At 33.0% G+C, this 72,089-nt stretch overlaps 2 protein-coding genes across 2 annotated transcripts; both read right to left on the bottom strand.

Annotated features, from left to right (window-relative positions):
• Positions 1–27,271: 27,271 nt before the first annotated feature.
• On the bottom strand, positions 27,272–33,463 carry LOC128983372 (leucine-rich repeat-containing protein 26-like). The gene is made up of 4 exons (XM_054402633.1): positions 33,328–33,463; positions 32,565–32,800; positions 28,600–28,781; positions 27,272–27,813 (listed from the first exon to the last, which is right to left on the bottom strand). Exons 2-4 carry the CDS (start codon positions 32,758–32,760, stop codon positions 27,661–27,663), a joined length of 531 nt encoding a protein of 176 aa, XP_054258608.1. The 5' UTR covers positions 32,761–32,800; positions 33,328–33,463; the 3' UTR covers positions 27,272–27,660.
• On the bottom strand, positions 33,337–53,751 carry LOC128983371 (chaoptin-like). The gene is made up of 6 exons (XM_054402632.1): positions 53,671–53,751; positions 41,311–41,473; positions 38,512–38,647; positions 37,363–37,473; positions 34,057–36,514; positions 33,337–33,590 (listed from the first exon to the last, which is right to left on the bottom strand). Exons 2-6 carry the CDS (start codon positions 41,468–41,470, stop codon positions 33,453–33,455), a joined length of 3,003 nt encoding a protein of 1,000 aa, XP_054258607.1. The 5' UTR covers positions 41,471–41,473; positions 53,671–53,751; the 3' UTR covers positions 33,337–33,452.
• Between the last annotated feature and the right edge of the window lie 18,338 nt (positions 53,752–72,089).

Below are 72,089 nucleotides of genomic sequence, written 5' to 3'. Positions count from 1 at the left end.
CCCACCACCACTTAAGATAATTTAATGATTAAAAATACTAAATTGCATATATTTTTTAAGGATTTACAACATGGGTATAGCACAGACTAGGGATAAAAAATGTTGTTCCCTATAGTGACCAATATTGAAATAAGTTATTTACTACTAACAACTTAAGACAGATTTTTACCTCTTTTCAACCCCATACAACACGTTTACTGTATATTATTTATCTTAAATCATGAATAGTTTATAGATAATACAGATTCAAAGGTTTGAACCAAATTTGGTCTAAATTGGAGGTACAGAAGAAAATGTACAGGGAAAATAGTAAGGTTTATTATTTTTTTCAAATTTTTGGACGCCATATTGGAAAAACCCAATTTCCGAGACTCCGATTTTATTAGACTTTTAGTATGTAATTTAACATACTTTTTGGAAATGAAAACCATCAAAAAACCTTTTAGAGCAATTTTTTTTAAGGTTAAGGGGTTTTTTTCATATCTTGACTAGACTAGATGTTGAACAACCTTTATAAAACTCACTCAAGGAGTCAGTAGTGTAAAGTAAAAAGCTCTTAAATGAATTACTGCTTATACAATACTGTATATAGAAATATGTTCTATGTTTGTTTTCTCCCAATAGCTGAAATAATGAGAGGCACTTAACTAGTCATGAAACGTAAAATATACATGAAATGAAATGTGTGTTGTAATGGAATTGGTTTGACGATACACGTCATACCACCGACAATTTAAACGGGCGTGGTTATAATCAAAAACCTTATTTATACACTAGAAGGTCATGTTGTGCATCCCCACAAGTTGCACAACGTTAAGAGTTATCTGCTTGGAACGAAGAGTTTGTTCGAGGGAACAACGTTTATAGTTCATTTGAAATTCAATATATCAATTTGTAGTTAAATATCTCTAATTTAAAAGATGGACATCGAAACAACATCCGAAGTAAACCAAGATCAAAAAACATTTAATGAAGAGATAATGATAAGGATGACTCAACAAGAAGATGACATGAAACAAGTGTTTTCAAGCTTGAAACTCCTGCTATCTCAAAACACTGCAGGACTTGAACCTACAAGCCAAGTCGAATCAGAAATGATTGACCAAACTACAACGGTTCAAATTGATGAGGATGATCATTCCCTGCGTGATGGTCACTATTCCCCGCACACATACTTTCAAGAGTTGATTCAGTCATTGAGTCTACCAGGCATGAAGTTTCTCGTAGGGGAGAACCAATCTTGGTGTCACACTTGCTTGGGGTTGTTTGTTCACATGCTTGCTTTATTAACAAGTTTGTTTCTCATCACGATAGAGTACGACACATGGCAAAGCTCACCCGCTATAAAAGTATTTTCGACCAACGTAACTTATGTCAACGAAATTCCATTTCCCGCGATAACGGTTTGCTACCCACCGACTGTTAACAACAACTACAACTACTCAGGGATAATGAGTAAATGTATCCTGTGTGACAACAATGATCGTGTAAGCAATGAAGAATGCAGCTTCGATGAGATAGTGACTCTTGCTGTTTTTTCAGCGTTTTGTCCGAAGTTTAGGGTAAATACAAGAGTGATTCAAAACATAGATAGAATTAGATATGACCAATATTCCTACCTTGGGGATGTTATTGATCTTAATAAGGTTAACATATACCAAAAACGGAGTAGTGGTTTTCTAACAAAACTGTTTGGAGGATGCGATGGAAACAAATGCCAAAAGTTCATTTCGCGTTTGGGTTTGTGTTTTACTATCAATGGTCTCCACCACGAGGATATTTACAGAGAAAATGTTGTTACTTCTATCCCGATGGAACGGGGTTCTTCTCCTGATTTTGGTTACCTAGGAAAACACTTGACTTTGGACAATATGATATATTTCGGAGGCAGGGCCGGTTTAACCCATACGCGAACTACGCGGCCGCATATGGCGCCACGAAAAAGTGGCGCCGTGGCGCCAACGAAACATTTTTTTACGTGAACAACGTAATTTTGTTTATTTTTGCTCAGAGTTCAAGTATTCAAAGCACCACAATAAAGGCATTTATTCTGTTTGTACCAACAGCACTTGAAAATTTTGTATATTTGTACAGCACTACAACTCAAGGACTCAATGCCATTTGCAGTTTCGATTTGAACTGAGCTGACGCTCGGCAGTCGGCAGCGTCAGCGCCAGCGCGGCACCTATATGGGTTTCATTTCACGAATCACTCATGCTCGAGATAAGGGCCCTTTCACACGAGGCCACTGGTGGCCGCCACCGGTGGCCGCCACTGGTTGCCCGCCACAGCTTTAACATTATTTTAAATGGGACCTTTCACACACAGCCACTGTAGTTGCCCGCCACTACACAGTGGCCGAGCAGTGTCTTCTCGCGCAACTGCTAGTCGGCCACCGCCGGCAACTGCAGTGGCGGCAACTCGTCGCAGGGCATTGAATTATATGGGAGCTTTCACACGTAGCAACCAGTGGCCGCCACCAATGGATGAGCAGTTCACGTGCAGACTGCAAAGACAAACGCACTATGGTTGTAGTTGTTGAGTGTTTTCGTGTTGAATTGTTTGTTTGTGAAAATGAGTGATCAGAAGAAAAATAAAGAGAACGTTGCTGAAAAAGAAAAAGGCAAAGGAAAACAACAGAAGAAGAGAATAAACAAAATAATAGAAAACAAAGTGGACACTGATGATCTAATTTGCGAAATTGAAAAGTAACCGGCTATTCGGTATAGTACGCCTGTGTCTTTGCCTTATTTTCTTTATTATCAACGCGAGAAGAAGGAGATGTTCATTGTTCGACAGCATGTACAGCATTTCTACCAGTACAGTGGCTGTAGTAGAGTGGCTTGTAAGTTGCCTGTACCATCCACTGCAGTTTCCCGGCCGGTAACTGGTGGCGGACACGGGTGTCCGCCACCAGTGGCCTCGTGTGAAAGGGCCCTAAGCAAGCGCGCAGCGCCACTTGTCACAACAAGAAACTTCCCCTTTCTTTCACTCCTTTCTGCCTCTGATCCTAGAGCAGAGCACTACGTTGTATTGCACTCTTTTAGTTGTATACGTAGGCCCACGATTACTAGAAAAATACCGGTATGGATCATAAACATAAACAAATGACGTTGTTGGCCCGAATCCTATACTAATAGCATTGAACATATGTTTTGGCAGTTCCATTTAAGCAATGTTAAATAATGTTTATTTTCGGGCCAAAAACGTCATTTGTTTATGATCCATACCGGTATTTTTCTAGTAATCGTGCGTAGGCCTATACCGTATCGGTATCGTATTGGCATTGTTTTGATTCATGATTGTTGATAAGCGAATTATTACGAGTGTTTTAAGTTTAATTTATAATTTGCGCATTAAATAAAAAATAAAGTATAAACTGAATGAGTGAGTAAAACATATTGCGAGCCGAAACTATGAAAGCAATGGCAGAAAAAAGAAACCGTCTGGCACTTATCATAGAAAGCGTAAGGCAAATTTGGAAGAGGAAGAAAAAAAGCCAAATCAATGAGTAGACTTTTGTAGAAATCATCTGGGGCCCATTTCATAATAAAGTACAAACTAATATTATTAGTAAATCAGCTGATCACCCAATGCAAATCTAATGGAAATTACAAGTTACAAGTTGTAACTTGTAACATGTAGTTTATTATGAAATGGGCCCCTGGTGACGAGTCCAGTCAGCCCAAAGAAGTCACGATAGAAGACGGCAATGACGTAGGTATTTATTTATTTATTTGCCAAGGAAAGATTAAAACAAGCAGCTGATCACAAACGGCAAACATTACGTCATTGCCGTCTTCTATCGTGACGTCATGCTTGACGAGCATTACATTACGGCCTGTTTTTTTTAGTGTGTCCTTGGTTTTGCTATAGTTTTTATATGATGAGTAAAAGTGTATAAATGTCCCATTTCTGCGAATAATAAACAGCTTTTTATTGCAAGTTACTTCTTCTACCTAAACTTATAAAAAAAATTCTTCCCAAAATTATTGGGAAAAAATTCACAAATACGGTTAAGTTATATGTTCATGGGTTTGGGGGGGGGGGGGGAATTCTAAGTGGCGCTGATTCGGGTGTTCGCTTAACTCTGAAAAATTCCTAGAACCGGCCCTGTTCGGAGGGAACATTAATACGACGCCAGTATATATGACTGAGAAAGATTGGATTACAATCAGTAGCGCAAGGAATTACATAATAACCAATGAAAGTGCTGAGTCCTGCCTAACCAATGGCAAATTACAAAGCTACATTATCATCCATAACCCACTGGAAATCCCATTCTTCATTAGAAAGCATATCACAGTGCAAGACATAACCGTCAGAAGTATATCTATTATTCCCAACATTGTTACTTCAGAGAGCGGCCTTGAGCAGTATGATCCATCTGTTAGAGGGTGTTACTTTACGCATGAGAAGCCGCTGTCAATGTTTAAACATTACAATCAGATGAACTGTGAGGCAGAATGTAGAGCGAACTGTACACTCACATACTGTGGCTGTGTCCCGTTCAACTTGCCTAGACACAACAGTTCTGTAAATGTTTGCTTCTATAACTGCCATGTTCCAACGTGTGACTGTGGTTGTTTGCCAGATTGCAACTCTTTGTCTTATGATTTCGAGGAAACTAATTTGTCCTTAATTCCAAATATTTTATCATTTTATCAATTCTCCTTTAAACAAACTAAATTCTACGACTCCAAGATCCGAGTGAGTACCAACAGCCTGACTCAGTTCATGGCGTATTCTATTGGTATTGTTGCCATTTTCAACGGATTCAATGTTTTGGTTATCTTTGAATTGCTATACTTGCTAACATTCAAGCTATGGATTTATGTCAAGAGTCATTTGCACTAATCTATGTATTGGATGTAAAGAGTTATTAAAATAAATGTTTACTCAATATTTTCTTTATATTTATCCTTTTTGAGATAAATTATCTGCTTGTGTCATTTTTTTAAATCGTCCATGTGTCAATGTGTAAAAGATCGAACGAATCAGAGTAGCTAAAAGTTAACACTAAAATATCGTTAGTTCTAAAAATTCCTAAAATTATTCTGTCGTTTTGATAATCATTATGGTCCCGTAACCTTTATAGTATATGCATCGCTAAGATGTAAAGAGACTCTTTCCGACCCAGGCGCATGTTTCACGAGCGAAAATGAGCGAGGGTTGAAAAGACACTTTTTGCTGGTGTGATGTAGGCCTAACAACTATAATCTTCGTTTTGTTGCACCATTATTTAATCAAACTATGTTAGAAAATTTTATTTCTTTTCATGTAAAGATAACCTTTCAAAACGACTTCCACCTTGTTTTCAATGTTGCTAATTCAAACATGCAGCAGTAGGCCTAAGTGACTCAATTATTTTGTTTACTAAGGTTTTTCCTAATGTACATTATACTATCGATATTTCCAACTATTGACAAGAATGTAAATATACAAGTGTTATTTTCACTATCTGATGTATCAGATTTATGATTATAATAAATGTAAGTTTCATATTGCATTTTTGATACGACTTGTTTTTTATTGTCCATTTCAACCATTTAGTGTTCTAGACAGATAGACGCAAAGACAATTACTTTATTAAATACAAATGTAATATAAGAAAAATGCGACTTGTACATAACGATGGTAGAGTTTTCCTCTGATAGAATGGCAAGGTTTGCATACATTAATTAGTATTGAATGTATTAGTTGATGATTAGGATCAAGCTTAAAAAAATAAAAATAAACCTTTTTTACCAATCAATATAAAAAATTCAATTAAATTATCTGTTCATACAAGATTTCAGTAAAAAACGCAACTAAAATTACAAATACAATTTGTTAGTAGTTAATAACCTAAATGTTCTGCTTCCTCTAGTTTATTTCCGATCAGCTGATGCACATTTTAGCATTGTTGACTACGTGGTTGTTGAGTAATAATTGGTGTTACTGAAAATGTATTTTTTCAAGACTCGACATAACAAATACAATAAACTACTAATAAAAAGCAGGCAATTGTAACATTTTGATACAAAAGTTGTTAAATTTAAAAAATAACTATCATTCGTCAATATAAAAAATTATAGTCCGATGATTTTTTAAGGTTCATAAATTTCAACCTCTAATCTTTCATCAAAAGTGCCATTCTAGACTGACTTTTATTATAAAATCAGATTTCGAGCTGATAGATATATTCTAGAAACATTCTTATCCCAGTTAAAAAATCATAAAATTCATTATGGAACGAAATAAAAGTAATGTCGTTTATATGGCACATAATAGATTGACTATGTTACGGCTATAATGTAATTGGTTTTACAACACACGTCATTCCATGGATAATTTGATGAAGCCGGGCTTGGCTTTGATCTGAAATATTTATTATATACTAGAAGGCAATTTCCTTGCATGTGTACAATGATATTGATTAATTTCAGGTAAAGGGTCCATTTTTAAATCTACGTCAAATTAACATATAAATCCGACGGATGTCCTCATCAATACATACACACACGTCGACACATGAAGTTTTCATTAAAAACATAAACATTTAAAATGCTGTAGAACGGTGACATTTATTCACAGGACAAAACAACGCAGGTGGACACAACGAAACTGTATTTATTTTAAATACAGTAACTTAATATATATATTTTCGTGTTATGTCTATATAAAATGTTTTGTTTAGTTATGTTTTACATTTTAATACTTAATACTTTGAATAATATATGCTGATAAGGTGACCATACGAATTTAGGTATTTTAAGCCAAGTAGGAATGGAGATGAGTGTAGGATGAGTGGCAGGATCTTGTAGTCTTGTTAGTGACTAAGATCGACATGTTCCTTAGACCCACAATGTTAAAAAAAACAATACAGGATGATTGTAAATGATACACTTTTGAACCTCTATAAATGGAACACCATACAACCTATAATCAAGGAATGAGAATTAATTGAAAGAGGTGATTCTAAAGCTTTGTTTGACACTTTCTTGGTAAACATAGTTTCATAATTAGCATATACAGACATTATTATATTTTAACTACGGTTTTAAATTAATTACACAATTTAAAATCTATAAAAACTCGCGGCTTAAAAAATTAATTTACACAAGAGAAGGTGATTTAATAAATAAATTTAACAAGATTATGGCTCAAAACTATTAATGCTCTATGTGCCCCCCTCTGGCTACACAGCACACATCCATTCGTTGATTGAAGTTGCTCTAAACCCTAAAACACAGAACCCGTTTTGCTTTTTGAAGGCTCCTTGCAGCTTAAAATAATGGCGGACAGCAATATAACTGAGCGGTAAATTATAGAACTAATTGACCCCTAGCAGTATTACTTAAAACGTTTGACATTTGAACGTAGAGTATGAAGTTTTGAGATTCAGAGAGGTAAAAGTGTGTAATTAACTTAAAATCTTAAACAATGTTTACTGAAGTGATGTCAACCAAAACCTTATAATCCACTTTTTCAATTAATTCTCACCCCCTGATGACTGGTTGTACAGTTTTTCATTTACAGAGTTTGAAAAGTGTAACAAGATTAATTTACAATCACCCTGTATTACGTTGAAAAGTAACATCATAGGAAACCTCAAAAGAAACTAGAACTATTTAAAATACTGTGCTTGTAAAAGGTGACTTTCATATGTTTACATTCTTAAATAACAGCAAATGCCATCGAAAAAGTAAACTAAAGAGAAGAAATGGTTTTCAAAGTCACTCGAAATTTATTTTTCTACATAAGTCAACGTGAATATTTGTATAACTTAATTTCTAAATTCCACAGTATGTTTTACATCAATACATTACATTATGTTGGCCTATATAGAAGCGTAAAGACTTTAGACAATTTTAAACTTCATAGTTCAATTATTATATTATTTTTGACCTGAAAATATTTTACCAAAATAAAAATTAATATAAACTTATGTAAACGATTGAGCTATAGAGAAAATACATTTATCTCACAAGTTGTTAGTCATTTCTACAATATCCTTAATGTCAAAGTACGCATGGCAGTATTTTTCAAAGAGTTTTATTTCCATAGTTTGACTGCATTACTACTTACGAGCTAATTTAATAATTTACAACCTTTTATAGTATAGATCGTTTCTTTAATATTTCAAAAGACTATTGATAAGGCACAACATTATTTCTAAGGTTTGTAACAGCTGATGTTAGTGTTGCTTATGATTTATTGTGAGTGAAGATGGAAGGGTTTGTGATTTAATTTAAATAAGAACAATTGACAAAACAAAATTGTTCATTGAAATTAATTAATTAGTAATTTTGAAACATCAAGATTGAAATTTAAGAATGCCAAAAAAAGAAAAAAATATGTGTAAGTAATGAAGATGAAGGTAAATCATGTATGTGAAAATGTTACCGGTATTTGAAAATTTGGTAAGTTTTTCCATTGATAAAACATACTCCCTTAGGTTTTTCTCATATTAGCCTACACAAGATTTAAATTAATCAAAACCAAAATGGCGGTTTCCACTACTAACCAGATAAAAAAGCCACAAACGTTTCTATATAGGTCATAAAGGTTAAATTTTGTTTCAAAAAAGGGTTGGCAGATGTGTAACTATTTTATACAACAGATGTAAAGATCAAAATGTTTCTATTTCGTGTCCTCTTCTTTTTGCAAAACACGTGTACAACAGATAGTATAAAATAAAAATAACCACGACTCGTAGTGATTAGTGGAAGAAGAATTATGAGTAAAGCTGTTTATTTTTGAGCATCTTTGCTATATTTAATAAATAGACGTACGATCCAAATTTATAATGTTTTGAAATCAATTCGTCTTATTATTATGTTGCATATTTTATAGTCCCCACCTTTTTACAATGGAGTTTTGATATTTATCTTAAACACAACATTTGGTCAGAATTTGGTGGGATCGACATGAACTTCGTACAACCAATGAATAAGATATAGTTTTAGTTTATAGCCCTTGTTTGTCAAATTTAAGGTATGCACGCACGGATTTGCCATCAAACATTGGCATATAATTATCTACAGTATCACTCGGTTTATACGTAAACGAAATTTGCTCCCCATGTATTTCTTATGGGAGTTAAATTTTGTTTATCTTTTCCGAGTTCATTTGGCTCTTCTACCCGACCGATTTTCATGATTCAGGTTTCAAATTGAAGGTATGCACGCACAGATTTGCCATCAAGCATCGGCGTATAATTATCTACAGTATCACTCGGTTTATACGTAAACGAAATTTGCTCTCCATGTATTTCTTATGGGAGTCGAGTTTGGTTTCTCTTTGCCGAGTTCGTTTAGCTCCTCTACCCGACCGATTTTCATGATTGAGGTCTCAAATTGAAGGTTTGCTCACACAGATCAAGCATCGGCATATATGTATCTATAATCCCATTGGGCTTATACGTAAACGAAATTTGCTCTCCGTGTTTTCCTTATGGCAGTTAAATTTAGTTTCTCTTTTAAGAGTTAACTTGGCTCCTCTACCCGACCGATTTTCATGATTGAGGTCTCAAATTGAAGACGTGAAGTCTGTACATTACATATTTTCTGTCAATTTTTTTACTACCGGACGACCTCTAGTATAAATATGAACAGATGGTTTTTAGGTTTTTGGAATTGATGAAACAATCTTTAAATAATGTAAGCTTTAAATAAATAATTTTATCGTTTGTAAAAAATGTTTTGAACATTCAAAATGTCAACTGATTACAAATTTCCCACTTGAAAGGACAAAAACGTGTAATATGTTGACTTACAAGACCTATGAAATTCATCTTATTAGTCTGAGTCAACATTTAATTTGTTTAAAACTCAATGAAATAACTTGTATCGACTTGTTGAAATAGAATTCTTCTCTTGGGAAATATATGTATTTATTGTAAAGAATGTTTCTAGTAAACTCTTATTTTTCAACCGTTTTGTACTGTACATAAAATTATTGTTTGGAAATATAAAAATAGCTAATAACATCGTTAATAAGTAATTAATATAATTTATATAAGTCACTATTGACTTAGTTCGTCAAACATGTGGACATAAGACCTCATGTAATCTAATGGAATTGGCTTGAACGTACAGCATGCACCCGACAATTAAGACAGGCGTGGTTATAATCGAAAACCTTTTTATAGACTAGAAGGTCATAACGTGCATCCCTACTAGCCGATTGTAGTAGGGGTACAAATTAAGTAGACTAACCAATAAACACCCCTTTAATACTAGACTGCGTGCGCGCTATGTTAGATACAGAAACATATTAAAATCTACACTAAAAAAGGCAAAATACGATTTTTACAAAAATAAAATCAATGACGCTCAAGGAGATCCAAAGAAATTTTGGAATATAGTGAACGAAGTAGCGGGCCGCGCAGATCCCAAATGCAAATTTCCAGTCGGCGCATTTGGCGCACACAGCGACACTGTCCCCTCCATCTGTGATAAATTTAACAAATACTTTGCTTCCGTCGGATCCCAGCTAGCCGGGGCTTTGCAGCCTGTTGGTCATGTCGAAATAGAGGATGCTGATTTTGCTGTGAACTCCCAGTTCTCACTGCAACCAATTACCCATCAAGATTTACTAGACGTGGTCACCAAAATCAGAGGAAACTCGGCACCTGGGTATGATGACATTTCCTCTAAACTGATAAAGCATAATCTAGACGTCTTACACCAACCCTTATTTCACATTGTAAATTTAAGTATATCAACTAATACTTTTCCAAAACCTTACAAAATCGCCAAAGTAATCCCGATCTATAAATCAGGCCCAAAGAATGTGATATCAAATTTCAGACCTATTTCTTTACTTAGTGCGGTATCCAAGATAATTGAAAAATGTGTCAAGCAACAGTTGTATAGATACCTCGAGGAAAATAATATCATTGACAACGCACAGTTTGGGTTCAGAGCTAACGTAAGCACTACCCATGCCTTATTTAATATCTCAAAACATATTTATGAAAAAATTGATGATAAAAAACGTGTGCTTGTAACCTTTTTAGACTTGGCAAAAGCATTCGATTCTATTGATAGGCATAAATTAATCACAAAACTGCAGTTGATAGGCGTTGACAACCCATCACTTGACTGGTTCCGCAGCTATTTGACTGGTCGATCACAGTTCGTTACTATCAATGGCGAAAATAGTGATATCACTAACATTGACTATGGTGTCGTCCAAGGAAGTAACCTAGGCCCTCTTCTCTTTTTAATATATATCAATAACATTACTAAATTAAGAGTCAATGGTAAATTGTTTCTTTTTGCTGACGACACAGCGGTAGTGTCCTCGGGTAATACGTGGGATGATGTCTACCATCAAGCTGCATCTGACTTACTTAAAATAAAAAATTGGCTGGATCATAACACATTGACATTGAATGTATCAAAAACCAAGTGCATGCCAGTTTTCTTATCTCGAACTCGTGACCCTGGCCCTAGAAAACTCTATCTTCATTCATGTGGCGATCTGTGGTCTAATACCTGCGGATGTGACACAGTCGATCGTGTGGACCAATACAAGTACCTTGGGGTGATCATTGATCAAAGGATGACATGGTCTCCTCATATTATCTATGTAAAGCAAAGATTGAGGAAACTGGTCTACGCCTTTTATCAACTAAGCCGTGTGTTAACGGTTGATCACTGCAGATACGTTTACTATGCATACGTGCAGTCTGTGCTGCAGTATGGCATACTGGCGTGGGGCGGTGTATCTGCTGCCACATTGGCTCCTCTTCACGTAACCCAGAAAACCTTAATCAAAATTATTCTTAAAAGGCCAAAACATTATTCAACAAGTTTACTTTTTTCCGAATTCCCAGTTTTAAATATTAGACAATTGTTTATCAAAACACTATTACTTTTCATTAAGAACAACAAGGAAATTATTTTTTCTAACTTACAACACAGTTATCACACTAGGCACAGGCATAACTTTGGATACCGCACTCCACAACTAGCATATAGTTCCTTGAAAAATAACGTGTTTTACATAGCTCACATCCTTTATCGCAACTTGCCGCCCAACATAACTGATGCTGAATCAGGCAGTGTCGCTGTGTATAAAAGCAAGGTCTGTGAGTGGCTGATGACTGTGGGAAGAGAGGCTGCAGAGGCTTTAATTCGCTCGCCTTACATTTAAATTAATCTCTGACATCAAACGCCGCCATAATAGCTATCAAAATAAATTTTTCTTCATAGATTAATATTTTTATTGTTGCTTAAGGCTGTTTATTGTTAATTAATTCTAGTATACAATATATTTATATAGCATATATATACATTTATTAAAAGCTCCTGATACGTATTAAGTACAGATGTACACATTATTTATAAACAGTGTGCACATTTTTTTGACCTATGGACAATAACCAAAACTTATTTCCTGCTGGTAAGAGCTCTTCCCTCGAGCACGGACTTGCAGTCCATTCGGGGGAATACTATTCTTACCCTGATAATGTATTCCTGTATTTATATATGTGAATAAAGTGATTTTTGATTTGATTTGATTTGATTTGTAACAAGTTTGCTGCTTAGAACGACGTTTACAGTTCATTTGAGCTCCAATAAAGCTATTTTTTATTTGAATACCACTAGTTTCTTAAGATGGACATCTCAACAAAATCCGAAATAAACACACATCATAAAGATTCCATCGAAGAGCTAACGAGAAGGATGAATCAACAAGAAGATGATATAAAAACAATTTTGTCAAGATTGGAAACCCTGCCGTCTCAAAACACTACAGGACTTGAACCTACAAGGCAAGTTGAATCAGAAATGATTAACCAAACTACAACGATTAATATTGACGAGTATGATAATTCACCGTGTGATGGTAACTATTCCCCGCACTTGTACTTTCAAGAGTTGATTCAGTCATTGAGTCTACCAGGCATGAAGTTTATCGTAGGTAAGAACCAGTCTTGGTGTCACACTTGCTTGTGGTTGTTTGTTCACATGCTTGCTTTATTAACAAGTTTGTCTCTCATCAAGATCGAGTACGACAATTGGCAAAGCTCACCCGCTATACAAGTATTATCGACCAACGTAACTTATGTCAACGAAGTTCCATTTCCCGCAATAACCGTTTGCTACCCACCAACTGTTAACAACAACTACAACTACTCAGGGATGCTAGGAAAATGTTTACTTTGTGACAACAATGATTGTGGTATCAGTAGAGAATGTAGCTCCGATGAAATAATGACTCTTGCTGTTTCTTCAACGATTTGTTCGGAACTTGTGGCAAATAAAAGAGTGTGGATAGGACGGAGTTCCACGAGTCATGGTCAATTTTCATCCTACCTTAAGCGTTTTTTTGGATCTTGATGTGATTGACAGAAATGATTTCAAGAGAAGTGATTTTGAATGGCAGAAAGGATGTGATGAAAACGAATGCCAGAAGTTCTTATCGCCCTTGGGTTTGTGTGTTACTGTCAATGGTCTCCACCATGAAGATATATACAAAGAAAATGTTGTTACTAATTTCCCAATGAAACGGTATTCTTCCCCTGGTTTTGATTACTTAGGAAAACGCTTTACATTAGATAATATGATATATTTTGGAGGAAACATGAGTACAACGCCGGTATATACGACTGAGAATGATTGGATTAATTTTGAAAGCTCAAGGAATTACAGAATGACCAACAAAAGTGCAGAGCCCTGCCTAAATAATGACAAAATTCAAACCTACGTTGTGATTCACAACCCAATAGAAATACCCTTTGCTTATGGAAAACATACCACAGTGGACAACTTCACCTACAAAATAATATCTATAATTCCCAGCATTGTTACTTCCGAAAGTGGACTTGAAAATTTTGATCCTTCAGTAAGAGGGTGTTACTTTACGCATGAGAGGCCGCTGTCAATGTTTAAACATTACAGTCAAGTGAACTGTGAGACAGAATGTGCTGCAAACTGTACTCTCAAACATTGTAAGTGTGTCCCATATTACTTACCTAGACGCTTAAGATATGAAAAGGTTTGTTTGGGTGATTGTATGACTTTTGGAAAGTGTGACTGCGGTTGTTTGCCAGATTGCAACTCTTTGTCTTATGATTTTGAAGAGACTATTGTAGACGTAAACCGAAAAGCTTTACCGAATTTGATATTCAAATATAAGCGAACTAAATTCTACGACTCTAAGATACGAGTCAGCACCAACAGCCTGACTCAGTTCATGGCGTATTCTATTGGTATTGTTGCAGTTTTCAACGGTTTTAATGTCTTAGTTATCTTTGAATTGCTATACTTGCTTACATTCAAGCTATGGAGTTATGTCAAGGGCTATTTGCACTAATCTATGTATTGGATGTAAAAAGAGTTATTCAAATAAATATTTTCTCAATATTGTCGTTTAGTTTATCCTAATAGGATTATATATTTATTTGTTTAATTTTCCAAAAGAATCTTCCATATGCGAATTAAAAAGCTAAGGATAAGATTAACTATAACACTAAAATACCGTTGGTTCAAAAATTCTTAAATTATTTAGCCACTTTGATATTAATTAAGCAGTTTAGACAGGTGAGTTTTAGTAGTTTAATATTTCATCACTAGGGCGTAAAGTGAGTCTTTCCGTCCCGAGTTCAACTATCACGTGAATGAGCGAGGGTTGAAAAGACACTTTTGCCCGTGTGATGAACAATCATTTCTTCCGTTACATTGCACAAGTTTTAAAAAACTAAGTTAGAAAAATAAAACTCTTTTCATCTTATTCTTTCAAAAATAACCATCAAAACAACTTCCAAATTGTTTTCAAAGTTACTACTGCAAACAAACAGCTGTTTGGTAAGTGATTCAATCATTTTGCCTAGATTGTCTTGTACTACATTATACCATCGATATGTTGAACTATGGACAAGAATGTAAATACATGGCTGTTTGTTAATACTGTTGTTCATTAGTGTATCAGATTTATGATTTTAACAAACAAATGTTAAATATTGCATTTTTGCTTCTGCGTATTGTTCAATTGATGTCCATTACAACTTTTTGTGGTGATCTAGGTAGTTACATAGATAGACTATTTCATCATTTAATACATGTATTATATTCGTATGATACAACCATGTATATCGTACAAAAACAACGATACAATCATCGTATGGCAGAGTTAACAAACATTGGTAGAGTCTAACGCATTAACAGAGCATAAAGAACAAAATTAAAATTAAAGCAACCCTTTTACTAATAGAGATTATAAAAATATTCTTTCAAATAAGCTACATATAAGGAGTTTTTGAAGCGCAACCCAAATTACAATTAAAATCTGTCACTGTTTACAAAAAAATTAGCTCATAACCTAGTCCGGTTTCCTTTACTTCATTACATGTTTGCTGACATACGTTTTAAAGACATACACTTTTTAGTGCCTAAAAGCCCCAGTAACCCTGCAGTTTGCATAGGCTCTGAATAAATAAAGATGTATTAATTTATACAGGCTACGAAAATAAATAGCTAATAAAGAATTGGTGATGGCAGGATTCGAATCGAATTCTTCTGTACGAAAACCTTAGTGCTTATTATTAGACATGTCGTAATTTAGTATTGCTTTTTAAAAAATTAAATGCTTCAATAAATCAATTTACTTTCGTTAGGATAATAAACCTACATCACATTGGATATTGTTGATGGCTGTGGTATCTCAAGTTCAAGGTTGTGAAACACTAATTAAACACAACCCTCTCTCCACCAATCACCTTACACTATATATTATGGTCACCATTTCATAAAAAAGTATTAAAGTATTCTCTTCATGGGAAACCATAACCAATATAATCTTTATAATGAAGTGTAAAAACAATTTGTTACGAAATCGTAAAAACGTATTTCCGTTTCCACCTTTGGTTTTGCAATCACTTTCAACGCCAAATACCTTTGTTAGCCTATAAGTGTGAAGGACGTGTCTAGTAAATTCTTATTTCCAAACACTTAACATATTATTCACAATAGTAAGAATTCATAAATATTGTTAATAATATTAAATTAATCTAAAATATTTAATGCAATTTATTTTGGTCACGATTAACTTAGTTCTTCAAGGGTGTGGATGAAATGCAGTGCAATTGGTGGAAATATAATAGGTTTGTCCATACACGTCATACCATTAATTTAAATAGGCGTGGCTGTAATTAAAAGCCTTATTACAGACTAGAAGGTCATATTGTGCAAGAGTACCAGCATAATGTAACAAACTTTCTGTTAATAAAGACGAGTTTGTTCGAGGAAACGACGTTAGTATTTCATTTAAGATCCAATAAAGGTATTTTTTATATAGACAAAATAAGACATATTTCTACGTTTTTTTAAGATGGACATCCCAACTACACCTGAAGTAAACAAAGATCAACAAAATGTAATTGAAGAAATAATGAAAAGGTTGATTCAACAAGAAGATGATATAAAAGATATTTTGTCAAGATTGGAACCCCTGCCATCTCAAAACACTACAGGACTTGAATCTACAAGCCAAGTCAAATCGGAATTCATTGACCAAACTACAACGGTTAATATTGATGAGAATGATCATTCACTGCGTGATGGTAACTATTCTCTGCACTTGTATATAGACAAAATAAGACATATCTCTACGTTTCTTAAGATGGACACCAAAATAGCATCCGAAGTAAACCAAGAGCAAAGAACATTTAATGAAGAGATAATGATAAGGATGAATCAAAAAGAAGATGACATGGAAAAGGTTTTGTCAAGAATGGAACACCTTCCATCTCAAAACACTACAGGACTCGACCCTACAAGCCAGGTTGAATCAGACATGATTAACCAAACTACATGGGTTCATATTGATGAGTTTGATCATTCACTGCCTGATGGTAAATATTCCCCGCACTTGTACTTTCAAGAGTTGATTCAGTCATTGAGTCTACCAGGCATGAAGTTTCTCGTAGGGAAGAACCAGTCTTGGTGTCACACTTGCTTGTGGTTGTTTGTTCACATGTTTGCTTTAACAATGAGTTTATCCCTAATCAAGATCGAGTACGACAATTGGCAAAGCTCACCCGCTATAAAAGTATTATCGACCAACGTAACTTATGTCAACGAAGTTCCATTTCCCGCAATAACCGTTTGCTACCCACCAACTGTTAACAACAACTACAACTACTCAGGGATTCTAGGAAAATGTTTACAGTGTGACAACAATGATTGTGGTATCAGTAGAGAATGTAGCTCCGATGAAATAATGACTCTTGCTGTTTCTTCAACGATTTGTTCGGAACTTGTAACAAATAAAAGAGTGTGGATAGGACGGAGTTCCACGAGTCATGGTCAATTTTCATCCTACCTTAAGCGTTTTTTGGATCTTGATGTGATTGACAGAAATGATTTCAAGAGAAGTGATTTTGAATGGCAGAAAGGATGTGATGAAAACGAATGCCAGAAGTTCTTATCGCCCTTGGGTTTGTGTGTTACTGTCAATGGTCTCCACCATGAAGATATATACAAAGAAAATGTTGTTACTAATTTCCCAATGAAACGGTATTCTTCCCCTGGTTTTGATTACTTAGGAAAACACTTTACATTAGATAATATGATATATTTCGGAGGAAACATGAGTACAACGCCGGTATATACGTCTGAGAATGATTGGATTAATTTTGAAAGCTCAAGGAATTACAGAATGACAAACAAAGTGCAGAGCCCTGCCTAAATAATGACAAAATTCAAACCTACGTTGTGATTCACAACCCAATAGAAATACCCTTTGCTTATGGAAAACATACCACAGTGGACAACTTCACCTACAAAATAATATCTATAATTCCCAGCATTGTTACTTCCGAAAGTGGACTTGAAAATTTTGATCCTTCAGTAAGAGGGTGTTACTTTACGCATGAGAGGCCGCTGTCAATGTTTAAACATTACAGTCAAGTGAACTGTGAGACAGAATGTGCTGCAAACTGTACTCTCAAACATTGTAAGTGTGTCCCATATTACTTACCTAGACGCTTAAGATATGAAAAGGTTTGTTTGGGTGATTGTATGACTTTTGGAAAGTGTGACTGCGGTTGTTTGCCAGATTGCAACTCTTTGTCTTATGATTTTGAAGAGACTATTGTAGACGTAAACCGAAAAGCTTTACCGAATTTGATATTCAAATATAAGCGAACTAAATTCTACGACTCTAAGATACGAGTCAGCACCAACAGCCTGACTCAGTTCATGGCGTATTCTATTGGTATTGTTGCAGTTTTCAACGGTTTTAATGTCTTAGTTATCTTTGAATTGCTATACTTGCTTACATTCAAGCTATGGAGTTATGTCAAGGGCTATTTGCACTAATCTATGTATTGGATGTAAAAAGAGTTATTCAAATAAATATTTTCTCAATATTGTCGTTTAGTTTATCCTAATAGGATTATATATTTATTTGTTTAATTTTCCAAAAGAATCTTCCATATGCGAATTAAAAAGCTAAGGATAAGATTAACTATAACACTAAAATACCGTTGGTTCAAAAATTCTTAAATTATTTAGCCACTTTGATATTAATTAAGCAGTTTAGACAGGTGAGTTTTAGTAGTTTAATATTTCATCACTAGGGCGTAAAGTGAGTCTTTCCGTCCCGAGTTCAACTATCACGTGAATGAGCGAGGGTTGAAAAGACACTTTTGCCCGTGTGATGAACAATCATTTCTTCCGTTACATTGCACAAGTTTTAAAAAACTAAGTTAGAAAAATAAAACTCTTTTCATCTTATTCTTTCAAAAATAACTATCAAAACAACTTCCAAATTGTTTTCAAAGTTACTACTGCAAACAAACAGCTGTTTGGTAAGTGATTCAATCATTTTGCTTAGATTGTCTTGTACTACATTATACCATCGAGATGTTGAACTATGGACATACATGGGGAATGTAAATACATGGCTGTTTGTTAATACTGTTGTTCATTAGTGTATCAGATTTATGATTTTAACAAACAAATGTTAAATATTGCATTTTTGCTACTGCGTAATTTTCAATTGATGTCCATTACAACTTTTTGTGCGATCTAGGTAGTTACATAGATAGACTATTTCATCATTTAATACGTGTTATATATTCGTATGATACAACCATGTATATCGTACAAAAACAACGATACAATCATCGTATGGCAGAGTTAACAAACATTGGTAGAGTCTAACGCATTAACAGAGCATAAAGAACAAAATTTAAATATGAGCAACCCTTTTACTAATAGAGATTTAAAAAATATCCACTCAAACAAGCTACTTATAAGGGGTTTTTTAAGCAACCCAAATTGCAATTATATTCTCTCACTGTTCAAAAAAAAGTAGCTCATAACCTCTCAGTCCGGTTTCTTTTACTTCATTACATATTTGCTAACATACATTTTAAAGACATACACTTTTTAGTGCCTAAAAGTCTGAGTAACACTGCAGTTTGCATATGCTCTGAATAAATAAAGATGTATTAATTTATACAGGCTACGAAATTAAATAGCCAATAAAGAATTTGTAATTGGCAGGGACCCATTGGCGTTCGAATCCAATTCTTTTGCACCAAAACCATAGTGCTCCTATTATTAGACCTGTCCTATCCTAGTATTGCTTTTTCAAAAACGAAATGCTTCAATAAATCAATTTACTTGCGTAAGGATAATCAACCTTCACCACAGAGTGTACGGGATTGTTGAATGTATCTCAGGTTCAAGGTTGTGAAACACTAATTAAACACAACCCTCCCTCCACCAATCACCTTACACGATATATTATGGTCAAAATCTTATAAAAAAGTACTAAAGTATTCTCTTTATGGGAAACCATAACCTTTAGAGCCTAATACTTTTTATGATGAAGTGTGAAAACGATTTGTTGCGAAATCTTAAAAACGCATTTCCGTGTCCGCCTTGGTTTTGCAATCACTTTCAACGTCAAATAAATACCTTTGTTAGCCTATAAGTGTGAAGGATGTGTCTAGTAAATTCTTATTTCCAACCACTTAACATATTATCCACAATAGGATTATTTAGAACTCATAAAAATAGTTAATAATATCAAAGTAATCTACAATTTGTAAGATAATTTATTAAGGTCATTATCAACTTAGTTATTCATCAAGGGTGTGGATGACATGCAGTGCAATGTGTTGTAATGTAATTGGTTTGTCCATACACGTCATATCAATAATTTAAATAGGCGTGGTTGTAATTTAAAGCCTTATTATAGACTAGAAGGTCATATTGTGCAGAGTACCAGCATAATGTAACAAGATTTCTGTTAATAAAGACGTGTTTGTTCGAGGAAACGACGTTTTTTGTTCATTTGAGACCCAATAAAGCTATTTTGTAGTTGAATATCTCTACGTTTCTTAAGATGGATATCGAAACAACATCCGAAGTAAACCAAGATCAAAAAACATTTAATGAAGAGATAATGAGAAGGATGATTCAACAAGAAGATGATATAAAAGATATTTTGTCAAGATTGGAACCCCTGCCAACTCAAAAACCTTTAGGACTTGAATCTACAAACCAAGTCGAAACAAAATCAGAAGTAAACCAAGAGCAAGGAACATTTAATGAAGAGATAATGAGAAGGATGATTAAACAAGAAGATTACATGAAACAGCTTCGGCCAAGCTTGAAACCCCTGTTGTCGCACAACCCTGCAGGACTTGAACCTACAAGGCAAGTTGAATCAGAAATGATTAACCAAACTACATCGGTTCATATTCATGAAAATGAACATTCCCTGCGTGATGGTAACTATTCCCTGCAATTGTATATAGACAAAATAAGACATATCCCTACGTTTCTTAAGATGGACATCCCAACTACACCGGAAGTAAACAAAGATAAAGAAAATGTAATTGAAGAAATAATGAGAAGGTTTATTAAACAAGAAGATGACATTAAAAAAGTTTTGTCAAGATTGGAAACCCTGCCGTCTCAAAACACTACAGGACTTGAATCTACAAAAAAAGTCGAATTGGAAATCACCAACCAAACTACAACTGTTCATATTGATGAGTATGCTCATTCAGTGCCTGGTGGTAACTACTCGCCGCACTTTTACTTTCAAGAGTTGATTCAGTCATTGAGTCTACCAGGCATGAAGTTTCTCGTAGGGAAGAACCAATCTTGGTGTCACACTTGCTTGTGGTTGTTTGTTCACATGTTTGCTTTATTAACAAGTTTGTTTCTCATCACGATGGAGTACGACCGATGGCAAAGCACACCCGCTATAAAAGTATTTTCGACCAACGTAACTTATGTCAACGAAGTTCCATTTCCCGCGATTACTGTTTGCTACCCACTGACTCTTAATAGCGACTACAACTTTACCTGGGGGATGGAAAAATGTGCCCTGTGTAGCCCCAATGTTTGTGCAGACTGCAGCTCTAAGGAGACTATGGCTCTCACTATTTTATCAAATATTTGTTCTCCATTGAAGTTCAATGCATGGTTGAAGGTAAATGTCCGATTATTCAATTACAAAAGCTCTATTAGATACGACGAATTTTCATCCTACCTTGGACATATGTTTGAACTTGATCCCGACATTGACGTAAGCCAATACTGGTCGAATGAAATTTCAAAGAAAAATTGTGATGAAAACGAATGTCAAACGTTTTTATTAAGAAGAAAATTGTGTTTAACTATTAATGGTCTTCACCACGAGGATATATACAATAAAAATGTTGTTACTTCTATCCCGGTGAAACAATATTCTTCCCCTGGAGTTGATTACTTAGGAAAACACTTGACTTTAGACAATATGATATATTTCGGAGGCAACATGAGTACGACGCCAGTATATATGAATGCAAATGAACTAATTAAGTATAGAAGTGTAGGGAATCGCAGAATGAAAGATAAAGCAGATCCTTGCATTTTCAAAAACAAATTACAAAAATACATTGCAATCCACAACCCACTAGAAATCCCCTCCATCTTTAAACATTTTGACAAAATGGAGGATTACACCTACAAAAGTTTATCTGTAGTTCCCCAAATTGTTTCTTCAGAAAGTGGCCTTGAAAAGTATGATACATCTGTTAGAGGGTGTTACTTTACGCATGAAAAGCCGCTGTCAATGTTTAAACATTACAGTGAGGTGAACTGTGAGACAGAGTGTCATGCGAACTGTTCACTTAAACAATTTGGCTGTGTCCCGTATTACTTGCCTAGACACAACAGTTCTGTAAAGGTTTGCTTGTTTGACGTCTTTCCTTCAGTTTTTGACTGTGGTTGTTTACCAGATTGCAACTCTTTGTCTTATGATGTCAAGGAATCTTTTTCCATACATCGTTATTTATCATTAAGCTTTAGGCGAGCTAAAATCTACAACTCAGAGATCCGAGTCAGCACCAACAGCCTGACTCAGTTCATGGCGTATGCTATTGGTATTGTTGCAGTTTTCAACGGATTCAATGTCTTAGTTATCTTTGAATTGCTATACTTGCTAACATTCAACCTGTGGAGTTATGTCAAGGGTTATTTGCACTAATCTATGTATTGGATGTAAAGAGTTATTAAAATAAATGTTTACTCAATATTTTCTTTATATTTATCCTTTTTGAGATAAATTATCTGCTTGTGTCATTTTTTTAAATCGTCGATGCGTAAAGAAACTAACGAATCAGAGTAGCTACAACTTTAGAACACTAAAATATCGTTAGTTCTAAAAATTCCTAAAATTCTTCTGTCGTTTTGATATTGATTAATAATTATGGTCCCATACACTTTATAGTATATGCATCGCTAAGATGTAAAGAGACTCTTTCCGACCCGAGCGCATGTTTCACGAGCGAAAATGAGCGAGGGTTGAAAAGACACTTTTCGCTGGTGTGATGTAGGCCTAACAACTATAATTTTCGTTTTATTGCACCATTATTCAAGCAAACTATGTTAGAAAATTTTATTCCTTTTCATGTAAAGATAACCTTTCAAAACGACTTCCAGCTTGTTTTCAATGTTGCTAATGCAAACATGCAGCAGAAGGCCTAAGTGACTCAATCATTTTGTTTATTAAGGTTTTTCCTAATGTACATTATACTATCGATATTTCCAACTATTAACAAGAATGTAAATATACAAGTGTAATTTTCACTGTTTTATTAGATTTATAATTAACTCAAGTTATTTGTTGCATTTTTAATACTGCGTATTTTTTATTGATCTCTATGCCAACATTTTAGTGATCTAGACAGATAGACGCAAAGACGATTAGGTACTGTATTAAATACATATTTAATATATGAAAGAAAAATGTGTATCGTACATAACAATGGTACAGGTATCCTCAGATAGAATGGCAAGGTTTGCATACATCATTAGTGTTGAATGTATTATTAACTGATTAGGAACAAACCTAAAAAATATTTTTTTTACTTATCAATATAAAAAATGTATTTAACATCTGTTCATACAAAATGTAATAAAAATACCCCCGCCGCAGGAAACCTGCCGACTAAGCGAATTTCCATTTGCCTGGATTGATTGATTTTCAATTAACCTATTAAGAGTACCTAGGTTTGCTGCTACAGGGAAACTAATAAAATATGTTTTTTATTAAAATATTAATAGCTTAGTATAAAGTAAATAAATTTGCCAAGTTTGACCAAAATATATCCGTAAACAAGCATACTACAACATTTTACAATATTCTCCTTAAGAATAACATGGAAATTTTAAATGGACAATTTTTTTAATTTGCTCTGTAACAAATAACCGTACAAAACACTTTGATATACTAAATTATTTGTTTTTTAGGCTTTTTAAAAAGGTCTGGAGAAAAATTTATATATGACTTTTTTTTTTGTGTTTTAAGGAAAAAAAATGAGAAACCCTAATTTTTACCCCATAAAACACCCCTTAAACCCCGTTCTCATTGTCCAAATATCCTGGTTCGTGAACTCATTCAAGTTTATCCCCCCTTTTACACCTTCAAACCAAATTTGATCAAAATCAGAAAAAAATTAATCAAGTTTCATCGTCTTCACGGACAAACACACACATATATAAATATATATATATATATATATACATATATAAAAATGTGAACTAATAGTGTTTTTTGCATCTGGGGACATCAAAATGAAAAAGCAAATCCGTCCCGGGCCTAGGTCTTACCATGAGACCTACGGTAATAGCTACTTCCCTATAGGGAAATTCGCTAAAACGCAACTAAAATTAAAAGTCTAATTTGTTAGCGTTAGCGTCAAAAGTAGCTTTAACATAGCTGTAGTTCGAGTTAGTTTAAGAGAGTTAAATCGTTGAAACTCATGAATTTTGAGTTAAAATATAATCAGCCTAATGTTGATTTCTCAGTCTGCAGTTGGGCGTTTCTAAAACACACGCTATGCTATTAATTAAACTGGGCGTGGTTATAATCATAAGCCCTAATTGTATGATAGAAGGTTGTAGTCTTGCATCTGTATAATCATGGTGTACACGGTTTTCTGCTGAAAAGTACTACGAGTTAATTTCAAAGGAATACCATATGTAGTGATTAAAAGGTCAAGAGAGTTCTAATTTACATAGGACTTTATATGATTTCTAAAAATGGATATCGAACCAGAATCTGAAGTATTCCTAGACCAAACGAGTTTTAACGAAGAAATAATGAGAAATAATCAAGGTCTTAAAGACTCCATTGAAGGGTTAAGCAGAAGAATGATTCAATTAGAGAACTCCATGAAAACAATATTGTCAAGCTTTAAAACCCTGCAGTCACACAACCCTGCTGAACCTAAATCTACAAGGCAAGTTGCATCTGAAGTTGTTGAGCAAACTAGTAAGGATTCTACACACGAGTGTAATCGTTCACTTTATGATACAAACTGTTTCCCGCACACATACTTTCAAGAGTTGATTCAGTCATTGAGTCTACCAGGCATGAAGTTTCTCGTAGGGAAGAACCAGTCTTGGTGTCACACTTGCTTGTGGTTGTTTGTTCACATGCTTGCTTTATTAACAAGTTTGTCTCTCATCAAGATCGAGTACGACAATTGGCAAAGCTCACCCGCTATAAAAGTATTTTCGACCAACGTAACGTATGTCCACGAAGTTCCATTTCCCGCTATAACCGTTTGCTACCCACCAACCCTTAACGACAAATCCAACTACTCAGGGATTCTTGAGAATTGTCTCTGGTGTGATGACGACTATGATTGTGTAATAATTGACGAAGAATGTAACGAAGATGAGTTTTTGGCTTTTGTTGTTTTTTCTTTGATCTGTCCGGAGTTTGTGGAAAATAAAACACTGTCCATGAGACGGAGCTCTATTAGAAATGACAAATTTTCATCCTACCTCGGGAGTTTTTTTGATCTAGACGAAGTTTTCATATATCATTCCCGGGAAAATGATTTGACAGTCAAGGGGAAAACAGGATGCGATGAAAACAAATGTCAAATGTGGTTATCGCCCTTAGGTTTGTGTTTTACTATCAATGGTCTCCACCACGAGGATATTTACAAAGAAAATGTTGTTACTACTTTCCCGATGAAAAAGTATTCTTTCTCCGAGTTTGATTACTTAGGAAAACAGTTGACTTTGGACAACATGATATATTTCGGAGGAAACATGAGTACGACACCAGTATATACGACTGAGAATGATGTGATTAATTTTAGTAGTGTGAGTAATAGCATACACAATGAAACTGCAAAACCTTGCTTAACTAATGACAACATACACAACTACATTATAATCCACAACCCACTAGAAATCCCCTTTACCTTAAAAAATCATATCGCAATGGACGACTCCACCTCAAAAAGAATATCTATACTTCCCAACATTGTTACTTCAGAAAGTGACCTTGAACAGTTTGATCCATCTGTTAGAGGGTGTTACTTTACGCATGAAAATCCACTGTCAATGTTTAAACATTACAGTCAGTTGAAATGTGAGGCAGAATGTAAAGCAAACTGTTCACTCTTAGAGTATGACTGTGTCCCGTACTACTTGCCTAGACACAACAGTTCCGTAAAAGTTTGCTTGTATGAGAGCATTCCTGCAAAGTGTGACTGCAGTTGTTTGCCAGATTGCAACTCTTTGTCTTATGATTTTGAAGAGACTGTTGCGTCCAAATATTCATATGATATAACATATATCAAAGTCTACTTTAAACAAAATAGATTCTACGACTCCAAGATTCGAGTCAGCACAAACAGCCTGACTCAGTTCATGGCATATTCCATCGGTATTGTGGCAGTATTTAACGGTTTTAATGTCTTAGTTATCTGCGAATTTTGTTACTTTTTCACATTCAAACTGTGGAGTTCTGTCAAGTGTTACTTACACTAATAGTATTAGATATTGTATAAGTATTAAAAAGTACATGTTCATTCAATAGTTGTTTTATTTAACCTGTTTGTTAGGAAACATCTATCTATATAAGTTTTTTTTTAGTGAATCGTTATTCTATCAATAAACGAAAAATAACCAAATAAATTAGATTAATACAAACACTAAATGTATTGGTGACTAAAAATTAATTTTTTTATGTTGTCATTTTGATATCAATCAAGCCTTAGCCCCGTGTACTTTAAAATTTCTGAAGTGTATTTTTTGTAAGTGAATGTTGTCAACGAAAAACCCTTTTACTATTCGACATTTCTTTACTCTCAACTACATTTGTCTCTTTAAAACATAACCAATAACCAGTGTATCATCTTTCTGTATTGGCGTGTCTTTACTAGGTTTATTGCAAGTTTCTTTACAAAGGCCAAACTACTTTTTAAATTTAACAATTACATATATATTTATCTCCTATCTTGTTCTCTCTCCGTTGTTGTTCTCGTAGATAAAAATATTTAAATCCATAACCTTTACTAAAACCTGGTTTATGTTTAATATCCTCTTAGCGAGAACTCTGGTTTGAAGAATTGTAAGATTTCTTAAATAACAAATAATTTCATTATTAATGTATAATTTGGAAATTTACATGTTTTTGTTCTTGTATTTTTAACTGTAGGTTTCTATTTAGGAAAAATTGGGTAGCTCGTCATGAAAATATTATTTATATTGGATGTCACAAATTTATGTCAGTGTGAAATATGTTTATTAACATACTCAATCACTTCTTATAAATATGAAATAATAATAGATACCTGATAAGTTATTAGATTTTATGAGCATAAGGTAAAAACTTCCCAAGACACGACTACCCTTACTATCCTAGCAAGATAAAAGACTTAAAAAAAAATCTAAAATAAATCAACAACAATTATTACAAATTTTATTTACACTTCATTACATCAGAATGTACACAGTATATACAAACAATGTCATTATACTTTATTATGTTACAAATACAACCAACAGTTTCTATAGTGAGCTCAACAGTAATGTCAATGTTGCAAATGAACATAAAATCAGAACGGTAGTGTTAAGGTTTTCAGGTTGGTATCCCTTGTAAAACTATGTTCTTGCATGGACCATCCCTCAAGTTTTGGCACTAGTTTTTGAAAATCACTGACATCAACACCATGAGTCTTCAACCTTTTTTGCTTACAAAGTAGTTTTAATTGATTTTATTTAAACTATAAACTGAGAATAATAGAAAGTCACTGATAGCAGGACGGTGCAAGCACAGAATAAAGTCCTAACCGTCTTTATTCCGTGTTGTAAGACATCAATGCCAGTCTTTGGCGTGGTCAGTGATGTTTCAATGGCCTCCGTTGGGACCCATGGTAACTGAGACGGTAAGAAAGAGAGTAGTTGAGATCAGGGCAGTCGGAGACAGCAATGAGACTTTTGAAAGCGGAGCCTGACTTAGAGCACTGGCCTGGCAGCTTGGGTATAAGCTAAGGATCGGCACCTAAAAAAAAAAAACTATTGTTATTATGTTATCAATGTTTGGGCACAACATTTTCTACAAACAAATTTATCTTAAACGGTATTAGATTAGATTTTGATTACTTAAAAAATACACTATAATAAAGATTGGAGTAAACACATCCACCTCATTTTATTAGAAGTATGGTACCGATTTGTGATCAATTTCCTTCAGAAATATAGTATTTTTTTACAAATAAAACAATAAAAACATTTAAAAGTAATATTCTCAGATTTAGACGTAATAAATATACAGAAAACAGTAAAGCTATGTTTATTTACAATTAAATCCTCTAACATTAAACAGTTTAGTATTGACTGGCTCTCGCAACGTCACCAGCACATGTTGTGCGACATCTAGAGTGGCTTTGTTCAGTTGTAGTGTAATACACATTACCTCATCTCACATGTTTGTTCTGTAACGTTACATACATCACAACGTTCCTTACCTGTCTTTTAGTGGACGGTTCAGTACACACTGGCTCACATGACGTCACCAGCAAATGTTGTGCAACATCTAGAGGTGCTTAGTTCAGTTGTAGTGTAATATACATTACCTCATCCCACATGTTTGTTCTGTAACGTTACATACATCACAACGTTCCTTACCTGTCTACCAGTAGACGGTTCAGTACACACTGGCTCACGTGACGTCACCAGCAAATGTTGTGCAACATCTAGAGGTGCTTAGTTCAGTTGTAGTGTAATATACATTACCTCATCCCACATGTTTGTTCTGTAACGTTACATACATCACAACGTTCCTTACCTGTCTACCAGTAGACGGTTCAGTACAGACTGGCTCTCGTGACGTCACCAGCACATGTTGTGCGACATCTAGCGGCGCTGTGTGCAACTGTAGAGTCTCCCTCAGCCATCTTCTCTGCCACATTCCCAGCCAGGCCATGCCACAGTCACAGACCCAGGGATTGTCACTTAACATGAGTCCTCCTGTATTGAGAGGCAAACCTTAAGTATGAGAAACTCCCTATTTACTTAAGTATATGTACACAGCCTTAGTTGTAGTGAAGAAAATAGTTAAGTAAACTGTATATATCTGAATCACACCCTTAGTTAAGCTAATAGCTAACTTAATAATAATTCTATACAAAAGAAGGTATAATGGGAAAGAAGTTTTTAAGAGATGTTATTTAATTTAATATGGACCAATTAATAGGTGACTGCCATATTAACACCAGCAGCAACATGCTATGGTTGTTATGGTTTTAAACCATAGCAAGATAATATTTTGATATCATTGATGAGTCAGTAGTGTCAAATAGATATAAATGGTAGTGCCACAGTCATTGGGTCCAAGGCAGCATTGTCAGAGCATGTTCGGTTCCTGGTACCTGCCACTGCTTTTTATTAGTACAGTTAACCCTTGTACTGTACGAGCTCACACCTTGGACAATTTAAAGGATTAAAGAAAAAAAAAATTAAGACTGTATTACATTTTTTTTATTAAAAATTAAACTTCATTTACTTTCCTTCAGAATTTTTTTAATTCACACATAGTAATACTTGTCTACCAAATGAGTACTTTGATTATTATTGAATTTGATAATACAGAATATAAAGATAGTTTTGTCAAAATTTTCAAACCTACCATTATATATAGTGATCTATAAAATTGTGTGAAGGCATCTTGATAATTTTAGGTAAATTAATAAGTTAATTATATTTTATATAATTACGGAAAGTAAATAAAAGAAACGTCTTATAACACTTAAAACATATATTTACGCTTATACTGTTACTCACAAGACGGTAAATATACAAAAACGATGGTAATCGATTTCGATTGGACACTCCAATCATCATCAGACCCAATAGGCGAATGACAAGAATCTTGAATGGCGTCCCTACTTATACCCTATTGGCTACCGGAAGCACCGGCCAATACATTTTTATAAGTACAACTGGAATCAAAATGTATTTGTTCATTAATCAACTTATTTCTATCTTTACATTTTTCCTTATAAATATACAATTCTTCCCAAGCATTCATTACATATCCTTTCATACAATTCTTTAAAATATCTAGACTATCCTCCATTTTTCCTAGTGAGTGCCCATTTTGTAACAGGTGTTGTGCGACATTTGATCTTTCCGGTTTGTTGTTCCTCCACGCAGATATGTGGTTTTTGAAGCGGTTTACGAAGTTCACAGTCTGTCCAATGTAGAAGCTATCACAATCGTTACAATTGATTTTATAGATGCCCGAAGTGTCAAATTTGTTACAATCTTCTATTTTTGGATGCAGTATTTTACTCATGGTGTTCTGAGTCCTGTAGGCTATTGAAACTCCGTATTTCTTGAATCTGTTAGCAGTCCTTTGTGTTGTAGTCCCCGTGTAGCTGAATGTGATATATCTGGTGCTTTCCTCTTTTATCTCTTCTAATGTTGTTCTGCTGTGTAGTGTATTCTGTCTATCGATTTTTCTCCTCGTCTTCCTTGCGATGTCCTCTATCGTCTTGGTTCGAAATCCATTCACTTGGGCGATCTTCTTAATGGTGTCCAGTTCTTTTTTCCTATTGGCTTGGCTAAGTGGGATCTTATAGGCTCGGTACAGCATAGATCTAAAGGCTGCGGTCTTGTGGATTGTCGGATGGATAGACTTGTTGTTGATTGTAGTGTCCGTTTGCGTAGGTTTCCTGTAGATGTCAAACTCTATCTTGCTGTCTTTTCTCTCTAATGTGAGGTCCAGGAAGTTGATCTTTTTGTTTTCTTCAAACTCGTTGGTAAAGGTGAGGTTTGGGTGGTGGCTGTTTAGTGTCTGCATCATCGTTTCATGCTCCTGCTCCTGGGCTTGTCTGAAGATAACAAGAATGTCGTCTACATATCTAACATACAGTTTTACATCATGATTCTTTCTTAAATTCATTAACATTTCTTTTTCCTGGTGTTGTAAAAATATTTCTGACAAAATTGCCGAAAGTGGACTTCCCATAGCTAAACCATCTGTTTGTTCGTAAAATCTATTGTTAAATCTAAAATAATTTTGCTTCAAAACAGTCACAAGCAATTTTACAATCTGATTGACATATTCATCGTCTAAACTATTCTGCAAAAGCCTACATTTAACAAGATTTACAGTTTCTGATACAGGTATGTTTGTGTACAGATTTGCGATATCAAATGAGACTAGCCTACTATTCGAATCTATATCTATGTTCTTTACACGTTCAACAAATTCATAACTATTCTTTACATTGTATACATATTCTAATTCTAAATCATTGCTGAGCTTACTTGCTAACAATTTTGAAACATTGTAGGTAGGAGCACATTTAAAGTTAACTAATGGTCTGATGGGTACATTCTTCTTGTGTATTTTTGGGATCCCTTTCATCACGGGCGCTTTAGAATTTAGGATGTTCCATCGTTTTTGTATATTTACCGTCTTGTGAGTAACAGTATAAGCGTAAATATATGTTTTAAGTGTTATAAGACGTTTCTTTTATTTACTTTCCGTAAATTTAATAACACGTACAATGCTGATCAAGAAGTTATTTATATAATTATAAACAAAATTCAGACAAATTGTTCCAGTAATAAATCGAATAAATCCAGTAATAAATCGTTGTTTTTAATTAATTCATTTACAACAATATTTTAATTAAATGAACAAATATCTTTCGTGTTTATGTTATTAAACCCCTCGAGTGACCAACTCATTATACTCCACTTTTATTTATGAGACAAGAGGTAAGTAGACAGTGGAGGATGTATTTAGCTTTAAGCTGTTCCAACTCGGCAGTTTACCACTAATAATATTTTAATGAGGACGAATTTCCGTTGTTTTAATTCTAACCTTAATTTGAGATAAATTCACTCAGTGGGAGTAAACGAACTGTTTGTGAAAAAAATTACTAACTAGCCTAGTGATAAAGTGGTTATTATTTTCTGTTATCGCACGTCAAAACTATTCAAAGTTCATTTTCCTCTGGTTTGCCAATTCTATATTTGACATTCTATTAGGGCCTATTGACACAAACACTTAGAATGAAACATACTACCTATTAACAATTCGTTGGTAGGGTAACGTAAAACTGATGGGCGTAAATTACACAGCAATGGTTTGTAAGAAGGTTGGTGGCCAGAATCTTAAATTTGCCCGTCCATATAGGTCTCGGCTGCGTGGAACCATTGACTATATGTATATGGTGGAACGTATCCATCAAAGCAAGGGCGAAGCTTGCACATCACGAGGGTGAACTATATGGAATACTTTATACTGTATTTTGAAATGGCGACCATAGGAATGTATGCATTTTAGGCCAAGTATGAATGGGGATGAGTGTAGGAAGAGTGGCGTGATCTTGTAGTCTAGTTTTTAAGGCCGACATATTCTTTGGACACAGCTGTTAATTAATAGCCCATACAGCCAATGGCAACTAAGGGACATTCAGTTTATAGTAGAATCCAAACAACATTTTTGCCTTTTAATTAACGAATTGGTCAAATTATCAAGATAGCACTGCGGATAGTCGTAGTACTGACTAGTGCGGACGTTAATCTACACCAGTGAGTATGGCATCTACAGTGCATGCCTATAAATATCCACAATTCGTGACCTCCTAGTAGCTGAATTACAGGACTACGCCACCCGTCCCATCAGAATTTAGTTGAACCTTTCCCCAAACCCACGACATCGCTCTGAAGTTCGTAACAACGAGTGCACTTGCTATGTATTTCTGAATGCAGACATTTGTTTTTTTTTTAACCTACCGCTAGCCACTCTAGTTCCCAGCAGCTGCCAATCTGTAGCGTTGGTGTAGATCACGGCAGGACTTAGGGATGAGAGGCGGTTCCCCCTTAGATCGACAGACAGCTGCGACAAGGAGGCCAAGGGGGCGAACAGACCGACTGGAAGGTCATCCAACAGGGTTCCGACAACACCGAGGTGAAGGGAATGTCGGTTCATGGCTAGAGTCTGGAACGCATCTCTGCGCACCCTGGTCAACCTAGAACAGTTGGTGCAGTTAACTTTATCAGAGTTTTTTATTTTGTCATTCACGTCCTAAGACGGTAAGCTATAGCCTCGATCCAGTTACACATTAGGTAGGCCTTATGGTTTGTGGCATTACCACTTGGATCAAATCCATTGGAGAGTTGCTGTATTTGAGCCGGAACTTTGTTACCACAAGCTACTTTGATAGCCCTAATGCATATCATGTAGTTTTAAGTAGTTGTGGTAGAAGTTGTAGTAATAGGTTTTAACTTATTTTATACTGTACGTCCCACTCATCAACAACTCTGTATATAACAATTACCTGTTCTTCCAGGAATAATTTGCATACACATTCTTGCCCAACTTCACATAATGGGTGCTAGGTTTCAACCAAAGAACGGGTTCGCACATATTTATGCCTAAGCCAAGAGGGCTGTGGCAATATCACTTAGATACAATTCATCTGTGATTGGCGGGATTTGAGCTCGATGACCTTAACCTCTACATTAAATACATACTAGAGACGGAAAATATTCAAACCTGCCAGATATCTGTAAGTAGTTGAGCCTCGGCAGACTGATGTTGTGAAGTTGAGTGGACAGTTCTGTCTCCAGAATGTCCAATGTCAAGGACTGGATGTTCAGCGTCTCTGTGAGTGGCCATGGTCAGCTTGAGACATGGAGGGTCATCAAGGAGGGTAGCACCGACAGACTTCCGGAGTCCACCCTCTCTAGGTCCGGTAGATCCGTCAGTACTAGAGACTCCAGGTGGCGCAGCCCGGACAAACTGGTGCTGTTGATTACCTGGAAAGAGAAATTACCTTAGAGTTCATTCATCGTGTAGGTGTTTTATAAGGTATTTGCACTTTATTGATGAATACAATATTTATTTTTGTATACAGTTTTATAATATAGAATACCTGTATGTTGCAGTGTTTTATCTGTTGCAAGGCAGGGAACTAACCCGGTGCGATTAATAAATTTCAGAGTTTATGCTGATGGTACTCCTAAACTCTGTTCACACCAACTGGTCAATCAAGTGTAATGAGAGAGGGTCGGCATAGATGAACAAAGCGAGATCTGTGGTAACTATTGAGGTCTTAATAAGGTATAAGGTTATATTTTATTAATTTTTGTACTATTTTTCATACACGTTTTCTAAATCAGCTTTTTTGACTCGTATTTATCACAATTGTTTAAATTTGTTGTATAGAAATAAAATCACTTAAATTTGAAACTTAGGGGGTTGTTACAGTCTGGATTCACATACCTTAATGGGGTTGGTGGACAGGTCCAGTTCTTTGAGCAGCGGCAGCCTGTACCACACTTGTTGAGGAATCTCACTTAAATGATTGGCCTTCAGCAGTAAAGTCCTCAGCCTGGGCAGTCCGTCACCACTGGTGGGAGGGAACTCTTGGATGAGGTTGTCCGTGAGGTTCAGATGGACCAGAAGAGGAAGTTTCAACGGAGGAACACTCGTCAGCGACACCGAAGACAAGTCCAACCTCCTCAACGCAGGAGTAAAGTTAAACAAGTCCCTATACTTAACTCTGAGGGGATTCGAACATATTCTAAGATTGAGCAAATTGTTAAGTCCACTAAACACATTCGTTGGCAAAATCGTTAACCGGTTATTACAAAGATTGAGCGTCGTCAAGTAAGGAATCTTCCGAAACACGTTGTTTTCCAGATACTCCAAATAGTTGAAAGACAAGTCTAATTCTCTCATTGTGGATTTCACATTTTCTAAGTCAGGTACGTGTAAGATCTCGTTGTGGGATAAATCTAGCTTTTCTAACACGGTGTTCTCAAACATTTTCGCCGTCACTGATTTCAAATGGTTGTGAGCGAGACGGAGTACTCTAAGGCGAGTTAGGTTGGAGAATAAACCTGATTGTAGGAATTTGATTTTGTTAAACGATAAATTTAAGATCTGTAGTTCGTGTAGACCAAAAAAGGTTCCTCGACGTAATTCGTCGATATTGTTGTGATTCAACGTCAACACCTGAAGGGATAAGTTATTGAAGACGTTAGGGCTCAAACCTCCTATTTTATTATTGCCTAAATACAGTGTTCTTAAATACCCACTTAAAAGTTGAAGCAGTTCACTTGGGATGTCTTGAATCGCGTTGTGAGACAAGTCTAACGACTTCAACTTCATAAAAGGTTTCTTATAGGTGCAATAAACGTCTGTGATCCTATTATGAGATATGTTCAAAGTCATCGGATGGAATATTGACGTATTGATAAAAGCATCGAATGTAAAGTATCGCAAATCGTTTTGTTGCAAATCCAGTCTTAAAAGCTTTGGAGCGTTGAAAAACGCTTGTGGTGAAATCTTAACAAGATTATTGTTAGTGAGTAACACGGTTAGTAAATTCGGCAACTCTTTGAAAGCTTTCTGGTCAATATACCTTATGTAGTTCCCTGTCAGTACAACTGTTTGCAAATCCGACAGCGAAGAAAACGTTTCGGTCCCAATTTTAGTTAGAAGGTTGTACGCAATTCTGAGATCTCTAAGATGTGTGTGTATAAGAGAGTTGAACATACCTTCTGGGAGGTAAGAAATCCGGTTGAAGTCTAAATTGAGATATTTAAGGTTTCCAAATGTGTACAATGATGTCCTATGCATTTCTCTAATGTTGTTGTTGTCAACTGAGAGCCACAGAAGGGAACTCAAAGGTCTTAAAGCATCCTCAGGGAATTCTTCCCCAATGAGACCAAAGCTTATTTCCAAACTCTCTAATGTTCTAGCAACGTCGATGAACGCATGAGGTTCCATATCTTGGATTTGATTGAAAGACAGACTGAGTTCTCGCAGACTTTGTGTGTGCCGGAAAAGATAGTTGCTTAGGTACGATATTCGATTGTTCATAAGTAATAGTGTATCTAAATGAGCACCCCAGCCATCGAAGTCGTTGGAGTTTATCTCAGATATTTGATTATACCCTAAATTAAGATGGGCCAATTGTCTTAAATTTTTAAAAGCTTCATTAGGAATATGATAAAGTCTATTCCCTGATAACGAAAGTGCTTTCAGGTGTGCAGCAAAAGTCCTAAAGTCAGCGTCTTGTAGTCTTGAAATTTTATTGTTTGCTAAATATAAAAACTTTAACACTCTCAACCGAGTAAATGCATTTGCGATTGATTCGATCATGTTTCCCTCCAAGTCAACGTACTCCAAACTGTCTTCTAGTCCTGCAAACACGTTCCCACTTATATTCGTGAGTCTGTTATGTCCTAAAACAACTCTTCCTAGGTTCAAGCTTCTGAAAGTGTAATCTCGTAGTAGTTTTATATTGTTAAACTCCAAATTAAGGTCTCTTATGGTGATAGAGTTGTTGAACCACGTCGACGGCAGATCGGTCAACCTGTTTTCGCCAAGGTCCAGTTTGTCCAACATCTTCTTCTTTCTGAAGGAGTAAGGAGGTATTCTACTGATGGCGTTCCCACGTAGAAACAGTCTTGCTAGGTTGGTCATCTGATCCACTGTCCGCACTGGAATGTCTGCAAGGAGGTTATGCTGAACACTCAACGTGTGAAGAGAGGTTGGTAGACTTCCTCGCTGGACCGACCTCAGCTTGTTGTGGTCCAAGGTTATCCACTCCAGATGAGTTAGATTACGTAGAGAGAAGTCCAGTTCGTGTAGATCGTTCTCCCCCAAGAAAAGGTTCGTCAGTGTTGACGATAGAAGACACCACTGTCGAGGCAGACCGGTAATGGAGTTTCTGGAACAGCATTTTATTTTCGTCATTAGTAAATCTTTTCATATGATTTAGCCAGTAGTTAGCACAGATTAATCTCAGATCTCGTTATTAACATCGTCTGTGATTAGTTGAGTTACCTTTTTTGACACCTTTATGCATCGGTCCACCATTTTTTTAATTTTATTTAATTTTCAAGATTATCATAGATGATTCAAGAGACTTCAAGAAATCTTCATAACTCTCATAAGAATTGTTAAGAAATGGTTTGATTAATGTCAACAATTGTTTAACAATAGAGACCAAAGACTTATGGAAATAAATACAAGAAGAATATACAATTACACTTTTTAAACATGATCAATAGTTCACATTTTCCTCTTGGCTTCTATAAGTGCATGCACTTATTAACTATACGAGAAATGTGCTCCTGATAACCCCTCGGTTTTACTGTGAGTTTCTGTTTCTACTGTTTTCGAGGGTTTTCTTATCTCTGTACGTATGAAAATTGACTCAACTGGGTGGGATAAAAGTTTATTGCCGTTTCTGTAATAGGATTGTCTTTACTGCTGTAAGAAAGACTCAATATAAAAAAAAATCTTCCTAGATGAGCCGAGTACACAATTTTACTATACAGTAGATACCCCTAATAATTCATTGAATGGCTAATATTGCTCTAGGAAAAATATTTTAGATGAATATCATTAGGTCGAATAAATTCTGGGTTGAATAAATTATTATAGATAGGGTGGTATTTAGAGGGTTTGACTGTACTCCTCAGAAATGTCGACTGTGCATTTTCTTGGTGAAAAAATCCATCGTACGCTAACTAAAAACATATATAACAGTGATAGTTATGAGTTCAAACATACCCAAACAGATTGATCCAATAGAGACCAGTAAGTGAGCACAACGCCCCCAAAGGTACCTCCTGCAGCTGATTATGGCTAAGGTCCAACGTCCTTAGAGTGGACGACATACTCCTGTTAACAGACGAAACAATTAATTAACAATCATATGTACTATGGTGGAAGGCAGTTGATCGGGTCTACCAAACAAATTTTGGGCTTATGGCATTACAAAAAATCAAACGGACATAAAAATGAGGTTGGTGGGGTCTCAACCTGGGCTCACATTGTAACCTATAGAATAGCACATCTCTGAAATTGTAAAACTTTTATGCTGCAAGACACCTTGTTGGTAAAAGTTACTGAACAAATAATTAGTAAATGATCATCGCTCTATTATAGTAGATTAAACAAAATGAATAATGAGCAGTGAGTTACGAACTACGAACTAAAATAGTATAAGCTGAACTTTATAAGTAGATAAAACTATTTGACCTATCAACATAATAAGATATATACTGTATAGTTAAAGCGAGTAGCCAAATAGTAAATAATCTTCTTCCTATCATACGTACTCATTCATGACAAATAATTAGGCCTACATAATCACTTCTAGGTAAATATATTTTACGTTGTTATATTTAATTCTTCTAAGTAGGGATAATAGTTTTGATAAAGCGTTAAATGTTAGAAATAAGAATGAACTATTGTTCAGTTAGATCAAAATTCCGTTTGATATACGCAAAATTTTCTCCATTTTAAAATCAAACCTTTTTAGCTTCCTAATTGCTGTATTTATACTTAAAATAGTTTATTACAATACCTGCATATACAATTGCAATTCTTGTTTGGATTTAACTTCAGCCGGGTCACTTCACTTATCTCAATGTTTATTTATTCATTACGTGTTTCTTTAAGTATGGCTGTTTTATGTTTCCTTATCTCGTGTGTTTGTTGATTATTAAACTCTCTTGACGACAACAAAATAATTTTAAAACATCACTATTTGTGTTGATGATGCAGATCATGAACCGAAACTAGTTGCCCCTAAAGAAACCAAAGATTGCTATGTGCTGGTATTGTAAAAAGTGTAAATAGCACACTGCAACATTGTTAAGTTGTAATGTTGAATCTATATACAGCCTAAAGTATAAAAAGGTGTTGTATACTAACGTCAGGGAGTTGTTGGTGAGGTAGATGATTTTGTTGGTGACCAGCCTCAGCGCCTCCACACTGGCACCGAGGTCGTCTAACACTTCTAAACCAGAGTCTACGATGTCTACATGGGACACCTCAGAGGGTGGGAGATCTAAACATGAAATTTATTTGTCAATTGTTGCTACATACCTATATACAGGGTGAATCAGACCACCAGTGCACATACTTTAACGGGACGCTTGTGTAACTCACTGACTCACCGATCAGGTATACAAATGTTTACCCATTTCTTGAATAGCTAGAGATCTGAAATTCTTTTGGAGGTCCGTCTCGGTACCAAACCACCCAGAAAATCCCAAAATGTAACATTTTCAAATTATAACCCAGCCCCCTCCCAAAATGCCCTTAAATCCCCTTTTTAAACGCATTTTTTTTAAGTATAGCTCAAAAATGGTAAGATATTTTAACGAATTTTCATAATCAGGAATAACATTTTCTACAAGACACTATTATTTTTTCGAAAATCTAACTCCATCACCTTAAAAATAACACCCTACTTCTAAAATCTTTAAAATGTCTTGGATTTTCAACGTGTTTTTTAATTTTTTCTAATAATTTTTTGGACATATATATTTATAATTTAAATGATCCCAACATTGAATGAAAAGTGCCTAAGTGACATAAAAAATGTAACCCACAAAAAAATTAAAGGATTTTTTATAAAAAAGGTAGTTTCTTTTAACCCCTGTTGGGCCAAACCGTTGTGCACGTGTGGTCATATCACCCTGTACAACATTATAATTATGTATTACATTAAAATGATGTGCACTTCTGTCTTATAATGTCGCAAAAACATCTACAAGGTTGCTGAAATTTCACACAAAGACTACTTATGAGCAGAAGATGTCGTTTTAGTTCGGTAGCTGATGGATATAGTAAAGTAATGACAGAGAATATGATAATAAGAAGCTTTATAATTGCTGAATGAAAAAAAAAAAACTCGTATGCCAAACTAAATCCCATTATTTTTCTTCTAAAGACACCATAGATTATGAAAGAACGCCATGTTCTTGAGTCAGAGGTGACAATCAAAAAAGGTCAATTTTTGCAACCACTATAACCAAACAACAAACATAAAAAGAACAAATGAGAAAATTAACATGTAGGACTGTGATCGTGGTAATAATAAAGGATGTAATTAAATTATTTTTATTTTTATGTTATCTATACTGAAACCAGACTATACAAATATCAATAAACATATAACTCAAAAATTTGTAACATATTTCATAAAATGTGATCATCAGAAAGTGGTTATATATATTTCTAAATTTTAACACGTAAGCTTTTACATTTCCATACTTTTAAAAATTTCAAATCTCTCGTTATGTCTACTCAAATGCAATGAAGAAAAACCCAAAATTTTTTACTTTTGCCATAAAAATATTACAAAACTATTTTCAAAGGCATAAAAAATATAAATATGGAAAATTGAAAAATGTATCTTAAATTGATATATTTTGGGAAAAAATCAATAAAAGCATTGACTTTGTGAGCGATATTGCACCAAGAGCCCCAATTTTAATGACAGCTTAAAATATCCGCTCCACTCATCTTTCTAATAGCTCGAGAACATTACAGAGTCAAGGTATTAACCCTCTCCCCCAGGGATGCTCTATATAATGAATTTGCATTATGTATAATCACCCTGATCCTGCACGAGCAATGTATGTACATATACAACACTTAACTGGCTGTATACATACATATACCTCTGCAGTTGCATTGTATAATTAGTTCTAAAGGGACATGTTATTTTAGTTTTGTACCCTTGTAAAGTAATATATGGGACCAATTAAATACGCAAGCCCAACCTCTTTTTGGAGAATGAGTTTTAAAAATTAATGAAACTACTTTGTAATATAACTTTGTTAACGTTCATGTAACATTTAATGACTAAATAACATTAATAGTATAATTTTTAATGAATTTAACTTTGCTAAAACGTTAATAGGGATGGGAGTACGTTATTGGTTTGTTATAATTTAAAGATGGTTGTTTATCAAAATGTAAAATTAAATGAGAATCAATTGATTGGAAATGTCATCTTGTGAGGATTTTTGTTCAATTATGGATCCGTCTGTTTTATTTGTTTTTGTTTGTATTTTTCTGTACCACCAATCTTCACACCATTCATTTTGAAGTAGTATTGAAGCTACTTAAACTTGTACATTGGGTATCCATCTAAACTTTAAAGTTGAAGTTACTAACATCTTCACAACCAGAGTAATTATATTACTGTACATCAAAATGTTCACTTTGCGATACATGTAGGCTATTTATTGAAAATTATTGTTCACATTTAAGATTTATATAGTATACAAAACATCCCCACATTAAAACACTTTGGAAATGGAAGATAAGATATTATTTTTTTACAATTTGTTAAGACATCTTGTTCAAAATACTTAGGTCCGTCTGTAGTTTGTGTTTTTTTTTAACATTTTTTTTACGTCACATATTTTTTGATATTTTTACAATGACACGGTCTATACCCTGGTTTTGACACTATCTAACGTTAAATCAGATCAAAGTATAATTTCTTCATACATTCACTAATGACTAGTATTATTTAATCAAACTTGCGAAATAAGGGGTAGGTTACTGTCTTGAACTTCGGGGCTTGAGAAAGGTGTTATATCAAAGAAGTATTTAACGGAGCTTAATGCTTTCCCTTAAAAACGTTTGTGTTACTCTTCATACAATATAATACAAACACAAAAAGCAATTTAACTTTGTAGAAACCAAACGAACCTGGGGATTTGGAGAACGGCACCCCCATACAGGACACGTCCCTGATGGTATTGGGTTCTGAATATCTACAGGAACACATTGGGTTGAAACTGCAGGGCGATGGGTCCTGGCTGCCTATGGAGCTTAACATGAAAAATACCAGCAGCACCACTAGCAGCATAATCTGCGACAAAAAAAAACTATTAAACATTTGGACCAAATAATACGTTGAAAGTAAATGATTAGTTTTATGCCGAGAAAGTTTTGAAATTAAGTTTTCAGATGAGATTCCAGTACCTATTAAATAAACTATTATTGACATATACAAATTAAAGGAATTATTTATGTCATATTTACCTCAAATTACCATCGGTAGATTCCATATTATTTTAAATTGGAATAATGCATATTGTAACTTTTCAAATTTCCTAAGCAGATATAATGTTGAGTCTCCTTGGATTTATACCTTCAAACTATATCTTTTTAAACAGAGTCATAATACAAATAACAATGAAACGATAGTGGTTTTATTCCATTCGGACTACTTTATACTCAAATGTTTTAAAGAACAAATGTTTACCTAATAAGATAACGTCCCCCTCTAAAGAAATCAAGCTGTTGACAGCAACGCATTTCGTCTTCTCAAGTGAACATCAACGGTTTCTACTGCCATCGTATTTTATTTATAATTTGTACTGATTTTAAAAATGTCATAAACTATTAAGATAAAAAAAACGCACTTTAGAAGTTTCCCTGTAGCAGCGAACCTAACTACTCAATAAAAGTAATTTAATCCAAACAGGGAGTAAATCTAACAAGGATATATTTTGATAAAATTCCAACCAGACAAATTTAATTTCACTAAGTCTGTAGGTTTGCTGCGGTGAGGGTATTTTATTTATTACAAACATGCATCTTCACATTTTTTAAATTAACAAAAAACATAAACATTATAAATATAAATTCATTCTAGAATAATCAATAGGTTTGCAGCTTATTGTTATTAAAAAGTAGTGTAAAAGTAATCAACAGTAAAAAAAGAAAACATTATTTTGAAAAAGATATGATTGTACGTGTAAAAATATTCATTCCATAGATTTTATGTATTTCAATTGTTTTCCAAATTATTATTATTCCCGTCATTAATGTATTTAATTTTTTAATTGTGTTTTGTAAACATGGTAATAAGTGATAATTTGACGTTTATTTAATCTCTCAACAAAGTCAATAAAGTCGGAATTCAGATTAAAGGAATAATGAATAATGGCGATTTAATCAGGATTATATTGGGATTCATTTATCAAACTCCATCCAAACTGATAAAACACAGTCATAGATCAGTAATTAGGTTTAATATTCGTTCATTAATTTTTCCGTTACAGTAACCAGGATAAATCTGATGCTGGAATGCTAAATATTACTAAATTATTTGTTAAAGTAATCTTTAAACATGTTCACATAAATTAATACTAGTAACAGAATGGTCAGATTTTAAAGTTTTTTTTACAATATTAATAGTCAGTTTCAAACGATAGAAGTTGGATTTTATCGAAAGATTTTTTTAAGTATTTAAAGTAACTATTTTCGTTTAACGCTAGTAGTATTTATTTACCGATTTCCACGTCTTTATTTTATTGCTGGCCCTTAAAACACGTTGTGTTATTGATCTTTTAACATAAATTATAAATAGGCGTAAACGTCTTTCATAGGAAAGGACAAAATTGTATTCAAATTATCTTCATCAAAAGAAGGAAGACAGTTAAACAAAATACGACTACGTTTGCACATGAAATATTAACCAAACTCTATGAATTGTATTCATCATCATACAATTATTTGTGTAGCTCCAAAAAAAATTATAACACCCAAACAAAAGTTATTTAATGGCAAAAACATTTCAACTATAGACATTTTTAATGGTAGAAAACTGTAGAGTTTTGTGGCATAGATTATTATGATTAAATCTATATAATTTAATTTCTTATTTTTATTTTTATTTTTTTGCCAAAACAACATGAAATGTCGAATATAATCGTTTAAACAAAGCCAGCAGTGCAAAAGTGGTAGCAGACCTCATAGTCTCCCGGTGCAAAGTTTTAAATTATTAGCAAAGTTGAAAGTGAAATGTGAGATAAGCAGTTTGTTCTTTGTGTAGAGTCGTTTTGAACATTTATACCCACCTTGGGTATGTAGCTCATTCTGTTACAATATTCATACTGATACAATTGAGTATTATAAACATAATTTTGATCTAGAATTTGAAGATATTTATTTACTTCCTACATTGTTTACTTTCAAGATTCATGGAACTAAAACGATCTTATATATGCATTTGCTATATTTAATAGTTGTAATATTAACAATTCGATGTTATAGGCAACATTATCTACAACAAGCTAAATCTATTTACATAAGTAATGAATAAAATCATAAACGAAAACGTTCCTAGTTTTCAAATATGTGTGGCTCTCTTGTTAGACATTTCCTATCTACTAGAGGATTTGAACAAACAACTTTATGTTTTGAAACTGGCTTCAAAGTATAAGATTTGTCTTCTTATATAACGTAAAAAATATAAGACTACCATTTTTACAACACTTAGTTTAGTAGAAATAAACCCTTAAAACCCACAACCCCATGTGTAAAATAACAGGAGTAACTCTGGTTGGAATTTTTCCACGTACAATTTCTTGACTGCTTTTTATTCTTGGCCTATTTGGCTTCCACCACATACAATAGATATACTACTGTACTATGACCAAAGTCAATAGACAATAATTATTACTCTGTTGTCTGTGTTTCTACCGATAAGATACTTAACTTTCAATATACCTTTCAATATGGACCTTTCAACATACATACATGGTATGGTGTTAAGGGGGAAGGTTATAACTGTACTAAACGAAATAATTCGCTCAATCACATTGTCATGTACAGTAAATAAACTAATAATAATATCAGAGATTTAAATATTATAAAATATCATCACTTCTCACCTGCACTATAATGTGACAACGCCATATCTTTATATTTATGCAGTATTTATAATTTTATCTGTACCTAATCAAATGTAAAGAGAGTGTGAAAATGATAATGTTTACACATAATCTCATCCGAGTGGTAAATGTCGATATGAGATTACAGGAATAACATTTAAATATTGGTGTTATCTGTTTGGATTCATATGAGAAATCGCTTGATTCTGAATTCTAGTTGTGGAGAGTGGTCGACTATAAAGTTGATTAGACATAATTTTTGTAGTTTAAAATTTAAATTTAAAGATTTATAAAAAATTATGTAAATTCCTGGTACAGAGTAAGTTTAGGTAGGTCCGAAATCAATTACCATGGTAATTTAAGCGAAAAAGGTCAATGTTTAGTGATTTAATTTACTGTATGTCCACATAATTGTTAAATTATTAAGTTAACTTGGTCAAAATAAAGTTTGAAATTGAATAATTATACTCGTATGGTCAATTTATAAACTGGAATATGTGCAAGTATTCCTTCTACAGCAAACCTGCAGTATTTAAACTAAAATACTATTTCAAATTAGGTTTTTTTTTTATCTATATAAAATCAGGTTTCGTGAGTACTTAGGTTTGCTGCTACAGGGAAGAGAAAGGTGTTTAGTGTGCAATGATAAACTAAACGTTCAAGCAAACGCATTATTTGATTCAATTATAATTAAGACAAGGAACAGCTGATCGACATGTTACGTGACCTTGAAGTAGACACAACAATACAGTAGTCGCCGGCCCGACCAGACGCGCACACCACGACACTGATCCATAATATTTGTATTGTTGTTTGTGTGTAAACATATACAGTGTAAACATGTGTCCAGTGATCAGTGTTTATTCATGAAGAATCTTTTAAGAGGAAATACCTGAAGATGTGGCAGCCGTCCAAACATGTGTATAACCTAACTCAAAAAGAAATCACAAGGTAAATCAAATGAATTGCTTAATTTTAAAACTGTATAAAAAGGTTGAAGACCTTCCAACGAGGGTATAATATATTTTAATTTTTGGTGAAACACATGGCATCACCCGTGGCAAAGTTTTAAGTTATTAGCAAAGTTGGAGGTGAAATTTGAGATAAGCTGCGTTTGCACTTTGTTAGTATTTGTTCGTGCATTTAAATTTAACTTGTACGCTTCTGCGCTCGTCTCTATTAGGTTTTATTTAAATTAATGTTTGACTTTGGCATTTGACCTAGATTAGTAAATAAAGCTAGCATCAATATTCTAAATCGGGTCACGATCATAAACATTGTTATAAACCATTTATGCAGACTGTTTAGCAAACAACGGTAATAGTTTCAGTAATTTTGTTTCTTAAAACTATTAAAACATTAAAACCATGTTTTGCTACAGAATGACCTCTTACTACAAGAAGACTATGTTACTACGAATACTTACTCTATTTAGCTGAATTTATGAATTAATGAATACTTCGGCTATTCATTACTCTATCAAGCTGAATTTGTAAGGCTTCAATTGCCTTATTCAAAATATTACTAGCAAAGCTCACAACTAACACGACACGGATTCTAGTGAAAAGTAAAACTTACTCAAACGTAAATATATAAATATTGAACTAAAATGATGACTATGATTAAAATACCTGAATTTACCACTTAAACTTTCTGTTTAAACAAATATGTATAACGCATTTTATACTTTGTGTTTTGTGTAATTACACTAAAAATAATACGGCTGCACTTTAGTGTCTGTCCTACACTTATTCGAATGAAAAATATCGTTATATATAGATTATTCGACACATCGATTATTTCATTCGGTTAGTTTAGGTTAACCTAACTAACCAAACTTGATATATCGAATGAAATAATCGATTATATCGATCGATATATTCATTCGAATGAGTGTATGACAGATTAGGTCCCGATAAAATTTTATTATTTTAATCTTTTGTCAAAACCCACCGCTCTGCCAGGCTTATCTGTTCATACGTAACGAAATTCATACCCTAAATCTGATGTGTCTGCAAACTATGACGTTTTATACATGAATGGATATAACTATTGACTTATGTGAACATTTCGGCCAGTTGTTAATAATTAAGTCCTGATCGTAGCTTTACGATTCTACCATTATTTAAATATATTACTGGTCAACACTGGTATTGAGATAAAGTCAGGACTCAATCGTTTGGAGACAGCTTTAACAAAAGTTATAATTATTTAAGAGGGAAATGATATAATGAAGTTATGCTAGTAGAATTGACGTTATGCCAAATATGCATAAGTCGTTTTACTTCAAGCCATAGTGATAATAGTAAACATTAGAGAAAATTCATATTTAGGCTGAATTCTATAATTAAAGGACATATATTGGTGTCTAAATAAGTAAATGTCTTAGTCGTACGGCTATAAAACCAATGTATACAGGCTAGTAAATATTTAACTGTCCATATTGACACGAACAGGTAATTTATATATTTTACTCGAATTGCATTTCACTTTAACATGTTGTATAATTTCAACAATATTTTCCTCCTCAGTAACTAAAAGAGCTCCCAATGTATGTAAAAGAACATGAATTCATAAAATGTCCAGTATTAAAAAGCAACACGTATTAAAAAGCGAATTCCTTGTGCGGAGTCTTGAATTTAGATTCACAGTATAATATTATTCAAAACCGTGTAATTCATATGCAGATGGGTTTGTTCAAGGAAACCCTTCTAGCGCTTTGAGATGCCTAGTTAAGACACAGAGGTAATGTTGGTAGTAATTAGCTCTTTTTAAATTCGTCTGCAAAATATGTTTATACTGTATTTTAAATAATGTATAAATAATAATACTTTTTAAAAATGTCACGTTTTTAAACGCACTTAAAAGTATAAAATAATTTATACAATTTTGAGAGAATAAATACTTGTAAGATTTAAAACGAAAAACGTTGGGTGCATGCTGATTTACAATTAACTTCACCTATTGAACTATTATGATGTATTGCATTTTTATTTATAAATTATTATCTAGTTTTTAGTCTTTAATGTGTAAATATGTTAAATCTATTTTATATAGCCTCTTAATACATAACCAAAACCAAAAACCTTATTATCTGTAATAAGATGTTTTATTTTTACTTTGAAATGATTGTTTTATAATTTTAGAATATCTCGGGAGCAGAACCTGTACCTCTTAACCTCTGCACTTCTAACTGACAAATTTAAGTATTTACAGCTGACTTAAATTAATTTATATGTTTACATTCTTTTGAAATATAAACATGGAAAATTTGGAAGCCAAAGGGGCGTAGCCCAAGGGAAATATGAAAATTAAATGATATAATATTGAATTGTCATCCATTTGTGGGCTATGTTTCAAGTTTCAAGTTTCTAGCTCGTCGGGAACATCGTTTAAAATTGATATAAAAATTTGTTGGAAAGCGAGCTAATAAAAACAAGCCCATTGGGCGTATTCCAAGGGAAATATGAAAATTAAATGACATAATATTGTATCGTCTTCCATTTGTGAGCTATGTTTCAAGTTTCAAGTCTCTAGCTCGTCGGGAAGTTAGTATAAAATTGATTTCAACATTTGTACCGGACAAGAAAGCGAGCTAATAAAAACGTTTTAAAATATAAGTAATATTTGTTGTACAATCTCTGATTAATTATTTTCGTAGATAAAAACATGTGAATTATAAACAATGGGCTTAGTCAGAAATGTCGAAGTATTGTCAAATAATGTTTGGATGTTTCGTGAATCTTTAAATGAATCGATTATTTATTAAAATTTGGAAAATATATATGTTACTTTAAATAAATCTAGAAAGCAGCCTCGTAACTTATTAGTATTTTTATTCGCACATTTTTTCTTAATTAATAGACAAAAGGTTACATGTTTCTACGAAAAACTTCATTATGACACCTTTTATATTATGGTTGTAGACGAATTATTTATCATTCCAACAACCATTATACAAATGCAAACATGTGTCCTACAATAAGGTTTCATTAAAATTTCACTTCAGTAGTTTTTAACAGTTATTTAATTCAAACCACACAATATGACATACAAACGTTTATAAACAAAATATAAATAAAGTCTAAGCTTCGAAACTATATTCAATGCCCTGAATTGTTTGCAGAGCGCATGGCTTCCAAAGCAAAGCATCCAAGTTATTAGCAAAGTTGAGGTGAAATGTGAGATAAGCTTTTGTTGGTCTTTGTCAGAAGTTGTTCATGCATTCAAATTTAGCTTGCACCTGTACCATACATTTTGAGTTTTGTTTATTTGTACAGAGTTTGCTTAGTTGATGCAGTATTTTGTTTAGTAGTTTGAGAAATAATTTTGTTTGATACGTCTGAAACTAACTTTATATAAAGTGATAAATAAGAACTATTTGTGTTGTAGTTGATAGAAAAAGGTTGTTTTCAAACTCTTAAATTACTCACGTAATTGTTGTTTTTTATGAACCAATATGTGTTAAGGAATGTCTTACGTGAAGCCAGAAGAACCCCTCAAACTTTACAGTTTACATTTTGGCTATATTTATAAAAAAATATTAAATCCTTTACTTAATACAGATACTTAATACTTTTAAAACTGCAAAGAAGCTAAGTTATGCGTTCTGCTATCCAATTTTATTAGAACTACATCAACTAGTGATTTAGGAGGAAAACATGTCACTATGAACCGTCTGAAAAATAACCGAACTATGTTTTCATCCATACAAAATTATACAAACATATGGCCTCATAAATTTGTATTACAATTGTCTTTATTATTTTGTGAACACTATTATGGGATATAAAGATTTCCGTAGAAATAACAATCATCACAATGTACTGCAGGAAAATATCAAGAACCTGAAATGAAGTAAATTTCCCCGGATATTTTAATGATCGAGAGGCAACCCAGGTTTCACCTCATTGACCTTTCTATCTTTTGTCGTAAATTATTTTCACAACCTTCATTTTAGCGAATTTCCCATATAGGGAATAAGCTATTACCGTAGTACTCATGGTAAGACCTGGACCCGGGACCGATTTTTTTTTTCGTTTTGAGGTCCCTAGAGGCCAAAAACAGCAACCGTTCAAATTCATATATATATATATATATATTTATATATATATTTATATATATATTTATATATATATTTATATATATATATATATATGTGTCCGTTAGCGCGATAACTCGAGCAAAAATGATCCGATTTTGATGAAATTTGGTACAAACGTGTAAACCTACGTTTATTCGAACGAGTTCGCGAACCAGCATGATCGGGCCATGGGAACGGGGGTTAATGGGGGCTTTTATGGGGTAAAAATGGGTTTTTCCCATTTTTGACCCAAAAAACTTAAATTTTTGCAATTTCTTTCCAAACTATTTTGTAGAGCTTAAAAAAACATAAAATTTAGTATATTGAAGCGTTATAATGCGCCTAATGGTTACGGAGAAAATTCAAAAAAATTGTAAATTTAAAATTCCCATGTTATTCTTATGGAGGATAAGTAAACTGTTGTAGTTTGCTTATTTATTAACATATTTTGCCCAAATTTGGAAAATGTTTTTATTTCTTACTAACTATTAACATTTTACATAAAAACACTTTAACCCTCTCTGTTGCAGCAAACCTAAGTATGTGTTAAACTGATTCGATTTAAATAGGGAATAAATGTGATATTTTTAAGGAGACATTTTAGTGTAAATCCAATCAGGCAAATGGAAATTCGCTTAGTCTGCAGGTTTGCTGCGGCGGGGGTATTTTGGTTTTATAGGGTTAATTGCTATGAGAGCATTAACTATGGATATAATTGATGGTTACAAGAAATATTTTACCATTCCTGATTGTATTAATTATGTAATAAAGTAAACGGAACCATCAACAATGATTATTATTATACCACGTTAACTAAATTACTAATATTTTATTCTAACTCAAATATTCAAAAATTCCGGGAAGACAGATCATTGCCAGGTATATAAAAACCCAGGTTTAGGTATAAAAGAACATTCCAGTTGAAACTTTGAAGGTATAACCTATACAACCAGGTTAGCTTTTAAGAACAATTCAAACCTCAGAGGTACTAGTGAAATACGTCACTAAATAAGGCAACTTTATTCAATTTATGCAATTTATTCAACCATTTTATACCAAGATCAACATAACAATATACCAACTCTATCCAAGACTAAGATAATTCATTTACATACCAAGCCAGCCCAAACTATCCTACCCACTTGAGAAAACGAGTTACAAACAGAAACTGAAGCTTGAACTAAAATATTTGTGTTCGTTTTAGCAGATTGTAAGTCGCTTTTAAGCTCAAACTATAATATTTTTTTATTGTAAAACACTTTTTTTATTTTATCGAGCAAATATTTAAAAATAAATATAAGTGTAGATCTATTGTTAAAAGCATCTTCGAAGGAGGAAAAGTAGGTTTTCCTTATTGATAAGGTGGTGATGTGAATACCAAGAATACAGTTTTGTAAAACAAATCTTCGTTCAAAAGAACTACTGGGAATTAAAAAGAGAATTCTCTTGAAACATATGTAAGGTATAAAAACAGTTGAAATACTAAATCTCCCAACATCTATAAAAATATGCATTTACGTAAAATGTATTGAAAATATTAATGTATTTAATCCAAATTATATTTTCGTTGTACTTATATTGTAAAGACAACTAATCAACTAATGGTAATTTTTGTTTTTTCTAGAAAAGGGGAAATTAATAACTTATCATTTAACTGTGAGATTACTTAAGCCAGTGTGGTTTTTAATAATGCCCTGTAATTCTTTTAATAAGAAACCAAGTAAACCTTTGAACGGGGTTTATTGTTGAAATAACAATAGTTGAGCCTGTTATATTATTTGTTTGATCAGTTGAAATATAACTTAAGGCCAAATGACTAAATAATATGTTTCCATCTATATTTACATAGCATTCCATTTGTATAGATAATGATATTAGTGTTAAATAATATTGAGCCAACACATCGACTGACGAAGCAGATAATTGGATTATTGTATTAAAACAACATCAATATTGTCCATTCAAATGGATTCAAAACATTAACTACATTATAACATACATTACACTAATATAGTTTTCAAATGCATGCTGAGTAATTATTTTACTCAGCGAGAGTTTTCTTTGACTCTCGTGGTAAACCTGGAACCAGGACCGCTTTAATTTTTGTTTTGATATCCCCCGAGAAAAAAATGGGGGTGTAAAATAAATTACATAAAACAACTTATGTCGTTGAAAAATCTGGTTTTAAATAAACATGTGAATTTTTTATAAAGGGAAAATTAATTTATCACTTTCTGTAAAGAGAGTCTTCGAACATACAGATGGTTCTTCTCGTCCAAGGACGAATCTATTTACCCTAAAGATAGATTATCTGTTTATAAACAACTTAATAGTGCCTTAAAACACCTGGTAATGACGTCATCACATTGGAAACAAGCTGTAGATTAGCGTGGTTTAATTCCGACACTCAAAAGAAAAACATAAATATGTAGCATAGAGTATATACCAGTTTACCTGGTAATAAGAATGTCGCTGATTCGGTCTTAACGAGTCAGCAACTATCTAATTGTTCAAAACTAGACCTAACGGTCTATAATCATATAACATCTGTCCTGAAATACGGTCCTGAAAAGTATATCAGGACGCGATATGTCCTGAAAAGTAGTCCATTTGTTACCAATTGTTAAAAGAATAGGTCTGAAGGGGCAGAACTTCACAAGGTATCACATTCCATTCTACCCTCATGTTAGGACTAAAACATAAATTGTTCTTCATATTATTGCAAAAATACGATAGTAATAACACCCTTTATTACTCAATCAAAGATAAACGAGTATATTTTATCAACGAATATATATATTTGCAATATATAATCAATATCTTATATAAATATTGATAATGTATATTTGATAATATATATAATATATTATTATAATAAATATATTAAAGGTGGTGGAAAGTTGTGTATCTTTCAAAGTAAAGATAACAGATGACCTTGATCAAACGTAGGTAATCGTGTTGATTTTTGTTTGGGTTCTTTTCTTATGTTCTTACAATGATATAATTTATATTTCAATGTATTTAAAAAGCAAAGAACAATATTTACTCACTGCCAAGCGAAAGTTGGTGTGATGACCAGCATGGTTGAACGAGACTGATTCTAATTTTCAATCCCGTTAAGATCTCTTGGAATTATTAGAACGCTAGGTGTAAAAGTTTAGTAATAAAAGAAAGTTTATACTGTTGGATTTATCAGTTAAAGCCCCGACGCGAGGTAAATACCATATAATCCATGCTGTGAAATGATATGAAAAAAGTGTTTGACAAAAAAGTATAAGCGGATTTTACAAGTCAAACGAAGTTTTCACTGAGCCGGTCTTGCCGAATATAAAGAGTATATTTATTGCCATTTTGATATCAGGTTTATAACTTATAAACATAATTTCGAAAATTGCTGTTTATGATTTTTTTTATTTGAATAACATCATTATTAACCGTCAACTATACCTATTTTAGCTGTAAATAGAAGGTATGAACACAAAATAAAACTTCTAATATTATTAGGAATAAATAGCTTGAGATGAAATTAATACTAATTAATGAATATTAAGCCATTTTTATCATGTTAAATTTCATGGGTACTGTATACAAATTTCCACGATTGATATGGTCAAAAATACAAAAAATTCGTACTTGCTTTTTGGAAAGTTAATTAAATTTTATTTTAATAAAAAACAAAATCTTTCAGAAATTAATTCAGTGAGCTTTTTTAAAATAGATAGAGTGAAATAAAGTTTAAAAATACATGATATATATTAGGGTAAACAATAAATAAAAATGCTAAGAATCTAGTTTAAAGGCGTATATTTTTCCAACTACTATATAAAATAGTTATCGTTCAAACATAGTAATCTACATATCAACTTTAAAAGTTCAGTATTAATTAACAGTTTTGAAAAGTACTACGAGTTACTCTTAAATTGGTGTAGGTAACCCAAATATTTCTTTTCAGGTAGCACTTGCATTTCATATTGCTTGAAATAAGTGTAGGATTGTGGGTAAGTATACTATGAGGTGAAAACTCAATCTAATATAGCGAAATCTCTAGATACAATAACAAATAATATTTTTCCCTAGTTTTTTTCAAATGACGTAATTTTAAAATTATGAAAAAAATTAACCTCCCTTAACCGATACAGTATTTTAGATACTGAAACATCGCATGTATAATTAAAACATCTCACTCTTGTGCAAAATATTGATATGACATTATAACTAATTTTATTAAATGCATTCATATAGCTAGACCCTAATCATTAACGCTCAAAAAAAGTTTTTAGAAGTTAAGATATTTGAACTTACTTTTGTTAATAGTATTTCCAAAAACGCCACGACACGACACAAATCGAGAGAGGAGGTATTCCAGAGATGTGATCTCCTCGGCGACCGACACACAACTGAAGCTATGGGAGTTGTCCCTCTACTACCCATACAATCCCCCTACATTAACCTCCCTCCAAACCTCCCACACACCCTCTCCTCTCAACCGTACTGCCGCTCTTCCATTTCAACGCTTTGCAAACAAGAACACCTTTTTTATTTTTCGATTTGAAAATATTGGAGGAAGGTTTGTGTTTGAATTTAAATGTTTAAATGTAAAATCTTTAATCAAATACTGGAGGTTGTAAAATAATATTTTATTTTGAATTTCTACAAAAAAGTACTGTTGTTTTATTCTTTTCTTTTTTTACGCATTGGGGGCAAAATGGATACCCAGTCTGCAGTGAAGACCAGGTGAGGGCGAAGCCTCAGCCAGCTGTAGCTGCTGCATAAGGTGGGCGATCCGAACCCCAGACTAAAGGGGGATGTGGAGTTCCCTAGATTACCCTGACGATGCAGGGATCTAAGACCCCTGTCAGACTACAGTAGCTAGCCACATCGCTGATGACGTCACTCTTTATAAATATCATTGTACTGGTGACGTCACCAGCTACAGGCGCAAGTGTATACACTGAATCAAATGTAATTCTGTTACACTACCGTGGCGTGGCTGAAATGAGCGACTCGGGTGGCTAAAACAGCCACGGGCGTTTGCTGTTCTCAACTATACAGTCACTAGCCACCCGGGCAGGGGCTGCTCCAAGCTGTGGAAGTTTTCTTGTTAACATTTGGTTATATGACAGCCTGTTACATTACGGACTCTGGCGACATGGCTAGCCATGCAGGTCGATGCGCTCGCAGCTAGATGCTGCGTGATATGGTTTCCCTCCAAAGCATCTATCGTCCTACTATAACGTATCTGATGCAATTGAGTAATTCAAAAAAATATGTTTTTGACGTTCTAAGATAGCTAAAAACTTTGGCTATTAACACTATTCGTCGAATATACTTTTTGATACTTTTCAATGAAATGGCAACCATACAAAGTAGGTATTTTAACCCAAGTATGAATGGAGATGAAGATGAGTGGTCTTGTAGTCTTGTTAGTGACTAAGGCCGACTTATTCCTTAGGCACAGCTGTTAATTAATAGCATACAGCTAATGGTAACCAAGGGACCTACAGTTTATAGTGGAATCACACACATTTTTGCTTTGGTATATACGAATTGGTCTAATTTTCAGGAAAGTATTGCAGATAGTCGTAGTACTCACTCGTGCGGACGTTAATCCACACCAGGGAGTATCGCATTCACAGTGCATGCCTATAAATATCTACAATTAGTAACCTCCTACTATTTGGATTACAAAACGACGCCGCCCGTCCCGTACAAAGAGGCATCTTTCTTTCGAGAACAGACAGAATAGGATGAACGTGCACTTCTTCTACTCTTTAGTAGGAAAGCTAGTAACAACATGTACTCACTGTTCGATGAAATCTTTACAATTAGAAACTGTCAACTGCGTAGAGCAGACATAGCTGACCGGTGATGTGGTCAGCGACCGTAGTGTAACAGGGGCCTAAGTGTTGTACAAGATTCCCCTAGGACCACACGTGGACATATAGACAAGAACGGGGATGGCAACTAGTTGTGGAAGGCCATCACGTTGATCGCTGCGGTGGAAGGGGCAGTGATCCTGTATAGATCTGGTCCATGGAGACATACGTGTTATAACCAACTAAATAAATAACTCAAATAGCTACTGAAGTATACAAAGTAACCAACAGATTTCCATACAGATACCGTAATAGTAAAAAATACCTAATGGTAATGGTAAAAAATATGTAATGGTAATGGTAGTGGTACCTTATTGTCATCTTATAGCCTTGTTATTCTATTTGTTTTCCTTATATGTATAGCTAAAATCTAGAGACAACTTTCAAACAAATAAGATTGATAAATGATATATTTAAGTATAATTAGCCGCTCGTGCAAAAATAATATAATTAAAGTATTTAATTATTGGAGTAAACGAAAATTAGGTAAACATAGTTTATACAGCCATAAATCAAAAGATGTTTTTGCAACGTTTATTTATAGGGAAAGCTATACTAAGACTAAGGCTGCCTAATTTGTCTTAATAATAGTAGATCCAACTTTGCTTTCATCCAAACAAGTTCGACTAAGCTTGAGTCTTTTGAAACTTATCTCTTAGAGAAAGCTCGCTAAAATGTTTAACAGAATTTTTAGTTACACTTAATAGGTTCAATTATAAAACAAAAATAGTATGACAATTCACAAAATATTATGTATTTTAACGTTTGATTTAGTGAACAATTTGCATAATTATAGTTGTTTGGTGTTGTTAAGCACTACTGAATAAAGATTGATGAAAATATTAAATCAAATCATTTTAGCTTTGCAAAAGATACACAAAGCACAGTATTCAGATACAATTGAGCCTTATGTATATTTATAAAAACTTAAGGACAAATATCTATCTCCACAGTGTCTAAAACGTATTTCTCTTGCACTGTGATTCAATAAATACAACTTGTAATACAGTATATCTTACATTTATCTAGAGTTACATATATTGGCATTTTGGCATGCTCAAAAAGTAATAAAACATCTGTAACTTAGGTTAAAGTGATATATATTGATATTTTATCCTAGTTGTTACGCTATTACAGTATGATATTGTTTGTTAAGCCAATATTTCTTTGAAAGATTGTTATTTCGTTCTATTCTTTGCCACAGATATTAATAAATTGTATCAGCAATCAGATAAATTCTTTCTCCTAATGTTTTGTCAACCACCTTTATAATGGATAAGCGGTTGGAGTAACTACATAATGTTTTATGAGCAAATCACACAAGTCAAAATTTAATTTGAACAATAATTTTCAAGCAATTGAGGTACCGTTTTGCTAAGAGTTGACCAATTCTTTCATTTGTGTTCATAACCACACAAGTAAGCATATTTTATTCTTCTAATAATCATTATTTGAGCTTGCAGTCTAATTTATTGTTATTTATCGTTTATAAACTGCATTATTCCCTTCTCAATTTATTGTTCTTAAATGAATCATACTAGTTCAAATTACATCTGTGTGAAGGGTTTGATTAAAATACATAAAAAGTTCATGAAAAGTTGAATGGTGTGAATAATTTAATACTATTTAGTCATATGGTTTCCAGTGCTAAAACCTTGTCAGAACAAATTACTATGATTGATTTAGCTATGAAGTATTCTGGTTGGTTTAGTTTCAGTTTTTGCATTAACAACCCAATTCAAAATACCAACTTTACGAAAACAAATAATTGATCAATTCTGGCGTTGAATAGGTATTAAATATAACCAAAATCTTTTTGATGGATTGCAAGTACGTTTGGTATATAAACACTTTGTAGTCATCTACATAGAGAAGATTAAGTCTTAAAATGAAATTGTATTAATAACTCTTTTATTATTCTTTAAAGTATAGCCTAAGTATAAAATTATGTTATCCTAATGATTATATGGCTAATAAACGAAGCGAATTTGTATTCGTATGAATGGACTAGGGCAGGTTATGGTTTCTGTGGACCTGAATTGCTTACAATTAGTACATTGCGGAAAGCTCTACTAGCAATTCGATTAAGAGCCCAGAGTCCCAACCCGATCTGCAGTTAACTCCTATTAGGCTACATGGGTTTTGTTTCCAAATTTGACCTAGTTTGTTAATAGTATCACCTAACCACACGAGGGGAAGTATTAAAATCCGATTAAAACCCCTTCATTTTACATATAAAATAAAGATTTATCCATTTTATATATGATTTTCTCCGAAAATCTTCTCACGTATAATAAGAACAGATCTAGACACAATTTGAAAAAAAATCGGGAAAAGTCGATATTTTAATGGTTTTACTTTCAACCAAAATCAGTTTATATTTCCTGTTGTACCCGATTTGTTATAAAGTAAACGTATTTAAAAGTAGCAGGTTTATTGTCAGGATCAAAACTAATTTAAAACAAAGGGAGTGTTAAAGAAAATGTCAAAGTTTTCTTGGAAAATTGAACGTTACACTTTTAAACAGGCAAAGCTTTGTGTAAATTTAAGTATTTAGCCTTTTAACTTAGTCTTTTGCTGTAACTAATTTGGTTTGGATTTAAAGTTTAATTACGAGATTCTTATGTAGAATGTTATACATGGAAACTCTAACTAAACAACGATATGGGAACTATTAATCGTAGTTCCTATAACAATTTAAATATTATAGTAAAAATACAGGTAGGAGTGTTCTTTTTTCGTCTAGTAAACCTCATAAAAAATCATATCATATATAAGTTTTAAATTGATATTTTTTGCGTCCACAAATGGGTTTATAGTTTTCCTTTCTCACATCAGGTTTATTTACATTTTGTAGGATAAGTCGGTTGCTAGTCATAAGATGAAAACAGGTGGCTAAAAAAATTCCAAATGAGCAATGAATGTTATTAATTCACAAATTGACAAACCACTTCAAATAACTTGGGATTATGGAATTTCAAGAACTTAAAACTCATCTTGTTGCATCCTTAAATAAAGAACCATAAAAATATTTTCAGTAACATATTGTTAGATATGTTCTTTAAACACCACCTTACTAGATCACACTGTTTAAAAGTCTTTTTATATTTACTACTACATTTATTACGGATACTTTTTCAAAGTTTAGTTGTCAATATCTTTTGCTAAATGTTCGAGATTATTATGTAGACAAATAATGATATGAGTAGGTAAACATAGGGCGGTAACAGTTGTGAGGTGTTTATGTCGGGTAGGGCACCTATCGTAAACTTACCTCCGATTTGCTCGGACAGCTCGAGTAGTCCAGGGTCTCGCTGACAATCCTCGTCGCTCGCTTCCCACTTCTGGATCTTCGTAGATGTTAATGTCGCGCCGATCTGCTAGTACACAAGTACACACTGTGTACCTCGGCACGTCGACGCACCGTACACGAGTTGCTATTAAGGAATACACTAACTATAGTTACTCCTATAACTTGGTGTCAGCACAGCGACGCGCTGACAAGGCCAAGTCTAAGCTAACCACTAGGGCTGATAGATAAATAGGCGACGATTAGGAAATAAAATAAATAACCAGCTCCTAGGCTTAACGAAAGATCTCACTTCTCGAAATAAAACTAAAAATAATCTTCTCGGAATTAAAAGAAAACGACGCTAACTCGCGATAAGTAAATAATGAAATAAAACAAAACGTAGAAGGCACCTAGGCCAATTCTTCTTGGCTTTAAGGAAAATAAATAAAAACTCCTGATTACAATAAAACAAAACCACTTTGGATGACTAAAAGTCGGCGTATGTGACTGCGACACTACACTCGCAGCGTCGGTCGATAAACTACGTTATTCTATAATAAACTACGATAAACGTCCTAGAATAGCCTAATAAATAACGCAATTTCCCTCGCCAAAGTAGATACGGGGATGAATACAACGTATACGCTAGCTATATACAGTGTACTTACGTAACACGACACTTCCAGATTTGCATCCAGGTTACTCTCGCCTTCGTCCGGATACCTTATTATTTGGTTCGCTCGCACGGCCTAAGGAGGGTTGGTTGGTGTGCGCGAACCTAACGCTCGACGCCGACTGTCCTAAGAACTGTCCACTGTCCGCTGGTCTCGGCTTCTCCCCACCACGTCTACGGCAGCGCTTCAAGGTGACAGCGGCCGAGTCTCGAACTAGGAGACATGACCAGCTGCAGTGGACATGTGTGACATTGTTGTCAAGCGCGCTCAAGCCTTCGCGGCCTTTAAATAATTAAAACGAACCCCCCAATAAAATATGACCATTACACAGTTAAAGAAGTATATATTTAGTAAGAAAACATACAAAATATTTTTGCAATGGATAATATTATATCCATAATTGATTTATGTGACGTCAAGAGCACAAAGCTTGATTGGAATTCCTGTTACGTAGGTAGATAAGTTAGCCAGTAACCAGTATTTCAATCATGTACAAGACCTCCTCTATCTGCATTTAGGCACAGTTAGATTTCTCTGTCTAATAAAATTAGTTTAGGCTATGTTTACTAACACGTACGCTTGTGTTAGAGTTGTTTAACTTTCTTGAGTCGAAGACTTATCATTTCTAGTTCTTTGTGTAGTTAAGTTTAAAAATATATAAGTTGTTTTATTCATAAAAACATTACACCACAAGAATATGTTTAATGTTTAGTTTGCTGACTTTCTGTTTGAAGAGGGGTTGTAATATTGACCAATTGTGCTACTTAATAAAAAAATGCGTTGGTATTTTAATCTCTATACGATCTATGTAGTCATTTCGGTGCTGTAGGGTTTATAGTACTGTTGGTGGACCCGGTATTAAAAGTAGAAACTCACTCGCGCTTGGAAAACAAGAATGTGATTGGGAATACCTCAAAGCTACTACAGCAGTTAGTTAATTACGCGAAGTAACAAAATTGAGTAGGAAAATGTTTATGACCATACAAAAATTAACATAAAGTATCGTATGTTAAATTAATCAAAAGTAATGGTAGTTGACTTTAAGGTTAAATTAGGGATATTTCAAGCAGGGGCTAACCGCTAAGCCCGATTAAATTCACCTATAATTTGCGGTCTGGCTAAAGTTCAGTTTAAGTCTGTTTTCCTCATTTTAACAAATCAATTCTTGTTACCTGAACCAATAACTGGGGCCCAATATGTAAAATTTGTATATTGAAGATGTAATTAGAAATGTAAACAAATATTAAATGATATGCTTGCCAATAAAAATGTCTTGAAATTGGTAATCATGATTAATAAATACCTTTTTGACAGAAAAACTAAATAATTTCTTAGATGTGTGTTTTATTGATCATTGTTATCTCAAAGAAATACGATTTTGCACAAGATATTTCACAAATTTTCATTTTTAAATTAATTATTAAGTCTTTAATTAAATATACAATTGAAAAGAATATATAAACCAATTTCTCTTAAAGTACTTGCTAAAGAGACTTTGCAAAAGGAGAACTTTTGAAATAAAATAATCCGCTATACAATTCAATAATTTGACGTAACTGAATCAGGTTAAAATGTTTTAATAATTTATATTCACCATAATGTTAAATAGTGTTGATTCAAGATCAAAGTAAAAGGTATCATCAAATATCTTATTTTTTACAAATATATTTGTAAAATGTGCACAAAATTGCTGAAAGAGATGTAGTGAATGTAGGGACTAGTTTAGTATTCATCCGCTGTCTCTGCTTTGTGCCAAGATAACAGCAGCAACCCTTGGTTTTGAATTACAACCCAATTTGCCATCCTTACACTCAAGAACTATGTGGTATTTGCATTTATGAATGTCAACTTATAATCTAGATGTAATAGGTTACAATAAACGTATCATTTGGTCATGGTTTAGACATGAATAAAAATGTAAATTAGTGAGGGAAATGCATGGGATGGTTTTTTTTTTATCTAAACGGTAACTTTTATATTTACAGAACAATACATTAATTTCTATATGAAGACAAGTTAGCACAAGGCAAGCAAAAAGTTGTGATAATAAGGCTAAAGAACATTTGTAATGCAAACAGTAATATACGTAAAAGGAAAAGATAAAAAAAACACTACACCATGGTTAATTGAATATAGCTCTACGAGAAAAAGAAGAATTTTCTATTTAAAATTTAAAACGTCACATAGGCATTGGTAGTAAAACATAGTCTACAATAACGATAACAAGGGCAAAAAACACGTCAGCCTAGCAATACAAAAATTAAGGACAAATAAAATGTCCATATGTTCATATGTTAAAACACATATGTATTATATGTATTAAAATGTTCATATTAAACAATATGAACTTTTAGACAGAAAATAACGGAAACTATAAATATAGTGTAACTTAATAACCAACAATAAATGGAGAATAACAACAATAGTGAAAAGATGAGCATATTCTGAACAAAAACAAGAACTATAGACAACTTTCTATTTTGTTTTCCTTACGTTTAATTGTTTGCTTTGACAAAACATCACTTAATGTATTTTTCCACTAAATGTATTATAATCCATTTTATTAATTCATAATCCCTGGAAACATAATTAGTAATCAATTCCTGTTCATAATTTCGGGTTAGAATAGGATCGCAGCCATCTCCAGCTTGTCGTAAGAGGCAACTAACAGAGGTTGGGAGATCCTTCTCTTCATGATTCATGAACTTTTACCGAAGTCAAGTCGGTTTGGTACTCGAAATATATAGCTTTCATTTCATAGTTTGTTCCTTCCAACCCATTTTGATGGATCTTCCTACCTTTTTTGACCGGTGTGCACTAGGGGGGAGCCCTTTTTGTGATCAGGGACTGACGTGTGCTGAAGATGTACTTGAAATTGCATTTTGAAAAACGTACGTCGAAACTTTAAAACTTTAGAGTTAAACAACCGTTCTTTACGTTTTGACGAGTCAAGATGCCTCCGATGTTTGTACAAAAAATCAACCAAGTTTTAGCTTTGCTCACTTATAAATATTTCAGCTGTCAACATGATTCTGTGAGCTACTCTAGTTTTATCCCAAAAGAGAGGAAATAAAAGAGAAATAAGGGTTGTTTTCCTGTGGGACCATTTAGCGTAGATGTTATCAGTTTAGAGATATAAAACTGCAATCGAGAATTATCATGATAAAACTGTGAACCTGTGAATTGTGAACCACTAAATACATTTAGTTATACTAAGATAGTTCACCTTAAAACAATCCTAAGGTAGCCTTGTTTTTGTTTTCATGACTATAAACTAATAAATAAAACCATTTCGCTGGACCCTTATTGTTCGAAATCAGGCCATGGCAGAGTTGGCCGGACTGTCAATTAGGTAGAGAATATTGGAGCTTAACTCGATTTGCAATTAACTTCCGTTGTAGTCTAACAATTATTTTAATACTTTCAAACTATCCTTTGCAGAGTTAGAAATAATAATTTTGCGAAAGCACCTTTTTAAATAAGTAGTAGATTACATGTTAAACGTAAGACTTGTCTTATTAATTCGAATTAGAGCTTAGTGGCAAGGTTAGTTAAAATTATTATGGTTTTTAGAAAGGTTAAAGGTTTTTACGTTTCTGGTTGTTATTAGTTATTGTGTTTCTTTATAAAAGTAAATAATTTCCCACATTAAATCAGGTTTTAATTTCAATAAACATTAGCAAGTCTACTTTATCAGCTTATATAAGCACGGTGCATAAAACATGGCAGAATAATTGGAAAATAAAACTTAAACGTTTTGAACACAAAAATATTTACCTGAATCTTTGTGTAATAATGTCCATAAGTATAAGTTAAGTGTTAAGTAGTGTTAAGTGTTAAGTATAAGTATAATATGTTATACAACCCTGGCAATAAAACTGTGTTATTAATAAAAGCAAGCAACTAACTAATCCAATGAATATTTTAACAAATGTTACTAAAACAAACCTTAAAGATTGAACGGATAATTTGAACAGAGTGCTCAAATATTTATTTTTCTAAACACAGCTTGTTAACTTTGTTCTTTCTGGGAAAAGTTTTACATTTTTTATTCTAAATACTCTTTTACTGACGTTTAATAACCTTAACAAATTCCCCTGCAAATTTTTTTTATTTTATTTTGTATAATGTATACAATATAACATTATTTATTATTTCCTGTGTTTGCAAAAATGAGGAAAACTTTCAAAGATTACTTAAATTATTATGACTTAAATTAATATAATAGAAACAAGATCTTCTTACTACTACATAATATGCTCGGCTACGTTTCATGAATCAATGTGTTCGGAATATTACTCACAAGTATTTTTAAACGTAACCTATTTTTATAAGTCAATTTTAAACGATATAAATCCAAACGCACTAAGGTGTTAACAATAGAGAAAGGTTGAATATAAATTCATGTTACAGTTCAGGGAGCCTGAAGCTATTATTTCAACCATGATTGGATCTTCTCAATCTGCATCTAAATTATCCAGGCGCAATTAAATCTCTCGGTCTAATAACATTGTTGGATCAGCTGATGTTTACAAACACGTACACCTTTGTTGGTTTTGTGTTTGTGTCTCGCTGGATTATCTTAATTTGCGTTTTGTTATGTTGTCATCTACAGCATACTCGAGAATAGACTTGTTTAGTATAAGCTGCAATATGTATTCGTGTTATGAAGCAACCAAAATCTAACCAAAATAAAATTATGGTTCGAAATGTAATGGCTTACAGCGAAATCAAATAATATTGCAAATATTAGTTCATTCTCCTACCGAAAATCTTTAAGTCTTCTTTAAAAGGAAAAGAAAAAAATCACACATGTGACATCAATTTTAGTAAGCATTCTAAAATGTATGCTTCTGGTAAAAAGCTTAAATTAATTGGTAAAGTTATTTTGATTTAAACATCAATATATTAAAAATTATGTTATTAGATGCGAAACTCAACAAATTAGTTGTATAATTTTCCTCTAATAAAATCATACGATTTTTACACATAGATGAAAATAATAGCTTTACACCAAGAAAGAAATGATAAACATAACATGAATTGGCATGACTAAGAATAATGTATAGGTATTTGAAATTAAATATTGAAATATTTATTAATTCAAAACTAAATCTTGGGGATTCCAAAGCAACTAGAATAATAATTAATTAGATGAACCACGTTTACTTCATCATAAGAAAGAAGACGTTTTTGCATTTTTTTAAAGTGGGCATGATTATACACTTCGTTCATCTTCAAGACTATTAATAAGTAATTGGAACAAAACATTTTGAAAATATTCATTCAACATTTCTTGAAATGTTCATCCTAATAATTATAAAATTTTCATAAGATCAAGTACTATATTCTATTCTATGAAACTAAAAACTTGTGTGTCTAAACTTTCTATGTTCACATAACAGTTTTAGTCCACTCAGATTTAATCAAGCTTTTCCTTCCTCCTGGAGGTTATAAAAAGTCAGCAACATTTCTATAGCTTCTGTAAGGAACTTCTTGACAAAACTTTCAAATACTTATCCTATTATTTTTGTTACTGATTTTTTTTACGATTTGATTGCATGTACTATAAATATTGAACTAAACAAATATTTATAAAAGAAATGAAATATAACAAATTTATCTAAATTATTTAAATAATTTAAATTATATGAAATATACTCTTTTCTACTTGTTCATTAAACACTTTTTTGTGCTGTGATAAACTTTTTTATTACCTTCTCAAAAGATATTTTTGGTTTAGGTAAAAACAAATGAAGTACACACTCAATCGACTGTTTTATAGAACTTTGTTATTCAACGTTGTTTTGAAAGAGGAAACTCAATTATGCTCAGATAATTTAGATGCAGATTGAAAGGATTATAGTGAGAGAGCTTACAATAACACAGTCTGCAACTACTGCTGCGCATTCGAGTTACACGTTATTGATTGATTGATTAGCTATTTTATTGGATGTACTAACTAAACCACGAATTTTTTTAAAAAAATATTTAATTATTCTACTAGATTGAGGAGAGAAAAGTAATGGATCATAAAAAATAAATTGAATTTTTGTTTTAAGCCTTTTTAAGTATAAAGAGTATATTTACTCTGAATAAATATTGACTTAAAAATAGTCATGATAAAAAAACTTGTTTCTTCTTCTAGAATGGAAAGAAATGAGTAATGGATCATGAGAAATTTATAAATTTTCGTTTTACAATTTGTAAAGGATATAAAAAATTAAACATTGAATAAATATCAACGAAAACTATTCAAAATTTTTGAATTAATAATCATACATGTTACCTTTATTTTTAAATTGGATAAAAATATCTTAATATTGATATATGAAGGGAATGGTTTAGTATTCATCTGCTGCCTTTTGCTTTCCACCAAGAAAAAAGCATTAATTCTCGGTTGTATAAAATAATACAACTTACTTCCTTTGGATTCAGAACTATGTAGTATAGAAATTTGTTTGTAGCTAAAACTTAACTAAAACTTTAGGAATGAGGCCCTGATTAAATAATAATATTTGCGCATATATTAAAATCATAAAATTTTCATCAGTATGGAGACGGTTCCTTTTTTCTCTTGGAGACTTAATTGGATATAATATTGTGAAGGAATAACAGTCAATTTATTAAATAAGACTTTGCTCAGCAACAATATTAGACTCTCTTATACAAGCATGTGTAAAATTTTAACTGGTACATTAAAAGAATCAAATTCTATAAACTTCAATTAAAATATGTTGTACTGTATCCAAACAATTGCTCAATAAAATGTGACCTAAATACTCCCATCGGCATATATTGTATAATACATTTAAAATAGGACCATAAGATGAATGATTTGAATACGAAACTACAGCTAAATATACGTTACTTAAGGTATAAAGTGTTCTTATCTATAAAATGTACCTAATAGAAAAGTGCTAGACTCATTCCAGCATTAAATCCCCGATATTCCAGGTCGCTCTTGAAACCGGGTTTCTGTATTTGACATTCTGTCAAGGTTGGTTATTACCTTCACAGGCACGGTTTCAACTTTAAATTGTTTTCTACTTTTTGTTCATTGTTGAAAAAAGCACTAAACAGAAGATGATTTAAGATATTTACGCTGTAGATTTGGAAGTTCACAATTTAATGCTGGTAAATTAGTATTCTACGGTTATTGTACGTCTTTGCTTGGGTGAATTGATTTTTTCGCTGAATCAAACCATCATAAGAAAATAAATCAAAACTTACTGGGTTTAAATGTTCGGAAATAAGTATATTTTGTGTGTATTTTGTATCTTAAAAGAAAAAGAATAAAGAATCTACGTACGTTTATCTTCCTATAAGAGGTATCAAAAATGTTTTAGCCATAATCTTCTTATATAGCCTGATATTTTTATCTTGAAAACTCGTGTTTTAACTAATGAATTCATCTATTATCATCCGTAGAGTTTCCATTATATCAGTAGGTGGGGAGCGAGCTGGCGTAGTGGTTAGAGCGCGGGACTTCAGTCCCTGAGGTCCCGGGTTCGATCCCCGCCAAGTCACCAATGGATTTTATCTAAGTGATAATGCCGCAACCCCTAGGTCTAGCCTGAAGTAATGTGCAAAACAATCCCAGGCTCGTGCCTAGCGTCCTTAGGACAAAAAAAAAAAAAAAAAAAAAAAAAAAAATTATATCAGTAGAAATTTATTTTCTTGTGTTTTGCTACACATGTTTGGCACATTTTAATAAAATATTTCAATTGTGATTCGAATTTAACAACTTTAAAACCACAATAATAAATACAGTAGTTATTAAATTATTGAACATCAAAGGGGAACAAATTAAACTAGTCATGCCCAGTCTAGCTCTGAGTAATTCAAATACATTAGAAACTCAATAGTGAACAAGCTTTGTACGCTGGTGTTTCCATTAAACACACCTTTACCAGAACTGCTTGGTGTTGCTGTATTTATATTAGCTTAGTCTACGTTATATCCTATTTCTATGGAAAATTCATACAATAACCCCACGTAAATTGTTACGGTTTGTTTCAAACACCATATAGGTTGAAATAAACTTCTTTGGCTGTATTTTCAGCTTTATATCTTACTAGCTGTACCCGCGGGCTTTGCCCCGTTTAACTTCATACGTATTCGCATGGCTCATTCACGTCCTGGTTGAAGTTCGTTCGCTACGCTCACTCACCTTTATGTTGGAGCTCGTTCGCTGCGCTCACTTGCCTTCAGGTTAGCTCGTTCGCTACGCTAACTCACCTCCAGGTTGAAGTTCGTTCGCTACGCTCACTCACCTTTTGGTTGGAAATTAGCTGTTGTCATAAGTTAAAAAAAATTAATAGTGCTGCACCCTGTTGGTAATCCTTGTAACTTTGATGCTATTGAACATCATAGAACAGAACCAACTTGTTTAATTGAAACAGCTGTTAAGAATCATTAATTCCTTTTAAATATGAAAAATCGTAAGGTTAACCCCATGTTAATACTACAGAGCTTAGAACTACAGAGCCACTGGGGCGGAGCCCGAAAGGATTTTTGAGATAAGAATATGCTTTAATGTTAATCGGGAATGTGAGCTATCATCATGCCAAATTTCAGCCCAATCCGCCCAGTAGTTTATGCGTGATTGAGCAACACACACACACACACAAACACACACACAAACTCACAAACTTTCAGATTTATAATATTAGTAAGATACAATTAATAACTAAAAAATATAACATTTAAAATAAATTAAAACTTAAACAAATTAAAAACATAACATATGTTGGTATACCATGTGTAGCTTTGATACTTACAAAGATCAGCTGTTTCATTTATTAAAAAACCAATGTTTACGGTCAGCTGGGTCCAGTTTCGAACCATCAAAAAGCTACCAACTTTTCTCAGGATCGAACCGGTGACCTTTTGATTACTAGTCGAGCACTATAACCACTAAGGTTCCCAGCTATACTATATAATAATAAAGTATAGCCCAATATAGTCCACTTCAACAAAGTGTAAACTTTGCTAATTAAAAATACGGAGCGGATTTCAAAGATACGTTTTCAAGAGTTTTCCGAACACAATCCGTCTTGATGACTGTAAACTAAACTTTGCTTTTATCTCAATATCCTTGACTATGGCTTGATTTTCTGATATCAATCCTTCCTATCGGTATATTTCTTACCCTGAGTGGTAACCATTATGCATTTAAAATTCAAACAAATTCAAATTCCTTTGTTTTCATGGTATTTTGGTACAGTTCGCTACAGTATAACATCGGATAAAATATTAGTTCCATAAATAAATCTTATTGGTAATAGTTTTCATGCGATTTAATTATCGATACATGTATACAAACCTAAGACGTTCATAAAGTAAAATAATATTTTAATTCAGTTCTTAAAAGGAAAACAAAAATCAAATGACAAATGTATAAGAAGTTTATTGCATTTGAGACCTGATTCAAGTAGGACTACTTTATGATTAACAGCTCATACATTGTAGAATATTTAAAATCAAATGGTATAGTTATTATTATAAAAATAACTTACCGTATTCTGAAAAATCTAAGTAAATCCGGATTCTTATTTCTGTTAAATGTACGATTACTGTGATACGAATTTAAATGGGTCAAAATATAAAAAAAAAACCAGGAACGTAATTATAATTGATTTTATTTCCCTTATGCACATTTTTAACTCTAAGTGCTAGCTCAGAACAGTTTTAAACATTAATAATAATTGATAGGTATAGGTTGCGGCATTACTACAGTGTTTTTTTTTGCAGGATTCGAACCCAGGACGTATTGACTGAAGCCTCTCTCACTTGACCAACTTGCTCCTCAGGAACATAATAACCATTGGACATAGCTTGTAGTTTAATTTACAGATCAAACTAGATTCAATTACAATATTTAATTTTACATTATTTTAAAGAGTGATTTCAAAAAAACATTTTGTGATTAAAAATCATAGGCTAATTATAGGTATTGACACAAACTAGCAATGTGTTTTAGACAGATAATATGACGAAATGAGAAGTTTAAATAAACTAAAAATTTGATTGCGGTCAGTCTATATCGGTTTATCAACTTTTGACCTTTTGAACTTTTACAGCTTAATTATAATCTGTAATTACTAATAATGTCACACCAATTGTTGACTTTAGTCAATACAATTATAGTTACGCCTAGCAAACAGGGTACACGTGTCATCCTCTTGTTCCTACCATCTTCTTATACCGCTATATTATAACCATTATTAAATGTAAAATAAAAATACATAAACCTCAAATAAAATAACCTTTTATTATACAGTTATTCTGTGCTTTGGAAGTGTCGTCATTAATATGCTCTTAAACCAACAAAAAATGTATAACTGTACAACTATTTAATCAAAATAATCTTCAAATCAAGATGAACCTTCTTTTAAGCATTATTAAAGCATTTTAAAGCATTTAAAGCGTTAAAGCTATTTATTTATTAATTCTCTTTTCCAAACATTATTTTTATAGTTTTGCAGTATCAATTGTAATCTATGTAAACAAATCGTTATTACCAAATAAACGTTGAATTAAAATAAGAAGTCTTTAAATTACTGGCCAATTTCAATTTATTAAAACCAATTAGTAACATTGTTTATTAGTTATAACAAAACTCATAGCAAACTATATATATTTTAATTGTTGATAATTAGGTATGCTATTCAAAGCTTATCAAAAATCATGGTAAACTTTTAATACACTTAACTAAATCTTTTTTTATCGAAACTAAATAAACATGAACATTCATTTTCTCGTTTTTTTTTGGATCGGCTTCATCTGAAATATTAAAATAATTATTTTAAAATCGGGTTTAACTACAAAATTAATAACATAGTGACACCTAAGGGTTGTCAATGAAAACTAGGACAACTAAAGCTATTGGATTTTGACACAATACTAACCTGCAAATTCTGCTATTGACAGTGAGTGACTTAATAGTATAAAATATCACTAGTACAGTATAAGTTATTAAATTTTATTACAATTTTGGTTTTTGTAAACTCATACACCTGATACATTTTATTGTGAAACAATACTTACAGTGAAACAATTCGCAGCATTTTAAATATTTCAAAGCAATTTTTTAGATCCAACAAAAGTTTAATTATAATAACATCTACTTAGTTTTAAAAATATATTACAATCATGCTACAAGTTGTTTCCAGAAAGTTTAAAATAAATTCTGAAATAGTATGTTAGTTATGTTATTGTATTTCTTAAATCATACAATGTTTTTGTTTTAGTATTGATTGTATAGAATATAAAGTATATAAATATAAACTAAAAGGACAAAGGATATTGAAAACAGTTGAACAAAGCTTTGAGTTATTATTTGTTCTTGTTTCCAAAAGCAGTGATTGTAAAACTTAGTTTCAACTGAGGTATCTTTTTTGTTTAGATTATATTTGAAATATTATGAAAAAAACTTAAATTTATAAAAATATAATTTACCACCTAATCAAGATGAGAGTTATTTAGTTGGAATCCATGAAATATAATAACTTGTATTATAACTATGTATAACTACGATTGCAGTAAAACTGTATGTAATAAAACCACTATAAAGTGGAGAGTGCAATGGTGTATAGAGTGTTTAGTTTTAACAGTTTTGTTACACAGCTGGATATTATTTCTTGAATAGCACATCTGGTTGGGTACTAAAAAAAGTACGAGGTACTGTGTGAAATAACTAATCAAATTCCAATTTCATTACAGCATATGGAATCAAAAAATTGGACGTATAATACAAGTGAACTCATTCAATTTCCAAAACATTTTGACTAAATATGTAGCTTTAGTTTGGAAACCCTTGATTATTTGCTAAACATTAATGGTATTTAAAAACTTGTATTTTTAATACATAGCAATAATCTGTAGTTTTTAAAATTTAACCATAAGTTTATTTCAGATAAGTAGTTTAACGTGCACTTATTTCAATTGTTTTTTATATTGTGCTAAATTGAAACTATAAATGGTATGCAATTCCGGATAAGCAGTTAGAAAACACTAAACCAATTTCAAAATATTTGACAAATAATGGTTAAACGTACCTCGTCGAACAAACCTTGACAGACAACAATTGCTACATATGTTTCGGTGGTTATTTGAATAAAATCTCCTTGAATATATCTTTGAAAACATTTGTTACTAATAGTGTAAATCGTTTTTCAAGCATTTGCCATGAAAAAGCTCATATAACAGCGTAATAAAATGGTTCCTGGAGTAAATTGAGAATTGATTTTTGTGTTTGACAACCGTTCGAGCAAATGTTATTGGCTCTAAGGGTGTGGTGAGAATTGCCAATTGGGTCTTTTCCTTCGAACTTTCAACGCTTTTAAGATTAAACTAGGTACTACTAACTTCATATAAAGAGCTTACTTGAATTGGCAAGCCTCAATATATTTGTTTAAGTATTTTAATGTGAACAATGGGAAAACTTAATGAGTTTAGGTATTTAATTACTGCGAGTAAATTAATACCTTTTTCCATAAATTCCGTTTTGGTTGCAAATTTATATTTTTACACTTTATCATAATGTCCCTTTATTAAATGAAACTGTTAACAGAAGATACATGTTCGTTGCAAGTTATTTACAAGTTTGACAATGATTTAAAAACTTGGTGAATATAAACAAATGTACCTACTCACAGACAATAATACAGTATACGTTAAACTGCGCAATAACAGTAAAATGTAACTTTGAAATAAAGTTATTAAAAGAGATAGTATCTAGGTTTATTGTTCAAGCATAAAAGTGTGTTTTAAAACGTCCCCTCTTCTACCCTCATCCCTTTTTCATATTTTACCTGACATAATATTTGTACCTATTGTATACAGTAACCATCCAGAGGCTACCCATGTTCAAAA

The sequence above is a fragment of the Macrosteles quadrilineatus genome, unplaced genomic scaffold (genome assembly GCF_028750875.1).
Source record: "Macrosteles quadrilineatus isolate MER2022 unplaced genomic scaffold, UCM_ALF_1.0 Scaffold_1__1_contigs__length_201487025, whole genome shotgun sequence".
NCBI classification, from domain to species: Eukaryota; Metazoa; Arthropoda; class Insecta; order Hemiptera; family Cicadellidae; genus Macrosteles; species Macrosteles quadrilineatus.
Note: the sequence above shows the minus strand (reverse complement) of the source record. Positions and strands in the feature narration are given on the sequence as shown.

What these genes read in the sequence shown, in the direction of transcription:
- LOC128983372 (XM_054402633.1), bottom strand. Translation starts at nt 32,760, where the DNA reads ATGAACCGACATTCCCTTCACCTCGGTGTTGTCGGAACCCTGTTGGAT. An exon ending in GGGAACTAGAGTGGCTAGCG is followed by an intron (nt 28,782 to 32,564) that starts GTAGGTTAAAAA and finishes CTCTCAATACAG; the next exon opens with GAGGACTCATGTTAAGTGAC. An exon ending in AACCGTCTACTGGTAGACAG is followed by an intron (nt 27,814 to 28,599) that starts GTAAGGAACGTT and finishes TTTTTTTTTTAG; the next exon opens with GTGCCGATCCTTAGCTTATA.
- LOC128983371 (XM_054402632.1), bottom strand. Translation starts at nt 41,470, where the DNA reads ATGCTGCTAGTGGTGCTGCTGGTATTTTTCATGTTAAGCTCCATAGGC. An exon ending in TATTGGATCAATCTGTTTGG is followed by an intron (nt 36,515 to 37,362) that starts GTATGTTTGAAC and finishes ATGCTGTTCCAG; the next exon opens with AAACTCCATTACCGGTCTGC. An exon ending in TGTCCACCAACCCCATTAAG is followed by an intron (nt 33,591 to 34,056) that starts GTATGTGAATCC and finishes TTCTCTTTCCAG; the next exon opens with GTAATCAACAGCACCAGTTT.